Source organism: Felis catus, chromosome A2 (genome assembly GCF_018350175.1).
Source record: "Felis catus isolate Fca126 chromosome A2, F.catus_Fca126_mat1.0, whole genome shotgun sequence".
Lineage (NCBI taxonomy): Eukaryota > Metazoa > Chordata > Mammalia > Carnivora > Felidae > Felis > Felis catus.
Genome location: NC_058369.1, coordinates 2243780 through 2310779, shown reverse-complemented (window position 1 = coordinate 2310779; position 67000 = coordinate 2243780). Strand labels below are relative to the sequence as shown.

Below are 67000 nucleotides of genomic sequence, written 5' to 3'. Positions count from 1 at the left end.
TTCGCACTCGTTCCAGTCCTCACACGGGGGCTGATAACGTTTTTCCCTCAATATTAATAACGTGCAGTGCAGACGAAGGACGCTTCAAGCCCCCTTAATGGGGAAAACGTAACAGGTCTCTTTCACCCAGCACCAAGCCCTGGGCTCTGTATTTTTGTCAGTGAATTTTCCCAACTGCCCTCCCCCGCGCCCCGCCCCCCCCCCCCCCCAGCCCGGCGTCTGAGCACCAAAAGCGGGAACTGCAGAGGCCTTGACCCTGGTACAATTTTTCAAGGCCAGGGTAGGAATGGGTCGTGGGTATTCCAGGCTTGGGATGGTAGGAAGATAAGCGGGGGGGGGGGGGGGGGGGGGAGGAGTTGGGAAAATTCAGGAGTTTGGGTTGTAGGAGGCCAGGGATTCTAGATTTCTGTTTTGGCCTGGTTTGCAAATGCCTCCTGGAGGTGTGCCGTGGTCTTGCCTACCCCAGGGCCTTTGCACTAACCATGCTCTCCTCTGCCAGGAATAGTCTCCCCCTGACAGCCACTCAGAGGTCACCGGACCTCCTCCGGCAGGCCTCCCCTCACATTCCCTTTAAAAAATGAACTTCCAACACCACCCCCACCCCCATTCTCCCTTTCTTATTTAATTTTTCCCCAAATGCCGTTTGAATTGGCGCTAATCTTGCAATCTCAGTGGCTATAGGTCATGCTGTGTTCAAAATTCACATAACACACAACGCTGATAGGATTCTCAGACATTCTTGCACGGGCCCCAGGGCACCTGGGTAGGTGTGCTGGCTTGGGATCCAAAGGAATGAGTGAGTGAGTGAGTGAGCGAGTGAGCGAGTGAACAGTCCGCTTGCCCATCATCTGCGCTTTGTCTGGGGCTGGGGGAGGTGGGCACCCTGGGAGTTCAGATCCTGGGATGCACCATCCCCAGAGGTCCTAATGTAAACACACAACTTGGCTTTTGTGGCGGGTCTGTGGAGGAGAAAGCGAGGGCTGCCGCGTAGGAGCCGCAGAAAAGGTTTTCACCCACGATCCCTCAACTGGCCCTTAATTGAAGCGTATTTTATTTATGGGCCAGTCTGCTAATTGCCTCCCCCTGTGCGCTTGGCTCTCCGTGGTTGCTGGGCACACCAGTTTATCCAAGGCAGTGGGTCTCATACGGTATCCGCCGGGTACCTGTGGCTATTTCAATTCAAACAAATTAAAATTAAACAGAATTTAAAACTCCGTTCCTCAGGCTCACTGTCCGCGTGTCACAATTTCTGCACAGTCACCCGCGGCTGGGGACGACCGTCCACACTGGACAGTGCAGATCTAGAACATTCCCATCCTGGCAGAAAGTTCCAGTGGACAGTGCAGATCTGAGGTCCTTAAAAAAGAAAAATCCCTAGGTCCACACAGAGGTCAGGAGCCGTCCACGGCATCCATTCTCCTCTCGCCCGTGGACGCCCCGCATGCCGGTGGGCTGATAGCTGGGACTTGGGCTGGCCTGTGCTCACCCTGTCCTTCCTTTCGCTGTCCCCCGCTTGCCCTGGTCTGGCTAGCAGGGACGCAGGCTTCCTTGAGCCCTCTGGAAGGGCTCAGGGCACAGAGGAGGCGGGGGCAGGGAGGAAGCAAAGATTTCCTTCTTGGCTTTTGAGTTGTGGTCGCCTGGGAAGCCCCAGGGTCTGGATGAAAGTTTGACAGAAAAGGGGTTTCCATTTCCAAAGCTTTGGAGATGACCTCAAGCCCCCAGAGGCCCAGGGTTACTTGCGTTGGGGACAGGCCAGGCAGGAGGCTCGAGAGAAAGCCCGGGGTGCAGAGGGGGCTGTGGAGTGACTACGGGGAGGTGACAGCAGGGAGGTGGTGACAGGTTTCAGCCTTGGGCCTCCATTGTCTCCCCTATCCCCAGGACATCTCAATGGCCTTCGTGGGCAAGAGACAAAAGGCAAGTGACACAGGTGAAGGAACAGGTGTAGAAAGCCAGTGGGTAGAAGGACCTCGGTGTCCAGCCAGCAGATGAATGACTGACAGGCAGAAGGACAGACCCTCCCAAGACAGTGGTGGGGCCCAGTGACACTCGAGGGCAGGAGGCCCCTCAGCTGCCCCTCTCCAAGGCCACAAGGAACACCCTTGAACTTAGACCTGGCCCCAGGAAAAGCGAATTGATTGAATTACCCAGAATTGATTGAAGTTTGCCTCCTGCCATCTGGTGGAGAGAGCCTTGTATTCATTTCCGGGGCTGCTCTAACAGTCCCCACATGCCCAGGGGCCTGACACAACAGAAATCTATTCTATCATGTTCTGGAGGCCAGAAGTCCAAAATCAACGTGTCAGCAGCGCTGTGCTCCCTGCCCTTCCTGTTTCTAGCGTGGCCACTGTGCCTTGGTGTCCCTTAGCGTGTAGACACATCTCTCCAATCTTTGTGTCTGTCCTCACTTGTCCGGCCTCCCGCTCCACATGTTCTCCCTGTGTGTGTCTGTGTCCAAATCCCCCTCTTATAAGGACACCGGTCATTGGATTTAGGGCCACTCTGCTCCAGTAGGACCTCATCTTAAATAGTTACACCCGAATTCATTCTGTTTCCAGATAAGGTCACATTCCCAGAGACGAGAGATGAGGATATGAAAGAAACTGTTTGAAGGGCACAGTTATATTCTCTATGAGCTCAAAGAGAAATTAAGTGGATAAATCAACCCATTCAATCCTCCGTGAATCCAGAGAGGTTAACTGACCTCCCCAGGGTCACACAGTTATTAAATGGCTAATCCAAGATTTGAACCCGGGTCACCTTGCTGTGAGAAGTATCCTTGTAACCCTGACACCATTATGCTCAGGTCGAAAGTAGGTTCCTGTCATCGAACTGGGCCCGGACATGGAGGAAGGTGTGTCCATTCTAGGAGTGGATTTGGGATCACCTGGACCTGGCTCTCGCTTCCAATGAAATCCAGATGTGTTAGCTACTGCTGCATAACAAACTGTCCCCAAAGTTAGTGGCTTAAACAATAAACATGTATCGTTTCACACAGGCTCCGGTAGTCAGGAATCTGGAGGTGGCTTTGCTGGGTCATCGTTGGGTGGCTGATAAATAGCTGTTCCGGGGCGCCTGGGTGGCTCAGTCGGTTAGGCGTCCAACTTCAGCTCGGGTCATGATCTCGCAGTCTGTGAGTTCGAGCCCCGCGTCGGGCTCTGTGCTGACGGCTCGGAGCCTGGAGCCTGCTTTGGATTCTGTGTCTCCCTCTCTCTCTGCCCCTCCCCTGCTCACGCTCTGTCTCTGTCTCGAAAATAAATAAAAACATTAAAAAAAAAAAAATAGCTGTTCCAGCTTCCCTGCCCCCCTCCCCAGCGAACATGGTCTGCCATCCAGAAGTCATTTGAAAATCTCAGTGAGGCCCCATCACTTTCCTGCGTCCCGAATCCTACTCCCTACCCAGTGCTTTGTTGTTAAGTTAATTCTTCTTTGTCCTGTTCATGGGCGGCCCTAAGGGTGACTGAGTGGATAACACCTGCATCCGTCCACATGCCTTTTTCGTGTTCTTCTCCCTCGGATGTTTCGGGTGTCTCAGTTGTGGGGTCCAAGGTGACTTCACCTCCCCCGCCCTGGACATGCTCCCCCATTGGGGCTCGTGCTAAGGCTGTCAGAGGACTTGGGGAGGAGATGTGACCCGAATGAGGCCCCCATATCACCGCTTCCTGTGACGTAGTGCAGAGACTCTCGCATGCAGCCAGCTCTTGGGAGATTTAAGACGAAGTGTAACCCAGGCTGGTTAATTGAGCGCTGGGCTGCTGAGGGCTTCCCAGCAAGCAGATCCGTACGTGGCCAGTTGTGAATACCAGTGACGTCCTCCCAGTGAAGGCAGCAGCCTTGTCCCGGAGAGACCACCCCCCCCCCCCCCCCCCCCCCGCCAAGGCAGGGAGAAGCTGCATTCGCCTTCCGGAGGGGCCAGTTCCTTGCCTTTAGGAGGTGGGAACAGGGGAAGGTGGACCCTACTAGGCCCTATCCCGAGGCCCATTCATAGTTGAACTTGTGGTCTCTGGCTCCCTCTGCTGGCGAGATATTTTATTACAGCGCTGTTGCCGCAGCGTTTCTGCACCGTGAGGCCGCCAGCTTGCAGCCGCGCACGTAAATTTAGTAAATTTGTCCCGGCGCACAATCATCACCACAACCGAACCTTAGCACGTTTCCGTCACCTCAGAAGGGTCTCTCTGGTCCATTTTGATACCCCCCCCCCTTCCCTAGCTTTCTGTCCTCCAGGGGTATCTCCTTCATAGAAATGTCATATACATGGGCTTATAAATGTGTGTCTTTTGTATCTGGCTCCCTTCACTGGAGGTAAGTTTTTTGAGGTTCATCTACGTTTCTGCGTGGATCAGCACTTCGTGTGCCTTGTCGTTGCCCACGAGCATTCCGCTGCGTGGATGGACCCCATTGTGTTTACGCCCGCGCCCATGATGGTGGTTTCCAGTTTGGGTGATCACGAATCCGGCTACTACGAACATCCGTGTATGTCTGTGTTGGGATTTGATTTCATCTGTCTCGGGTGGATCCTCTGAGTTGAATCGGTAGGTATATGATAACGTGTCTCTTTAACTTTTCTGGAAGCTTCCAGAGGCTTTCTTCCCAAAGTGGCTGCACCATTCTGCATTCCCACCAGCTGTGTGTGCGGCCCCAGAGACTCCCCATTCTCACAGTGGGGAAACTTTTCAATTAGGGGATTCCTGGACCAGGGACTTCTTCCTTCTCAGAAGGGTCTCCCGGCAGCCAGGCCCAGCTTGCCCTCATCTGGCTGCGGGCCTGATCGTGAGCTCCATTTCTGCCCCCATCCTCTGAGATTGGACGCCAGACTCAGAGTCAGGTGGGTCTGGGATGCCCACGCACGGTGGGTCCTTGTGGTTGAGGACCTGTGCCTTCAGTTTGTCTCTGTTTATCCATCTTTCTATTATTTACTGCCTATGGATGCTTTAAAAAAATGTCCCACTGGGGGCGCCCGAGTGGCTCGATTGGTTGAAGTGTCTGACTCTTGGTTTTGGCTCAGGTCATGATCTCACGGTTCTTGGGTTCGAGCTCTGCGCTGACCGCGTGGAGCCTGCTTGAGATCCTCTCTCTCTCCCTCTCTCTCTGCCCCTCCCATGAGTGCGCACTCTCTCTCGCTCTCAAAATAAATAAAATAACCTCTAAAAATAAAATAAAATAAAATAAAAGTGTCCCACCAAAGAACTACGCTGGTGCATTGCTTCTAAACACAAAACAGACCTCAAAGGTTTCAAATGAAGAATTATCATCACCTGCTGGGTCCTCGGTGGGATTCCCAGGCATCAGCCACATGTTACTTTTACCCTTTTCCTCGGGTGTTTGCCTACGTATCTTTAAGTCGGCGGTTCTCAAGCTGCTGGGCACCAGCATCCGCGGGGGAGGGGTCGTGGAAACACAGATCCCTGCACCCCAGCCTCAGTTTCCAATGCAGGAGATCTGTGGGTGGGGGTCCAAGGGTCTATAGTTTGAGTAAGCTCCCAGGGGACCTCGTTACAGCTGGCGCGGAGCCCTGCTGGGAACCGAAACCCTCCATGGCTTTTGCAGTGCTGGACGTGGTGGCTCCATGTGACGACGCAGGGCTTAGCCCGGCGCACCCAGCCCTGTCTCCCCATCCGCTTCCCTTCCCCACCGTCAAGTTCAGTTAGATCGACTAGGGGCCTCGCTGTTACTGTGATGGTAAGTGCTGCTGTCTTCTGACCTCTTTGGTACACGTGCGACAGAAACGGGCTAGTGGATGGGGGCAACTGGGGGGTTCAGCCGGTGAAGCGACCCGACTGACTGATTTTCGTTCAGGTCATGACCTCACGGTGGTTCGTGAGTTCAAGCCCTGCGTGGGGCTCTGCGCTGACAGCTCAGAGCCTGCTTGGGATTCTCTCTCTTCTGTGTCTCTGCCCCTCCCCTGCTCACTGTCTCTCTCTCTCTCTCAAAATAAATAAATACATAAACGTTTAAAAAAAAAAAAAAGGAGGAAACATGTGCTCATGGAACCGAGGAAATGGATGCCTAATTTTCTTTAAATTAAATTAATTAAAGTTTAGATTTTAAAAACGATGCCTGATTAGGGGTGACTAAACCTCCCCGTGTGTCTGGCAGGATGTAAGGGACCAAAAGTGGACGGTGCTGGTCCAACCAGGACGATAAGAGAAAGTGTTTCTGTTTGGGACAACTGGGGACGATCTGGGTGTGCAAATCTAATTTTCTCACGGCAAATTTTATGACATCTCAGTGGGGGGTCAAGGATTTGCAGTGCCAACCACGTGGCCGAACTGAGGGTGTCAAGCACTCGGGAATTTGAAGCGTCTGTACCCGAAAAAAGGTGGGATGCCCCTGAGTGTTTTTCATACCGATTACATTTGAAAGGACACGACTTCAGACAAACTGGGGTAAATATACTGTTAGAGGTCATTTTACTTCTTTTTTCTTCCTTTTTAAAAAACGTGGCCAGAAAAACTTCAACTGCATACGCAGCTCACCCCTTCTTTTCCTTGGCCGTCACTGCCCTCTAGAGGACCCTGTTATCAACCTGCTCCTTCTTGGTTTTCTGGCTCCTCGTTTATTTGGTAACGACTTTTTTGAGCTCTAACTCCCATGCCACGCAACTGACCTATTTCGAGTGTAGAATTCAGTGTTTGTTTGTTTGACGTATGTTCACAGGGTTGTGCAATCATTAGCACAACTAATTGTAGAACATTCTGTCACCCCAAAAAGAAACCCAGTCTCCATCAGCGGTCACCCCCACCTCCTCCCCTGGTCCCCGGCCCCCACGAGCCCCCTTCCCGTCCGTGGATGGGGCTGTTGTGGACGTTCCACTCGCGTGGTCTCATATCCCGCGTGGCCTCTCGCGTCTGGTTCCCTCCCTGCGCAGTCGCGTGTTTGGGGTTTGTCCGCGGGGGAGGCGGGCGTGGGTGCCTTGCTCCTGCTCCGGCCGAGGGACGTGCGCGTGCGCGGTGGACACGGTCATCTGTGGACGTGCGCATGCGCGGTGGATGCACCCGAGGGGCGTGCGCGTGCGCGGTGGGCACGGTCGTCTGTGGGTGTGCGCGTGCGTGATGGACGCATTGTGTTTCCGCGTTCGCTATTTCGCGTACACTTAAGTTGTTCACATTAGTATTTAGTTGCCTTTTTCATCCTGTTCTTCCTCTCCTTACAATATATATTTTTTTAATTTTTTTTCAATGTTTTTATTTATTTCTGGGACAGAGAGACAGAGCATGAACGGGGGAGGGGCAGAGAGAGAGGGAGACACAGAATCGGAAACAGGCTCCAGGCTCCGAGCCATCAGCCCAGAGCCTGACGCGGGGCTCGAACTCACGAACCGCGAGATTGTGACCTGGCTGAGGTCGGACGCTTAACCGACTGCGCCACCCAGGCGCCCCTCCTTACAATATATTCTTAAGAAGCAGCCGGAAAATGGTTCAAACATTGAGTGGACTCCTGTCCCTCCCCTGCTCAAACTCTTCCCCCCACGGCCCTCCCGCCGATGCAAAGCCAAAGTCTTCAGGTGGCTTCCGAAAGCGCTGCAGGGCCTTTACCGGATTACAATCCCTTCTGATTAATCCCGGACCACAGTCCCTTTACTCAGCCCCACAGACCTTCCTGCCATTCCTCACAGACGACCACAGGACTTTTGCACCGGCTGTCTGCCCACCTGGAACAGTCTTCTCCGTGACCGTGTTGTGACTCATTCCCTCTAGTACTTCCGGGTCTTAGCTCCAGGTCCCCTCTTCGGAGAGGCCTTCCCTGACCCCCACCTACATGAAACCGCACCCTACCTCTGCCCAAGGCGCTTCCCAGTCCCCTTACCTTGTTTTCTTTTGTTTCACACCGCTTTTCGCCATTGGACAGCCGTATATTAGTTTGGAAACTAGGAGGCGAGGATCATTGGAAACCATTCCAGAAGCCCGTACGATGGGTGCTTCTTGCCTGGAGCAGGCTCTGCCAGGATCCATCACCTTGTACCCCGAGCACTCCCCGCATTTGCCAGTGGGCTCTTAGTGTTCTACCATAAGCCAGAGCCTTCCTTTTCCCCTGTGAATCTATTTCTTTCAGAGCCCCGTTTTTAAAATGGCTTATCTATTCATCATTCTCTGTAATTATCTCGATGGTCCCATGGTCTGAGATTTGGCCAGACTTCAAGCTGGCTTCCGTACTTTGGTGACATGCCCCATCTTTGTTTGGAGTGCCTCCTGGCTTTCAGGTATAACTAGATGGCCCGGGCTCCTGCCCCTCTCCTGCCCCAGCACTTGCAGATTTCTGAGCCCAAGCACAGTAAGAGAGGGAGTGGAAATTAGGGGTTCCTAGGAGACTGGGCCTCTTTTAAAAATTTTTTTTTTTCAACTTTAAAAAAAAATTTTTTTTTAACTTTTATTTATTTTTGGGACAGAGAGAGAGAGAGCATGAACAGGGGAGGGGCAGAGAGAGAGGGAGACATAGAATTGGAAGCAGGCTCCAGGCTCCGAGCCATCAGCCCAGAGCCTGATGCGGGGCTCGAACTCACGCGAGATCGTGACCTGAGCTGAAGTCGGACGCTTAACCGACTGCGCCACCCAGGCGCCCCATGGGCCTCTTTTTAAAAAGCTTCCTGCTAGGGGCGCCTGGTGGCTCAGTTGGTTGAGCGTCTGACTTCGGTTCTGGTCATGATCTCGCGGTCGGTGAGTTCGAGCCCCGCGTCGGGCTCTGTGCTGACAGCTCAGATCCTGGAGCCTGTTTTGGATTCTGTGTCTCCCTCTCTCTCTGACCCTCCCCCATTCATGCTCTGTCTCTCTCTGTCTCAAAAATAAATAAATGTTAAAAAAATATTTTTGGGGGGGGCGCCTGGGTGGCGCAGTCGGTTGGGTGTCCGACTTCAGCTCAGGTCACGATCTCGCGGTCCCTGAGTTCGAGCCCCGCATCGGGCTCTGGGCTGACGGCTCAGAGCCTGGATCCTGCTTCCGATTCCGTGTCTCCCTCTCTCTCTGACCACCCCCCCCCCATTCATGCTCTGTCTCTCTCTGTCTCAAAAATAAACATTAAAAAAATAAAAATAAATTAAAAAAGCTTCCTGCTGGAATAGGGTGGCCTGAGAGTGAGGTGGGTATGAGTATAAAAGGGACACAGGATATCCTTGCGCTGTCGCAAATGTTCTGCATCTTGGCTGTGGCTACATGAACCTACCCACGTGATACACACGCGCGTGCACATGCGCGCGCGCGCACACGCACCTGAAAGGGAATGTCTACCTGAGATGAACGGACTGTATCAATGTCAATATCCATTGCACTCCAGTTTTGCAAAATGTTGCCACTAGACAAAGGCGAAGGAAATGTAAACTGGGGTCTCTCTGTATATTTCTTTTTTTTTTAATTTTTTTTCAACGTTTTTATTTATTTTGGGGACAGAGAGAGACAGAGCATGAACGGGGGAGGGGCAGAGAGAGAGGGAGACATAGAATCGGAAACAGGCTCCAGGCTCCGAGCCGTCAGCCCAGAGCCCGACGCGGGGCTCGAACTCCCGGACCGCGAGATCCGCGTGACCCGGCTGAAGTCGGACGCCCAACCGACTGCGCCACCCAGGCGCCCCTACTCTCTGTATATTTCTTACAACGGCCAGTGAATCCGCCATTCTTTCGATAAAAATTTCTATTGAAAAAGAGACCTACTGATAGGAACATAAGAGAAGAGCATCCCAATGCCTGGCATCCTGGAATGCCAGGAACATGAGAGGCCATGGAAAGAAAATGGAAGGATCTCGTATCGCTCAGTGAAGGAACTCCTGGGCTGTCGTCCAACGTCCAATCAGTTTTACGGAAAAGATGTGAGGATAAAATTGGGAATGAAAAGCAGAAAGGACACCTTCTGGATGACTCAGGGAAATGGCGTTGTGTAGGACCCACTGTTTTCAACTGCACAGAAGCTATTCTACAATTCTGGAAGGAGTAACATGACCAGTTATGTTCTCGGCAAATGCAGCAATGAAACCAGAGCTGTAGGCAAAAGAACAAAAGGAAATGGTTGCAAACAATTAAAATCGCTCGCTCTTTACTCCCTGATCATTAGCTGGCTTATCTGTATACAGGATAGTCCAGAATAGGAAACTACTTTTGGGTAAATTTCCATTTTGATATCATTTCAAACTTACGGAAAAGTTGCAAGAATAGTACCAAGATTTCGTGTATATGTGTGTGTACGTGTGTGCATGTGTGTGCACATGTATGTGTGTATTGTGTACGTGTGTGTACATGTATGTATGTGTGTGTATACACATATACAAATTATGTATATTTCTCCTCTTAACTCTGAGAGTGAATTGCGGTCTGTGCCCCTTTGCTCCCAAAATACTTCAGTGAATGAGGAGGTTTTGAGGGTGAAAGAGGCACTCTTGTGGTCACACTCCACTCCACTGGAAGAATTCCATATATATTCTAGAAACAACCACTTTGCCAGTATGTTTTGCAAATATTTTCTCTTGTCACTTGCCTCCTAGTTTGCTTTAAAGTGGCTTTCAGGGGCGCCTGGGTGGCTTAGTCAGTTAAGCACCTGACTTCGGCTCAGGTCATGATCTCGTGGTCCAGAAGGTCAAGCCCCGCATCTGGCTCTGTGCTAACAGCTCAGAGCCTGGAGCCTGCTTCGGATTCTGTGTCTCCCTCTCTCGCTGCCCCTGCCCCGCTCATGCTCTGTCTGTCTGTCTCTCTCTCTCTCAAAAATGAATAAACGTTAAAAAATTTTAAAAAGTCTCTCAAAGAGCAAGTATTTAAACTTTTCACAACTCAACCTTTTCTTTGTGTTTCTCACATTTTGCATCCTAAGAAATCTTTGCCTGACCCAAGGTCATGAAGATTGTTCTCCTGTGTTCTTCCAGATGTTGAGAGTTGCAGCTCCTGCACTCAGGTCCACCACTGACTCACAACTGATTTGTGTACACTATGTTATGATGAACTTATTGATTCTGAATAGCCAGGCATGTCCTTAAAAGGAATGCCTGAGGGGCGCCTGGGGGGCTCAATGGGTTGAGCAGCCGACTTGGGCTCAAGTCATGATCTCGCAGTTGGTGAGTTCCAGCTCCGCATCAGGCTCACTACTGTCAGCACAGAGCCTAATTTAGATCCCCTGTCTCCCCTCTCTCTGCCTCTCCCCCGCTTGTGCTCGTTCAAAAATAAAGAAAACATTAAAAAAGAAAAGGAAAACCTGTAAGAATTTTCAGTTTGCCTTAAATTGAGCCTGTTCATTTAACGAAATTGTAGCCAGCTGTCCCAGCACATCTGGGCTTCTCCGGGTCCCTGAGATAGCAGCTCACAGCCAGCAGCTGCTCACAGAGTCCCCAGGCCTGCCCCAGCCCTCTCTCAGGCACCCTGGGCCAGCTCCCCACCCCCCAGAAGCGCCCTGCCTAGAACATGGAAAGTCTGGGGCTGGTTTCCAGAAGGGGGAGTGGGGAATTTGGGGAGCGTGGGGGGCAGGGTAGGGGCTTCCCTGGGAATGATGGGTCTCAAACAGCTGTGCAGGGCCTGGAGGACGCAGCAGAAAGGACGGGTGCTCGCCATCACTCCCCATCTACATTGGGCTATATTAACTATATATATATCATTTATTAACATGGTTAATTTTTTTGCCCCTCCCAGCTGCAATCTAAGAAGGATGAGGGCAAGAATTTTTGTGTCCATTTACTGCCGTATACCCCAGTGCAGAGAACAGAGTCCGGGATATAAAAGTTGCCCAGTGAGTATGTACGGAAGGAATCCACACGCACTTTTCCTGAGCCCACCCAGTGCAACAAACGGAATAGTCACAAACGTGAAAATGTGAACTAGGTCGCCATCGAGTGGCCAAGACAGGATACTACACCCATCAGGAAGGGGGGGAAAAAAAAAAACACATGTAGAGAAATGCCCAAAATAGGACCCCATTTCTGGAAGAAATAAGAGACATTCCAGGGAGAATCATTCCAATCTGGGACTATCTTTTCACAGGAGTGTTTGGCGGGTGGAAAGTGTTGTGGAAATAAGCATTTGTTGCTAACGTAACGGGGCGCAGGGAGAGAGCTCGGCAGCCACGCCCCCAGCCTCTCCCCGGGCCTCTTCCTGCCCCTAGCCACGCCCCAGGGCGGATCCAGTCTCAACTACGCCCACAGTACCATGTGACTTCAGATCCGCCCCAGGGCGGATCCGGAGACTGGGCCCAATCGCGTTCCAAAGGGCGGGGAGACTAGTGCCTCTCTGCTCACCGATTGGAGGACGCGGCTAGCCCCTCCCACCGTCGAGACTCCACCAATCCCGAGCCCCAGGCTTGCCTCCTTTTCCGCTCCAGGCAGCCCCGGAAGCGGAAGCGATGATTCGGCCGTGGGCGGCGGCGGCGGTACCTGTCCCGGGATGCTAGTCTTTTCTGGGCGTGGTTTTTTGTGTGTCCACTGCAGGACACTGCGTGTGCTCCCGGCCGGGGCAGAGGCGGGGGGCGGTGCCGGGGCAGGGGGCGGGGCCCAGCACGGGCGGAGGCCGCGGGGACGGGGCTGGGCTTCCGAGGTCTGGACTGGGGGGTCTTCCGACCCTTTGGACCTTGGGGTCCGGGCCGAACCCACGCAAGGTGGGTGGGAGTGGTTGCAACATAAATGCAGCCTGGTTCCCACGGGGTCAGAACAAAGCAGGGCCGCGTGCAAGGGGTCAGCGCCGCGCCTGGAACGCGAGGTGGACCCCGGTCCTGTTTCCTTGGGAACCGCAAAGATGGGAGAAGCGGGAGGTGGTTGTGTCCGGAAGCCCCTTATCCGAGCCTCCGCACCGGTGCTGGACATGGAGCCTGATTCTCGAGTGTCAGATGTTCCAGGCAAGACAGGAATGTTTTCTTCTTCACCGAATGGACAGAGCTTGCAGCGAGTTAGAAAATGGGAATGGCTCAAAAGGGGTTTGTTTTGACACTTGACGCTGCAGGGAGGAAATGCTTCCTGTTAGTTTTGCTGCTGGCTTTACTGCCCCTGTCCTCCGGGCCTGATGAATGTCAGGGCAAGTGCTTACTTCCTGAGCTGATTTTTAGTATCTGTCACGTCCAGTGCACCGAGACTTTCTGCCCAGCAGGGCGCCGGCCTTGGGCTGCAATCCTGGCCCCATAGCCTTAATCAGTTCTCTGGGGATATTACACAATTGGCGGAGCCTTTCAGAGCCTCAGTTTCCACATCTGTAAAATGAGAGGACATAACCGGACCTGCATTTTGGGGAAGTAATGACTGTTATGTAAAGTGTGGATTGTTAACGCGCGCTCATCGTCTTGGTCCTCGTTCTCAATATTAAAGGCTTAGACCACTGACGTGCAGGTGGCAGAATGACAAGTGGTTATGACCGTGGACTTGGGCAAAAACACTCCAGGATCGAATACAGGGTCACATGAGACTAGTGATTTCCACCCTTAAGAACTAGTTTATCCCCAGGAGACACTTGACAATGTGGGGAGATACTGTGGTCGTCACAACTGGGCTACAGGGGGTTGTTAATGGCATTGGGTGGGTGGAGGCCGGTGATGCTGCTCGCCCCACGTGTTTAATAGTGCCGCCTTGAAATGCTCTGCTTATGGTGAGAGACCCCTGGTCTAGCTTACTAAAACACCCCCACCCTACCTTCAACTTTGTAAACGCCTCACTCGCAGAGCCTGTACTCCCACTAGTTAACAAACAGGATTTCTGCGGTTAGACATCTGGACACCGGGGGAGCTGTACAGGCTGCTACATAGATAACCGCTTTCCTCTCGCTTCTGTAATCTTGCTTACGCGCCCAACCATAGTAATCTTGCTTACGCGCCCAACCCTAACCGAAAGGTCCCTAGCCGCTTCGCAGCCCGGGCTCCAAGTTGCATCAGCCAAAAGAAACTTCATTTCCCAAGCTTCCCCGGGACGAAACTACCCACAACCCTAACCATCACCGAGCAGAGAGCCTACCACCAGCCTGTATGCAAATAAGACTCAAAATAGCATAAAAGACCTGTGACCCCGTTTATCGGGGCTCTCCCGCTTTCCAACACTGGGGAGCCCTGGTGCACCAGTAAAGACTCTCTGCCGACGTCGGAGTGCCGTGTGGTTCTTTGCGCCAACTCTCATTCCATAGGGCCTAGGAGCTTGGCTCCTAACATTTGGTGCGTTGGCCGGGAACCCGAGGGAAGGCAAGAGAACCCCGGCCCCGTCGGTGGATGACTCTCCGGCCCGGGCCACTGACGGACTGACTGAAGACAGACTTCTGTGCCTTTGTCTACACACAGGTATTGTGTTCTATGTTTTGTCTCTGAACTGTGAATTCTGAGGCCGGCCGGCCACCTCAGTAGGAGTGTTGAAGGAGGACAGACGTGTCCTGAACCTTCACACCCCAGCCCCGAGGGACGCCTCGGTGGTGTTTGTAGGGGAGAACTGACAAGTTCGTCAGACTCCCCAAATCCGTAGGCAGGCCTCCCCTGCCATCTGAATCTGAATACTGGCCGCGGCTCCTTGGTTGTTGTCTAGTCTGTGTTGTCTGGTCTGTGTCGACATTGTAGTCATCTTTGTGTATGTGTGTGTAAGTGTGCTGGTGTGGACGCGTGGACAGGACAGGACGACACAGCCATGGGACAGACATTGACTACTCCTCTAACTTTGACTCTGACTCATTTCTCGGACGTCCAAGCAAGAGCTCACAATCTTTCCCTTGAGGTTCGGAAAGGTCGATGGCGAACTTATTGTTCATCAGAGTGGCCCACCCTATCCGTAGGGTGGCCCCGGGACGGGACTTTTGACCTCTCTATTATATTACAGGTTAAGACGAAGGTAATGGATCCCAGACCACAAGGTCATCCAGATCAAGTAGCCTATATCCTCACTTGGGAGGATCTCATTCGGAATCCTCCGGCATGGATGAAACCCTTCCTCCCTTCCTGCCCCCTATCTCAATCTACCCTTCTTCCCCTGAAAACCTCAAAAGACCGTGCCTCAACCCAAGCTTCAGACCTGCCCAAACCAGTTCTTCCTGATAAGTCCCAAAAGGACCCTCTTCTCCTAGACGCTTTGTCCTCGCCGCCCCACAACCCCCTCTTACAGCCTCCACCCTATAATCCGCCCCTGGCCCCCGCCTTGACCCCGGTGGCCCCTACTTCCCCTCCTGCCTCCAGTTCCTCCTCCCCCTCCCCAATTTCTTCCCCCGCCTCCGTCTCCGGCGATCAGACGACCCGAACGGCCCTCCCACTTGGCAATCTTCCCTGTTTCCTCTCCGGACTGTCAACCGGACTATCCAGTATTGGCCATTTTCTGCATCTGATCTTTACAACTGGAAAACTCATAACCCTTCCTTTTCCCAAGAACCCCAGGCCCTAACCTCACTGATAGAATCTATCCTCCTCACACACCAGCCCACCTGGGACGACTGCCAGCAGCTCCTACAGGTCCTTTTGACTACAGAGGAAAGGCAACAAGTTCTCCTGGAGGCTTTCCAACCCAGCTCCCCAACGAAATAGATGAGGGGTTTCCCCTCACCCGCCCGGACTGGGACTATGAAACGGCTCCAGGTAGGGAGAGTCTCCGAATCTATCGCCAGGCTCTGTTGGCGGGTCTCAAGGGGGCAGGGAAACGGCCCACCAATTTGGCCAAGGTAAGGACCATAATTCAAGGAAAAGAGGAAAGCCCCGCAGCCTTTATGGAACGGCTTCTAGAGGGGTTTCGGATGTATACTCCATTTAACCCCGAGGCTCCAGAACATAAGGCTACCGTGGCCATGTCGTTCATAGATCAGGCAGCATCTGATATAAAAGGAAAGCTCCAACGGCTAGATGGGATTCAAACCTATGGGTTGCAGGAACTAGTTAGGGAGGCAGAAAAGGTATATAACAAGAGGGAAACTCCAGAAGAAAAGGAGGCTAGGCTAGCAAAAGAGCAGGAAGCACGGGAGGAACGAAGAGATCGAAAGAGAGATAAACATCTAACAAAAATCCTGGCAGCTGTAGTGACAGAAAATAGAACAGGAAAGTCAGGGGAAACGAAGAGGCGGCCCAAAATAGAAAAAGACCAATGTGCCTATTGCAAAGAGCGCGGGCACTGGATCAAAGACTGCCCTAAGCGCCCTAGAGACTCAAAGAAATCTACCCCCGTATTCACCTTGGGCGAAGAGAGCGAGTAGGGATGTCAGGGCTCTGGAGCCCCCCCCGAGCCCCGGCTAACTTTATCTGTAGGGGGGCATCCCACCACCTTCCTGGTGGACACAGGAGCTCAGCACTCGGTCCTAACCAAGGCAAACGGGCCTCTGTCCTCTCGTACCTCTTGGGTTCAAGGAGCGACAGGAAGAAAAATTCACAAATGGACTAACTACCGTACGGTTGATTTAGGGCAAGGGACAGTGACACACTCTTTTCTGGTAGTACCCGAATGCCCATACCCCCTTTTAGGACGAGACCTCCTAACCAAGCTTGGAGTTCAGATCCACTTCTCCAAAGCGGGGGCCCAAGTGCTAAACCGGGATGGCCAGCCTATCCAAGTCTTAACTGTGTCCTTACAAGACGAACACAGACTTTTTGAAACCCCGGTCACCACTAACCTCCTCGAAGCCTGGCTGCAGGACTTTCCCCAGGCCTGGGCAGAAACGGGAGGGCTTGGTCGAGCCAAATGCCAGGCCCCAATCATAATTGACCTAAAGCCCACGGCAATGCCTGTATCTATCAGGCAGTATCCCATGAGCAAGGAGGCTCATATGGGCATTCAGCCACACATTACCAGATTTCTAGAGCTTGGGGTCCTGCGACCTTGCCGCTCACCTTGGAATACCCCTCTCTTACCAGTGAAAAAAACCTGGTACTCGGGACTACAGGCCTGTCCAAGACTTAAGGGAGGTCAACAAAAGGACTATGGATATCCATCCTACGGTCCCCAATCCCTATAACTTGCTCAGCACCCTGAGCCCAGACCGTACCTGGTACACAGTACTGGACCTAAAAGATGCATTCTTTTGCTTACCCTTGGCCCCCCAGAGCCAGGAACTGTTTGCTTTCGAATGGAGGGACCCTAAAAGAGGAATCTCAGGCCAATTAACCTGGACCCGCTTACCCCAAGGGTTTAAAAACTCCCCCACTCTCTTTGATGAGGCTCTTCACAGGGACCTAACTGACTTCCGGACTCAACATCCAGAAGTAACTCTACTCCAATATGTGGATGACCTTCTTCTGGCCGCCCCCACAAAAGAAGCCTGCATACTAGGTACCAGACATCTGCTCCGGGAATTAGGAGAAAAAGGATACCGGGCATCCGCCAAGAAGGCCCAGATTTGCCTAACCAAGGTAACCTACCTGGGGTACATACTGAGTGAGGGGAAAAGATGGCTCACCCCTGGGCGAATAGAAACTGTGGCTCGCATTCCGCCACCCCAGAGCCCCAGAGAGGTACGTGAATTCCTGGGAACTGCTGGGTTCTGTCGCTTATGGATACCTGGGTTCGCTGAGCTAGCCGCCCCCCTCTATGCCCTCACGAAAGAGAGTGCACCCTTCACCTGGCAGGAAAAACATCAGTCAGCCTTTGAGGCCCTAAAAGAGGCCCTCCTTTCCGCCCCGGCTCTCGGGTTGCCAGACACCTCCAAGCCCTTTACCCTCTTCATAGACGAGAAACAAGGAATTGCCAAAGGAGTTCTAACCCAAAAACTAGGGCCCTGGAAGAGACCAGTAGCATACCTGTCCAAAAAGTTGGACCCTGTGGCAGCGGGGTGGCCCCCATGTCTTCGTATCATGGCAGCCACTGCTATGCTGGTCAAGGACTCTGCCAAATTAACCCTTGGACAGCCACTAACTGTTATCACCCCGCATGCTTTAGAGGCCGTAGTGCGGCAGCCACCGGACCGATGGATAACCAACGCACGCCTAACTCACTACCAGGCCCTCCTACTGGACACAGACCGCATCCAATTTGGACCTCCGGTTACCTTGAACCCTGCCACGTTGCTACCGGCACCGGAAGACCAACAGAGCGCACACGATTGCCGGCAAGTACTGGCTGAGACCCATGGGACACGGGAAGATCTTAAAGATCAAGAGCTCCCAGATGCGGATCACTCTTGGTATACGGACGGGAGCAGTTACATCGACTCAGGTACCCGGAGGGCGGGAGCAGCGGTAATAGATGGCCACCACATCATATGGGCACAATCACTACCTCCTGGCACGTCTGCACAAAAGGCTGAGCTGATAGCGCTCACCAAGGCCCTAGAGCTATCCGAAGGGAAAAAGGCTAACATATACACAGATAGCCGATATGCCTTTGCAACGGCTCATACACATGGGAGTATTTATGAAAGAAGGGGCCTACTAACCTCAGAAGGAAAAGAAATTAAAAACAAAGCTGAAATCATTGCATTATTAAAGGCCCTTTTTCTTCCTCGAAGAGTAGCCATAATTCATTGCCCCGGGCATCAGAAAGGACAAGGCCCAATTGCAACAGGAAATAGACAGGCAGACCAAGTAGCCAGGCAAGTCGCTGTGGCAGAAACGTTGACCTTGACCACAAAACTTGAAGAAACCGATCTTACGACCAACAAATATGCTTACACCCCAGATGACCAGGAAGAGGCAAAGGCCATAGGGGCTGTACTGAATCAGGACACTAAAGACTGGGAAAAAGAAGGAAAGATAGTCCTTCCCCAAAAGGAAGCCCTGGCAATGATCCAACAAATGCACGCCTGGACACATTTAAGTAATCAGAAGCTGAAGTTACTGATTGAAAAAACTGACTTCTTAATCCCTAAGGCAGGCACCCTCATAGAACAGGTAACCTCCGCCTGTAAGGTCTGTCAACAGGTAAACGCTGGGGCTACCCGAGTGCCGGAAGGAAAACGGACTCGTGGTAACCGCCCAGGAGTCTATTGGGAAATAGATTTTACTGAAGTAAAGCCTCACTATGCGGGGTATAAGTACCTATTAGTGTTTGTAGACACCTTTTCAGGATGGGTAGAAGCCTACCCCACCCGACAAGAAACGGCACACGTGGTAGCCAAGAAGATTTTAGAAGAAATCTTCCCCAGATTTGGACTTCCCAAGGTAATCGGGTCAGATAACGGGCCGGCCTTCGTTTCCCAGGTAAGTCAGGGGCTCGCCAGGACACTGGGGATTAATTGGAAATTACACTGTGCATATAGGCCCCAGAGCTCAGGACAGGTAAAAAGAATGAATAGAACAATAAAAGAGACCCTTACTAAATTGACCTTAGAGACTGGCTTAAAAGATTGGAGACGCCTCCTATCTCTGGCCTTGTTAAGAGCCAGAAATACACCCAACCGTTTCGGGCTCACCCCATATGAAATCCTTTATGGGGGACCCCCCCCCCTTTGTCAACCTTGCTCAATTCCTTCTCCCCCTCCGATCCTAAGACTGATTTACAAGCCCGACTAAAAGGGCTGCAAGCGGTGCAGGCCCAAATCTGGACACCCCTGGCCGAACTGTATCGGCCAGGACATCCACAAACTAGCCACCCATTTCAGGTAGGAGACTCCGTGTACGTCCGGCGGCACCGCTCTCAAGGATTGGAGCCTCGTTGGAAGGGACCTTACATCGTCCTGCTGACCACGCCCACCGCCATAAAGGTTGACGGGATTGCCGCCTGGATTCACGCATCGCACGCCAAAGCAGCCCCAAAAACCCCTGGACCAGAAACTCCCAAAACCTGGAAGCTCCACCGTTCGGAGAACCCTCTTAAGATAAGACTCTCCCGTGTCTGACTGCTAATCCACCCTGTCCCTGCACGAACCCAAAATGAAACCCCCAGCGGGAATGGTCTTTCTGTGGGTCCTCACAAGCTTGGGGGCGGGAATTGGAGCTAAAATTGTCAAAGAGGGGAACCCACATCAGGTTTACACCTTGACTTGACCTGTTGATCTTACAAGAAGGCGGGTTATGTGCTGCCCTCAAAGAAGAGTGCTGCTTCTATGCTGATCACACAGGGATAATAAGGGATAGCATGGCCAAGCTGAGGGAGAGACTCAAACAAAGGCAAAAGCTGTTCGAATCTCAGCAAGGCTGGTTTGAGGGGTAGTATAACAAATCCCCCTGGTTTACCACTTTAGTCTCCTCCCTCATGGGCCCCTTAATACTCCTACTATTAATACTGATGTTCGGACCCTGCATCCTTAACCACTTGGTACAGTTCATAAGAGAAAGACTCTCTGTCATCCAGGCCTTGGTTCTAACCCAACAGTACCACCAACTAAGACAATTTGATGCAGAAAGGCCAGATACAATTGAATGAAAGGTTTCATTCGATGCCAAAAGAAAATGGGGGAATGAGAGACCCCTGGTCTAGCTTACTAAAACACCCCCACCCTACCTTCAACTTTGTAAACGCCTCACTCGCAGAGCCTGTACTCCCACTAGTTAACAAACAGGATTTCTGCGGTTAGACATCTGGACACCGGGGGAGCTGTACAGGCTGCTACATAGATAACCGCTTTCCTCTCGCTTCTGTAATCTTGCTTACGCGCCCAACCATAGTAATCTTGCTTACGCGCCCAACCCTAACCGAAAGGTCCCTAGCCGCTTCGCAGCCCGGGCTCCAAGTTGCATCAGCCAAAAGAAACTTCATTTCCCAAGCTTCCCCGGGACGAAACTACCCACAACCCTAACCATCACCGAGCAGAGAGCCTACCACCAGCCTGTATGCAAATAAGACTCAAAATAGCATAAAAGACCTGTGACCCCGTTTATCGGGGCTCTCCCGCTTTCCAACACTGGGGAGCCCTGGTGCACCAGTAAAGACTCTCTGCCGACGTCGGAGTGCCGTGTGGTTCTTTGCGCCAACTCTCATTCCATAGGGCCTAGGAGCTTGGCTCCTAACAATGGGAGAAGAGTGCCTGGCATAGAGTAGACATTTACCAGGCGTGTATCGTTATTAACGTTAACGTTATTTTGTGACTGATGAATTTTCATGGAGAGATGTTATTCCCTTGATCTCAACGAAGCAGTTAGACCATTTGTATGTTTGCCTTTTTCACGAAGTAATTTAAACAAAAGCACAAAAGTAATATGTAATTTTAACAGGTACCCGTATTTGCTGCAAATATTTGTACAGAAAAACAGTACACAAAAAATAAAAACAGTACAGCTATCCTCTCTCCCCAGAGGGAGCCGTTTCTAATTTGACATGTAACCTTGTCGTCCATGTTTATATGGGGTTTTGTTTTGTTTTTCAACGTGTGTGTCTGTGCCCTTAGACAATACACGGAAATATTTTGTGCGTGATTTTAAAAGCTGCCATAATGGAGTCCTGCGCACGTTCATTGTCAGCCTTGCGTCTAGAACTTCAACGCGAGTTTTCAGATTTAGTGTGGATTATACATCAAGGTTTCTCAAACTCAGGACCTCCCTGGCCCCCACCCACCAGATGGGGGTAATAGACCTGCTTTTGACACCCACATTGCCTCCAGGCATCGCCAGTGTCGCCCTGCAGGGCAAAAATCGCACTTGGTCGAGCACCAGCTGTATGCGAAGCTGAAATTAGTTCCTTAGACCTGCCTGGTGTATACAGCACTTATTGAACTGTTTTGTTGGTGGCGTTTTAGTCTGTTTTGTTGTTGTTGTTGTTTTTTACTTTTATACACACCGCCTTTCCTTGCTCCTGAATCCTGCGGGCAGCTGCGGGAGCCGTCCAGGAGAGGAACTGCCCAGTGAGGCGACTCCACTTTCGGGGAGCTCCGTGTTTGCAAATTTCAGTTCCTGTGGGACACCTCCATGACTTGTGCAGCTGTGTGAGCGTATTCTCCTTGAGAAAATGGGGCAAAGTATGGCCCCCCAAAATTATACACTGAAAAGTGGGTCTCCTTCCACACCAATCCCCTAACCACTTGGTTGAGCCCCTTGAAAGCCCCCGAAACCTCCAATCGCTTGTATGGATCGTCCCGTCTCTGCCCGTACAAATGTGTGTTCCTTAAGCCCCAGGAGACAATTAGTGTGTACCTTTCAAATTGTGATAAAAACTGCCCGATTGTCCTTGGAGCGGCCTGCAGGGCCTGAGAAGAGCCGTTTTTACCCAGTTTGGCCAATACTTGAAAGCACCATCACTCTCAAGTTCATGGTCACCTGGAAGCGTTGAGTCAGCCATCACCTGTATGGCTGTTCAAATTATTCACCAGGCTTCTTTTTTTTTTTTTTTAATGTTTATTTATTTTAAAAAGTTTTTTTTTAATGTTTATTTTCGAGAGAGAGAGAGAGAGAGAGCATGAACAGGGGAGCAGAGAGACAGGGAGACACAGAATCGGCAGCAAGCTCCAGGCTGTCAGCACAGAGCCCGACGCGGGGCTTGAACCCACGAACTGTGAGATGGTGACCTGAGCCGAAGTCCGATGCCCAACTAGCTGAGCCCCCACGGCGCCCCGGCTTCTTTTTTTTTTTTTTTTTTTAATTTTTTTTTTTCAACGTTTATTTTTATTTTTGGGACAGAGAGAGACAGAGCATGAACGGGGGAGGGGCAGAGAGAGAGGGAGACACAGAATCGGAAACAGGCTCCAGGCTCCGAGCCATCAGCCCAGAGCCTGACGCGGGGCTCGAACTCACGGACCGCGGGATCATGACCTGAGCCGAAGTCGCTGCTTAACCGACTGAGCCACCCAGGCGCCCCAAGCCAATAAGATCTTTAAAGTGTACTCAGACGGGCACCTGGGTGGCTCAGTCGGTTAGTTGTCTGATTCTTGATTTTGGCTTGGGTCATGATCTTATGGTTCGTGAGTTCGAGCTCCACATCGGGCTCTGTGCCGACGGCGTGGCGTCTGCTTGGGATTCTGTCTCCCTCTCTCTGCCCCTCCCCTGCTTACTCTCTGTCTCAAAATAAATAAAAGTAAACGTTAAAAAAATTTACTCAGATAAATTGTGTGTGTGTGTGTGTGTGTGTGTGTGTGTGTGTGTTAACAATACCTAGGAGTAGAATTGCTGGGTCATACGGAAACTCTATGTTTAATCATTTGAGTAACTACCAGACTTTTCCACAGCAGCTATACTGTTTCACACTCCCACGAACAGTGAATGAGGATTCTGAATTCTCCACATCATCGCCGATACTGTTCCTGCTTGTCTTTTTGATTCTAACCATCCTAGTGGCTGTGAAGTGATATCTCGTGGTATTTTTTTAGATTAAAAAAATTTTTTTTTTAAGTGTATTTGTTTTTGAGAGACAGAAAGACCCAGGGGCCCCCAGACATGGAGGGATCTTGAATGCATCTCCCTCAGTGAAAGAAGCCAGCCCAAAAGGCAAGTCCTACATAATTCCAACTCTACAACGTTCTGGAAAAGGCAAAGCTGTGGACAGTACACAGATGGGTGGTTGTGGGGGTTCGTGGGAAGGAGGGGATGCACGAGCAGGGGGAGACAGGGATGGGGGGGGCAGTGAAACTACTCTGACACAAGGACGGACACATGCGATTATACATCTGTCCAGACCCATGGAGTACATACAGCACTAATATCAACCCTAATGCCAACTGTGGACTCTAATTAATAATCTACCAATATTGGCTCATCCCCTGTAACAAACGTTCCAAGGATGCAAGATGTTAATAAATAGAAGAAAGGCCGGGTAGGGCATATGGGAAAACTACTTTCTGCTCAAATTTTCTATAAATCTAAAACCACTTCTAAAAAATTAAAATCTACCCGGGGGTGGGGGCTGGGTGGCTCAGGCAGTTCAGCATTCGATTCTTTTTTTTTTTTTTTCTAATTTTTTTTTTCACCATTTATTTATTTTTGGGACAGAGAGAGACAGAGCATGAACGGGGGAGGGGCAGAGAGAGAGGGAGACACAGAATCGGAAACAGGCTCCAGGCTCCGAGCCATCAGCCCAGAGCCCGACGCGGGGCTCGAACCCACGGACCGCGAGATCGTGACCTGGCTGAAGTCGGACGCTTAACCGACTGCGCCACCCAGGCGCCCCCAGCATTCGATTCTTGATCGTGGCTCAGGTCATGATCCCAGGATGGTGGGATCGAACCCTGCCTCAGGCTCTGCACCGGTAGCGTGCAGCCTGCTTGGGCTTCTCTCTCTCAAAATAAATAAACATTAAAAACATAAAACAAGGGCTGCCTGGGGGGCTCAGTCCGTTAAGCATTGGACTTTGGCTCAGGTCGTGATCTCACCTTCCCCGGTTGGAGCCCTGCCTCTGGCTCCGGGCCGACAGCTCAGAACCTGGGGGCCTGCTTGGGACTCTGTGTCTCCCTCTCTCTCTGCCCCTCCCCTGCTCACGCTCTGTACGTGTCTTTTTCTCAAAAATAAACATTTTTAAAAATTAAAGAAAAAAAAAAAAAGACTCCTCCATGTCTTTCCCGGCGCGATAGTTTCTTGCCCTGTGGTGCCGGATAACGTCCCCTTGTCTGATTGCCCCACGCTCTGCGAATCCATTTCCCTCCAGAAAGACATCTTGATTGTTCCCGGTTTGGGCAATTAGGAATAAAGCTGCCACACGCATCCACGCGCAGGTCCTTGTGTTCCGGAAGCTCCCTGAGCCTATGGTCGGTTCTGTGAGAAGCCGCCCCGGGACTCGAGCGAGTGTGGCTGTGGCCTGTTTGCGACAGCGCCAGGGGTGAGTGCGCGCTCCTGCTGCTGGGTCCCCGACACCTGCTGCTGGGTCCCCGGGTGGGGGCGTTCCAACAGGCGTGTGCGGCTTTAGCTCGCCTCCCCGACCGCACGCGAAAGGGGGCATCCGTCCGCGTGCTTCCTTGCCATCTCTGCACCTTTGGCGAGGAGTCTCTTCGGATCCGTGGCCCGTTTTTAATTGGGCTCTTATTTTATTGTTGAGCTTTAAAGATTCTTTGTGCATTTTCAGGACACGTTCTTTTTTTTCAACATTTTTTTTTTAAAATTTATTTTTGGGACAGAGAGAGACAGAGCATGAACGGGGGAGGGGCAGAGAGAGAGGGAGACACAGAATCTGAAACAGGCTCCAGGCTCTGAGCCATCAGCCCAGAGCCCGACGCGGGGCTCGAACCCACGGACCGCGAGATCGTGACCTGGCTGAAGTCGGACGCTTAACCGACTGCGCCACCCAGGCGCCCCAGGACACGTTCTTTATGAGCGTACAGGTTTCGCAGGCGCGTTCTCCAGTCTTCGGGCCGCCTGGTTCCCCTCCGGGCGGTGTCGGCCACCCAGACCCGAAGGCTTCATTAACGTGAGCGAAGTCAGCGCTCCCTCGCGCGGACCTGGGGGAGCCGCTGGGTGGGGGTGGGGGTGGGGGGCTCGCACCGGGGGGCGCTCCGAAGTGGTCAGGGCCGCTTGTGGTCTGTGTGTGCCAGCAGGAGGGGTCGGCAAGCTGGAGGGGAAACGGAGGCAGCCGAGGGTTTGGGTTTGAGACCCACCGGGGGTGAGCACGGGTGAAGGCCGAGGGCAAGGGCCACCGGCTCGCACGGTGCCGAACCAGAGGGACAGAGCCCGTCCCGGATCTGGGTCTGAGATCAGGGTGTGGCGGGGCCGTGCTCCCTCTGCAGGCGCTAGGGGTCCTCCCGTCCCCCCTGCTGCCGGCTGCGGCTGCCTCAGGCCTTGGCCTTTCTCTCCGTGCGTCCCTTTCTCGTTTTCCCGTCTGTGAGGACCCCAGCCGCTTACTCTCCAGTATGATCTCGTCCTAACTGGTCAAGTGTGCAGAGACCCTGTTTCCAAGTAAGGTCACAGGCTCAGGTACCGGAGGGTTAGGAGTCAAACAGATCTTTTTGGGGGGACACATTTCACACAGTGCAGCAGAAACCCCTGCGGGTGACGCCAGGGTGGCGCAGGGCCCCTGGGAGTTGGGGACAAGGTCGGGCAGTGAGGACATGCCTGGAGGACAGAACACTGGGTCCTCCCTGTCCGGGACTTTGGGACCCTGGATGTTGCAGGTTTGAGGGTGGGAGTCGGGGGGGGGGGGGCAGAGGAGAGCATGTGACAAAGACCAGGGAGGAAGTAGGTGATGGCCGCTGGGTGGGTGGGGGGTACCCGAGGAGAGCAGCACAAACGGGGAGGGCGAGCCTTTGGGGAAGGAGGGGGACAAAGCCTCCTGCTCGTGGAGGGACTGGGCAGCAGCCACCGTCCTCACTGCAAACAGGCCCGAGCGAGACCTGAGATAGGAGAAGGTCTCGGGGAACAGAGGCTGCAGGGCAGGGGCGGCTGTGGGAGGGCGGCTGGGGGGGCCTCCTGGTCTTGCCGGAGTTCTCCCCCTTCTTCCCTTTGTTCTCCCGTCTGGCCACATTTCCACATTCATTGAGGGTTCCTGGGCCCGGTGCCCACGTGTGTGCGGGGCACTGGCCCCCACCCGTAAGCCCAAGCAATCCTCAGACACCAGCTGGGGCCACGGCCTCTTCCTTACGTTCCGTTAATTTACACAGAACTCAGAGAAACTCACTTCCCTATTTATGTATGTATGTACGTATATTTACTTTTGAGAGAGAGAGAGAGAGCACGCATGCAGGGGAGGGGCAGAGAGAGGGGGAGACACAGAATCGGAAGCAGGCTCCAGGCTCCGAGCTGTCAGCACAGAGCCCCATGCAGGACTTGAACCCGCGAACCATGGAATCATGACCTGAGCCAAAGTTGGATGCTTAACCGACTGAGCCCCCCGCCAGGCGCCCTGGGATGAGATTTATTCTACTCTCTGGTCCTTTAGTGCAGTATTGGTACAACTTTAAACTCCATCGTTTTTCCCCATTGCCTTCTCTTTTCTCCTCAAATTAAAAAAAAAAAAAAAAATGAACTCTATCGCTTTGATTCTTTTAAATCCACGCTTAGTATCTGCTGGGGTCTGAAAGTCTGTGTCTCCCCACACCCTTATGTTGAAACTTAACCCCCCGTGTGATGGCGTCAGGAGCTGGCGCCCCCAGGAGTGGGATTACCACTTGAGGAGAGACCCCGGAAGGCTCCCTCCCACCTCCTGCCACAATGTGATGGGCACCGAGGAACTGGGCCCTCACCAGACACCGAATCCACCAGGGCCTTGATCTTGGACTTCCAGCACCCAGAACCATGGGATAGGCCTGTTGGGTACAAGCCCGGAGTCTGTTGTTTATTCTCTTACGGCTGCCAGAAAGGACCGAGACTACCCATTTCTCAGATGGGGAAAATCTACCTGCCAGTTTCCCACCCAGCAGCACCTGAGGCCCCAGGAGGCACAGCCTGGATTCACACGTCCCTGCTGGGCTGTGCCAGCCGCTCCTACCAGCACCACCCCCACCCCCCATCTTGAGTCAAAATCATAGTTTCCCCCTTTGCAGGACTTACTGGCTGAACTGTGACCCCCGGGACCTCAGAAAGCGGCCTTATTTGGAGAAAGGGTCTTTGAGGAGGTGATTAAGGTTAAGGCGAGGCTGTTGGTGTGGGCTGTAATCCAGTCTGGCCAGTGTCCTCGTAAGAAAAAGAGATCAGGGTACGCCGTGGCTCTCGGGCACGCGTGCACAGACGGGGACCACGTGAAGAGACGGCAAGAGGGGTGACTGCAAGCCCCGGGGGAAGCCTCCGGAAAACCAGGCCTGCCCGCACCTTGACCTCAGATTCCCGGCCTCCAGAGCCGTGACGGGACGTGTCGGTTGTTTCAGCTGCTCTGCCCCTGGTATTTTGTTTTGGTGGTGGAAACCGACTAATTGCATCGGCTTATTATGAAAATGTACCGAGCCCTCCCGCGCCCGTGGCCTCGTCACCGCTGCTCCGCCGTGGTGTCTAATCATTACCAAGGCTGTGCCCTGTTTCCAAGGGGGAGTGGCTTTCACATTAAACCTACTTCCCTGGGATGGGGAAGGAGCCGAGGCTGGTGTCCGGCTGATGGCCGCTGATCGGTGTTAGTGGTTCAGGCAGGACTCCAGAAACCACGCTTCCCAGAGGGGCCGTGGGCCGATCAGCCCAGCAGTGAGCCGGCTGTGACCTCGCCAGGTGGCAGCTGCTGATTGGAACCTTGGTGAGCCCCCCCGGTCCCGGTGATGCCGGCTGGTGGGCACCACCTCATCGCATGATGGGGCATGCCGCGTGGTCAAGACAGAGGCCGGCCGGACGAAGGCCCGGGCACCAGCCGGCTGGTGTCTGAGACGGGGAGGGAGTTTTCTGGGGAGGCGGTTCCGGAACCCCATTCGTGAGTTCATTTGCCACCCTGGCCCGGCCAACAGCCGGATCTCTGTGAGCTTGTTTCCAATCTGCAAAATGGAGATGTTGCTGGCCTTCCGGTGGGGCGTGCAGGCTCTGAGAGGATTCGTGTCCATGAGGGAGGGAGCTGTGTGAAATCCGTTCGTGCTAAGCAGGCTTCCCTGGGCTGGACGGTGGCGGGGGGGGGGGGGGGGGGAGCCAGGGAGCAGGCACTTTCTGTGGCTTTATTAATATTTCCCCACTAGTATTTGTTATGGAACATATCGTGTTGTTTTGGGCCAGTGGTTTATTGCATGTTCAATGGTGAGTAGTGGATATTGTTGCATGTCTGGTAGGGCCAGATTGGTTTTTGGTCCAAACCAGAGTTCTTCTCCTACCTTTTTTTTTTATTTTTAAGTTTATTTATTTATTTTGAGAGACAGAGCATGAGCAGGGGAGGAGCAGGGAGAGGGGGAGAGAGAATCCCAAGCAGACTCCATACTGTCAGTGCAGAGCCCGACGTGGGGCTCGAACTCACGAACCGTGAGATCAGTGACCTGAAGAGTCAGACGCTTAACCAACTGAGCCCCCTGCCCCCCGCCAGGTGCCCCAAGTTCTCCCTCTTCATTGAAGTCACAGTGATTAGATTTCGAATAATGTTTTCGCATTTCTGGGGCCCATTTGGGGGGCACCGCTGGTCAATTTCTCCATGTTATTATTTGGGAGAACATCCCTTTGAACTATGACGGACGTTTGCCTCTTGGTCTCCTTGAGCTGCGTTTCGTTTTTGTGTGTGTGTTTTAGAAATGTCAGTGAGGTGGTTTCTGTTGGCTTCCGGAGAGTCAAATCTGGAACCAGGACCCTTCATGATGCCGGAGCAGTCAGTTCAAGTACGGCATCTAATAAATTTGGGACAGGGGAGCCATTTTATCTATCTACCTGTCTATCGATCTATCTATCTATTGCTTGCTTGCAAGTGAGTGAGTGAGTGAGGGGCAGAGAAAGAGGGAGAGAGGGAGAAGCAGGGCTCGAGCTCACCCAAGGCGGGGCTCGAACTCATGAACTGGGAGATCCTGAGCTGAGCTGAACTCAGATGCTTAACCAACGGAGCCACCCCGGTGCCCCTACCATTTTCAATGCGTAAATAGGAACCATCAGTAAACCATGGAAACTCGGTGAGAGGCACTTCCTGTCCCTTCGCACGGGGAGTCGGAAGGTGCTGTGTCCGTGCTCAGCAGTCACGAGGGGTTTCACGTGGGTCCACGTGTCATGCTCATTCCCGGATCAGACACCCTACCTATCGATCATTTTGTCCTTTCAAGGCCAAAAGGTGTAACAGGTGGATTCGGGCTTCCTGGGAAGAGGTCTGAGAAGGGGAGCAGAGACCGAAACCATCTACATATCATCAGAGAGCAGAGCCTTCAACAATTTTCCATCATCCAGACCAGCTTTTGAGGTTCAAGAAAAGCGAGAAAGCCTGTGCCGCCCTGGGCGTGAGTGCCCTGGTGTGTTTCTGTTCCTTTCAAATGAAAGCAGAGATAACTGCGTTCATCCTCACAAACTGCGATACGAAAAATGCGCTGTGCGGTTTCATTTCCTTGAGAATTTGCTCTCAGTGGCAAGGGATGTCAGCGTGTGGGAGTTGGGAACAGCAGGTGCCAGTGATCACCGTGTCCTGGACAGTCCTCCGTCATCTGGGCACCGGATTTTCTCACAGGTAAAAGAGGGGTATTACACGGACGGGTGCAGGTATGATAGGATCATAAGCCTCAGGCTGGTAATCTTTTATGGGCGTGATGCCTTTAAGGGCTTCTTTATTTAAGGGGAATTAATTCCTGGCAGCGCTCTGAGGGATTTATATTGAATCTTCATGGCAGGTACACTGTGGCCTCTGCCAATATCAATTGAGGATTTTGCTCAGAAAGAGGATGGCAGGTGATCCAGTCGAGACAAATGATCGGTGTCCCCAGATGCCACTCTAGTGTGTCAGAGATGAAGTAGATAAAAGATGTTCAAGGATCATTTCATGCCCCTGGTTAATCTGATTGCTAGTGTCAAATTTTAATTTTTTTTAATGTTTATTTATTTATTTAATTTTTTTTTCAACGTTTTTATTTATTTTTGGGACAGAGAGAGACAGAGCATGAATGGGGGAGGGGCAGAGAGAGAGGGAGACACAGAATCGGAAACAGGCTCCAGGCTCCGAGCCATCCGCCCAGAGCCTGACACGGGGCTCGAACTCACGGACCGTGAGATCGTGACCTGGCTGAAGTCAGATGCTTAACCGACTGCGCCACCCAGGCGCCCCACTACTGTCAAATTTTAGAATTATGTCCCCCTTTTGGAGGAAAGAAATCTGTCATGATCCTGTTCTAAGAAATCTCAGCCTAATACATGAGTAGAGGAGGAGGAAGGAAAGAGAAGAGAGTATCTCTCAAAGTACATAGACAAAAGGAATAGGCTGACAGACAGGAACCTGTTGCGATATTTTAGAGGCCCCCTGCTATTGGAACTATTTTAGTCCTTCCAGGCGGGGGCTGCATTACAGCAGGGGGCTGGGCACCATGGGTGTAGTTCCAGGGCTCACAAGGACAGAGAGAGATTCGTTCCCAGGGTGGAGAGTGGTTTCTCTGAGCTGCTTACCAGAGAGGACTTGGGAATTGGAAGGACTCTGGAAAGGCCAGCTGGAAGGACGCAGGTTTGCTGAGTGCTTACATTTGTGACCTTTTTTTTTTTTTTTTTTTTTTAATGACTTCGGCTCTTTGCAATAGCAGAATAGGAGATGCTAGGATAACAGCAGAAACTAGGAGATAACTCATTTTGTTTAGAGTTTTGGAGTTGAAAATTAAGAAATGACCATTCTTAGATGACTCATCTATGGCGCAAGCAAGCTGGTTTGCAGATTAACTAAATCTGCAGTGGACACAGTTTCCCACTGAGGTCCTTTTAACTAAAGAAAAAGATACCAGTTGAGCTCCTTAATAAACATAGATTTGAACGCTACCCGGCTGGCCTCGGTGTCTACGGAAAGGGCAGAATTCCCTTTGATGACAATTTGGAGTTGCTCGTAATAATCGTGAGCAGGTTCTGGGCAAGCCTGGGCTTTGTTCCCATCAGCAGGCTTAGGAGAAGCTACTTTCATTTCTTGGAGATTTCCAGCAAGTGTTCTAACGTTTGCCCAATTTAGGAGTTCGAATAGTTAAATCCATTTCGGGGAGTGTCTGGTGGGCCTGCCTCATCCTGGGTGCAGCCTGGCCCTCACCAACACGCTTGTGGACTAGTTGATACCAGTCTGAGAAACCAGGTTGGTGAGTTTGAAGAACTATTGTTAAATCCTTCACCAGGGGCGCCTGGATGGCGCAGTCGGTTAAGCGTCCGACTTCAGCCAGGTCACGATCTCGCGGTCCGTGGGGCTTAGCGGTCCGTGGGTTCGAGCCCCGCGTCAGGCTCTGGGCTGATGGCTCGGAGCCTGGAGCCTGTTTCTGATTCTGTGTCTCCCTCTCTCTCTGCCCCTCCCCCGTTCATGCTCTGTGTCTCTCTGTCCCAAAAATAAATAAACGTTGAAAAAAAAAATCCTTCACCAAACCTCTGGTGATCTTCAGTCACTTTAGGAAATGCTTTATGGCTTAGAATTTGGCCTTCGTCCAGGGAAGACAAGATTCATGTTTGTTGTTGTTTTTTTTTTTTTTTCTGTTTATTTATTTTTGAGAGAGAGCATGCACAGGCAGGGGAGGGACAAAGAGAGACAAGGAGACACAGAATCCGAAGCAGGCTCCAGGCTCCGAGCTGTCAGCACAGAGCCTGACACGGGGCTGGAACTCGTAAACCACAAGATCATGACCTGAGCTGGAGTCAGCCACTTAACTGACTGAGCCGCCAGGCGCCCCACAATGTTTTCCACTTTCTCTCCCTCTCATGCATTGAATCCACTCTGTGCTGAGGGCACCGTGGTGACCAAGAATCGTCTCATCCATTCTTGTGGACAGAGTCAGCTGGTCCAAGGGAATAAACAGACATCACATACCTTGCCATGTGAGACACCATCTGTTTTTTCTTTTCTTTTTTTTTTTTTTAAAATTTTTTCAACGTTTTTTAATTTATTTTTGGGACAGAGAGAGACAGAGCATGAACGGGGGAGGGGCAGAGAGAGAGGGAGACACAGAATCGGAAACAGCCTCCAGGCTCCGAGCCATCAGCCCAGAGCCTGATGCGGGGCTCAAACTCACGGACGGCGAGATCGTGACCTGGCTGAAGTCGGACGCTTAACCGACTGCGCCACCCAGGCGCCCCTCTTTTCTTTTTTTTAACGTTGATTTATTTCGGGGAGGGGAGGGGCAGAGAGAATTCCAAACAGGCTGCACCCTGTCAGCGCAGAGCCAGACCTGGGGCTCGAACCCACATACCCTGAGCCCATGACCTGAGTTGAAATAGAGTCAGATGTTCAACTGACTGAGCCACCTAGACACCCCGAGACGCTATCTGTTTTAATCATCTCCCTTTGACCCATTGGTGAGTGAGGCACCCCCACCTCAAGGTTACGGGGACAACCAACACGTGACACGCAACACTGAGCAGATGGGACCCCAGGAGGTTTATCAGTCAGATGGCTCACAGCCTGGGGGAGGACACCACAGGGCACGCAGGGCCACTCCGGGGGTTACACTCAGGGACAGAGTGAGGCACAGGGGCTGCGGGAGGCAGGCTTTGCAGGGATGCGGGGCGGTGGTGGTCCTGGTCCTGGGGGAGGACGTGATTGTCTTGTTGGACTGATTTCGAGGCTGGGGGGGGGGGGGTAAGTGACAGCCATGGCCGGCCCCCCGGAGGGGGGCTTTGGAGTCCTTTATCGGTGGGAGCAGAGTTGGGGGTTGGGGGACTTGTGCTCAGGCCATTCAAGGCCCGATTTTACCGCATGAAGGCAGAACATAATATTGAGCCCTAATCTGGGGCCCGACACCACACCATCCTAGGATATAAACATCCACATTGCACTGAGAGAACCACCGACTCATTTTGTTCCTTAAATAACTGCTTTATTAAGCTACAAATCACATATCATGTATCCCACCCACTCAACGTGTAGTTTCTAGCACATTCACACGGTGTGCGTACAACCATCGCCACAATCAATTCCAGAACATTCCGTCACACCAAAAGGAAGCCCTGTTCCCATCAGCCATCACCTTTGCCCCCTTCCCGGCCCCCACGAAACCCCTTCCTGTCCGTGGATGGGCCTGTTCTGGACGTTTCACACACGTGGACTCACAGCCCCTGTGGCCTCTCGTGTCTGGTTTCCTCTCTGAGCGTTGTGTGTTCGGGGCCCGTCGGGGCTCCTGCTCCGGCTGAGGGACGTGTGCGTGCGCGGTGGACACGTTCCTCTGCGGACGTGCGTGTGCGCGGTGGATGCACCTGATGGACGTGCGCGTGCGCGGTGGACACGTTCATCTGTGGACGTGCGCCTGCGTGGAGGGAGACCATGCGTTTGTCCCTCCATTGATCTTCAGCTTGTGGATTACACTGCAGTTAACACAGATGTGCAAGCATCTGTTTGAACACTGGTCCTGTGTTGAACACTGGTCCAGGTCCTGTGGGTATATACCAATGAGTGGAATTCCTGGGTCACATGGTCATTTTATGTTTAACTTTTTTTTTTAATTAAAAAAAAATTTTTTTTTTAACATTTTATTTTATTTTTGAGACAGAGAGAGACAGAGCATGAACGGGGGAGGGGCAGAGAGAGAGAGGGATACACAGAATCTGAAACAGGCTCCAGGCTCTGAGCAGTCAGCACAGAGCCCGACGCGGGGCTTGAACCCACAGACAGTGAGATCGTGACCTGAGCCGAAGTCGGACGCTTAACCGACTGAGCCACCCAGGCGCCCCTGTGTTTAACTTTTTGAGGCACCACCAAACATTTCCAAAGCGGCTGCACTGTTTTTGTTCCCACCAGCCGTGCGCAAGAACCCCCAATTTCTCCACATCCTCACCAATCATTGGTGCCTTTTTGCTTTCTATGTTTTCTAAAACTTTATTTACTTTGAAGGGGGAAGGGACAGAAAAAGAGCGCGCGAGAGAATCCTGAGCAGGCTCCTCACTGATAGTGCAGAGCCTGATGCAGGGCTCCAACTCATGACCCATGAGATCGGGACCGGTGCCCCTTTTTTGTATTCTGATGCTGTCACATCTGGGGCCTCACTGACCCTGGAGGGACGGCCCCACAGAGGCTGCCAATCGCTCGAGACAGGAAACAGCTTGCCCACAGCACACCTTTTATATGCAAATCAGCCAATTCAGAGTCCACCTCCCAGTCCCCTCCTCTATGGGGCTTTCACTCTCAGACCACTGTCCCCCTGCCCTAATCACCCCAGGGCCGGGTACCAAGCAGGAAGGGGTAGCCTCTACACCCCAGAGTAGCTGCACTCAAGCTAGCCTGTCCCGAGCCTGCATCCCTGCCTGCCTATTTCCGCCCAATGGAACCACAATAAACATTTGGCTACATTTCCCCCTTTATCCCTCTCCTCATGGTGTTTGGTGTTTCTTCTCCGAGTGGCCCTGTGTGGCACAGAGTGGCATGCCCTCTCTTCTGGGGCTGTGAGTAACAGATTATCTTTCCATGACGACGTTGTGTGGCGGCAGATGTGAGCAGACGGCGTGGTGATGGTTTCTCAGGGTTCACGGCTATTAAATCTTAGGTAATACAATGTCCTATGTCAATTGTGCCTCAGACAGCCTTTTCAGTGCCCTTCGTCTCCTAACCTGCTGGCCTCATCAGACCTGAACGATAATAAAACCTACATTCCAAAACAGCCAGGACTGATTTTTTTTTTTTTTTTAAATAAGCTCTATGCCCAACATCAGGCCTGAACCCACGATCCTGAGATCACGAGTCGCCAGCTCTAATGACTGAGCCAGCCAGGCGCCCCCAGAAGAGACAGAATTAAACCAAACCCTGCTTAGTCATAAATAATAGATGGAGAATTGATGAAGAGCAGTGGCGTGATTCAGGGTAGTGATTATATCCAGTGGCTGAAGGGTGATGAGTCAGGTGGTGGGCACCCCAAGATATGAGTAGCTGCCCAGTTTGTTCATGAACGTGGGTGCCCAGGCTATAGCACATTGATTATTTGTTCCTTCAACTTCACATAATTTTTTGCTTAAAATTGTTTTTAATTTAATTTTAGAGAGAGCATGAGTGGGGAAGAGGGACAGAGAGAGAGAGAGAGAGAGAATGAGACAGAGAGAGACAGAGAATCCTAAGCAGGCTCCACGCTCGGCGCAGAGCCTGAGTGGGGCTCAATCCCACGACTCTGGGATCATGACCTGAGTCGAAATCAAGAGTCAAGATGCTCAACCGACTGAACTACCCAGGCAGCCCTAGTTAAAATGATTAAACTTAACATTAAAACATTTAGTGCGTTTTTTTCCTCAGTCCAGTGTACTTCACAATACCAATCTAAATATTTTTTAAAGCATGAAATAATACACAGTTTTCAAATATTTATTTTACCACATGATGTGACCATCTCCCATTTTTTTTTAATGTTTATTTATTTTTGGGAGACAGAGAGAGAGACAGAGAGAGGCAGTGTCAGCAGGGGAGGGGCAGAGAGAGAGAGGGAGACACAGAATCTAAGCAGCTCCAGGCTCCGAGCTGTCAGCACAGAGACAGACGGAACTCATGAACCGTGAGATCATGACCTGAGCCAGAGTCAGACGCTTAACAGACTGAGTCACCCAGGCGCCCCTGACCATCCCCCAGCTTTGATTTCACTCTTAGTTTGGAAGAGGTTCTCAAGCCTTTGATACCGGGTGCTTTGACATTTAGTTGGTTTACAGGCAAATGGAACTGAGAGTAAGAGCTTTCATTCTCCCTGTTGAAAATGAGGAAACAGATGGCTCCCTCCTTTTTTTCTTAGAGCATTTTCTTTAGAGAACTTGTGTCTATAAACCCCTTCGCCTTTGAAATGTACGCAAACCTCTGTAAAAGCTAAGGAAAGCGTTCGCCTGCTTTACCACCGGGACTCTTTCCTGGGAGCTCACTTTGAAATGCCATCAGCCGAAGAGAGAGCGGTCTCTCCGTGGGGGCTTCTCTCACTTGCAAAACTACCGACCCGACCGTCATAAAGAGAAGCTTGTTTTTCCTTTGCACAAAGCCAAGGAACTAATACGGACGGTCACCGAGTCACCAGGTGGGTGGAGGATGCATGATTGTATGACAAAGGCTGTTGGGATTGGCCACGGGAGGACTGGTTATCACTTATCCTGAGAACGTGTATGGAATGGCTTGACTGTGCTTGGCTGCGTAAGGGGGAGAGATTTCTTTGTCTTTCCAGATTCTCAAGAGGATTGCCCGAGATGCAGGTCACATTCTGGCTTAGTGCTGACTCAGAAATAAAACTGTTCTCCTGGTCTCTTTCTCTTCAGTCTTTGTGACGGGTTTCCTGGGTTGGCAGGAGGTTTGGTTTTCAGTTATATTTTCCCAACAGGGAGCAGTATTTGAGTAGCAAAAGTTTGGAAATAAACCCAGTGTCCAGGGCGGAGACCAACACGGGGTCTGAACTCGTGACCCTGAGATCAAGAACTGAGCTGAGATCAAGAGTTGGACGCTTAATCCACTGAGCCACCCAGGTGCCCTGCGCGGGATTTATTTCTAATTGAACCAAAACATCAAATTCTATTGCCGTATAAATATGTTCCTTTTTTATGTAACAAAGAAAGCAAGATAGGTATATGAAATTGTTATTTTTTGCATAAATACTGACCAGATGTACAAGAAATGAATTGCTGAAGGACATGCTACCAGAGAGTCTTAGAAGGATTTCTGAATCCCAGGCTGGATTTTTTTATATGTGGCATTTATTTATTATTAATCCATACCAAGAAAGAAATGTTTAGTTTGTAAGTCAAAAGGGATTTTTTTTTTTAATTTTTTTTTCAACGTTTATTTATTTTTGGGACAGAGAGAGACAGAGCATGAACGGGGGAGGGGCAGAGAGAGAGGGAGACACAGAATCGGAAGCAGGCTCCAGGCTCTGAGCCATCAGCCCAGAGCCTGACGCGGGGCTCGAACTCCCGGACTGTGAGATCGTGACCTGGCTGAAGTCGGACGCTTAACCGACTGCACCACCCAGGGGCCCCAGGGATTTATTTTTAATTGGAAGTCACTTTTCTACATAGGAAATTATTCTCAAATATGTTCCTTTTCTTAAAAAAAAAATGTTTGATGTTTCTTTATTTTTGAGACAGAGAGCAGGGGAGGGGCAGTGAGAGGAGGACAGGGGATCCGAAGCAGGCTCTGTGTTGACAACAGGGAGCCGGATGCGGGGCTCAAACTCATGAACCTCAAACTCAGGACCCGAACTGAGGTTGGACACTTAACCGACTGAGCCACCCAGGCGCCCCTATGTTCCTCTTCTTTTTATTAAAAAAAATTTTTTTAACGTTTATTTATTTTTGAGACAGAGAGAGACAGAGCATGAACGGGGGAGGGTCAGAGAGAGAGGGAGACACAGAATCTGAAACAGGCTCCAGGCTCGGAGCTGTCAGCACAGAGCCCGACGCGGGGCTCGAACTCATGGACCGCGAGATCATGACCTGAGTGGAAGTCGGACACTTAACCGACTGCGCCACCCAGGCGCCCCCCTATGTTCCTCTTCTTAAAAAAGAAACAGCAGATCTCAAATGGAGTCACTGGTGCTAAGTCCCACATCAGCACCGAGAGATTTAATACTTAATCTAATTGCGGTTTTGGCCTCTCTTGAGGAACGTGAACTTCACCGGTCAGTCTGGAATTGCTGGTCAGCACCAGTGAGATAACCTGCCTGATACACACACTTTCCACCAAAGGAAGGTGACCTTGCCTGAAACAATCCAGCCTTTGCTAGAAACTTCTTTTCCCCATCCCCTTCTTCTTAAGAAAGGCTTCTATTTTGCGTGGTTCCTCAGAGTTCCTTTGTAAGATGAGATGTAGTCTGATTCATGAATCGTGAAATAAAGCCAAATTACATATTCAGATGTGCTGAGATGAATTTTATTTCTTAACACCCTGAACACTCCTTTTTATGAAAGTGAATAATACCTTTTTGCAAAACAGAGAAAGTTAATTTTTATAATTATGTTTGTAAGTAACAGGGTCAATGATGCTGGAGTTTACACTTCTCTACCCAACGCTGGGGGGGTTATTTTTGAAATGAGCAGTCGTATTAAATGCTGCTGATGTATTTAGTGTTTCAGGTCCAACATAAATTTATTTCAGCTTTTAATGCTTTTATTTCATTTCACTTTTTTCAGCTTTTGTTACTTTTAAATCAGTTAAAATAGGAATTCAATTGCCTTCAGGATATCGTAGCTTTTAATTGTACAAAATTCCCTAGAGATCTGAAAAACATTTCCTTGCAGAGTGTGAAAGACGACTCAATGAAGAAGGTAGCCCTAAAAGAGTCACTCAAAATACAGTCGGAAGGACATTCAGGAAGCTGGGACTAGCACGGCCCCTGTTTCAATTTTCAGAACACCGTGAACTTTTGACTTTTGTCAATTGCAATTCCACCTCCTCCTGGAACACTTCCTCCTACTGGGGACCGAAATAGAGATCATGTAATGCCTGTTAGCCAAGTAGCCAATCGTGTATTAGACAGTCAGTTTAAACTCTGCCAGCACCAATCATAATTCTTTCAAAACAACTTATGTAACCTTGTATTTTTTTTTGCCTTTATAAGCCTGCTCTCCTTGTTAGCATTTCGGAGCACACTTTGTATTTTGACTCTGGCTCTCCGGATTGTAAGCCCTAAGACCCCAAATAAACGCTTTGGGTTGCTTTACAGTCGTGTGGGCTTTTTGGCTGAAAAGAGTAAAATGCAGGTCTGAGAATTCCAACATCCCACCCCTGTGGCTGTGCTGAGGGGTGAGGTTGACTGACCTCAAGTCCCAGAGGGGGACAGGAGAGGAGGCGGGGCCTCCTAGCGTGAAGAAAGGTCACAGGTCAAAACCCAAGGACCCTGGCTCTGCCCTTACTGTTGAGGATCTTTGTTCTTTTTTAATATATATATTTTAAATGTTTGTTTATTTTTGAGAGAGAGAGAGACAGAGCTTGAGCAGGGTAGGGATAGAGAGTGGCACAGAATCAGAAGCAGGCTCCAGGCTCCGAACTGTCAACACTGAGCCCGACAAGGTACTCGAACTCACGAACAGCCAGATCATGACCTGAGCCCAAGTCGGAGGTTGAATCCACGGAGCCACCCAGGCGCCAGGAGGATCTTTGTTCTTAAACAAAAGTCACAGATCCTCTCTTGACCTCGCCCCCGCGCCAACCCTTGACCCTAGGGCTCACCGGCCCCTCCCGTCCGTCCCCTCCTGTCCAAGCTCCCGACAAGGGGCGCTCCGCAGGGAAACTGAGTCAGGATCTCACGGTCCAGGAGGAAGACGCAGGCAGGATGGGTGGCCGAGCTGCAGACGCCGGAGGTCCAACCGCAGGGAGCGGTCTCAGCTCTAAGCCCACGCTGGCCAGACACGTGTGTCCGAACGACCTGTCACTCAGGACGCAAGGGGCAGGGCCTGGGAGGATTGTCCAATCAGGGGGGGCAGGGGCGGTGCGGAGGCGCGGAGGCACTGTGGGTGGGCAACCGCAGGCCCGGTCTCTGAGGGGGCGGGGTCCGGAAGACGAACCAATCAGGACGCATGGTCCCGTAGCGCCGTCCAATCAGGACGGGGGGCGGGCGCGCTCCAGAGGCGAGTCCCTCGCTGCCCTGCTGCCCTGCGTCGGAGCGCACCTGCCTCGCGCGGCGTCTAGCTCGGTCTCGCGGTCGGTGTCGTACAGCCGCTTGCCTGGACGCCGGGACAGTCCGGAGCGGGCTGCGAGATGGTGAGTGCGCGGGTTTGGGCGGAGCCCCGAGGGGCTGGTTCGAACCGGCCGGAACCGGCTGGAGGGGGCCCCGGCCCAGGTGGCACCGCCCCTGGGGGTCCTAATCCGAGCCTGTGCCCTCGGCCGGGAGTGGGGCTGCAGCGTCCTGCCCTTTCCTCCTCTTCCCGGTCCCCACCCGGGTCGTCCTTGGGCGGGGGTCCGAAGCGAGGGTGGGAGGACCCCAGCGCCGGCGATCAAGGGCTCGGGGGCAAGTGGGGGTGGCTGAGGTGGAAGACCCCCGCCCCCCACCTGACAGATAAAATCAAATCCATACTTGGTTAAGGAGACTTTGTTCTTGCTAAAAAACAAAATTCAGCTGAGTAATTGGCTTTATTCAATGATTCATGAATCGGGCAGCATGCCATCTCGCGGATACAAGGGAGCTCGGAGGAGCTGCACAAAATGAAAGGCTCACAGGCAGGAGGAGTGGGGACAGGAAGTTCTATTAGACAAAAAGTGGATGGATGGTGGGAGGTCACCTTTCCTTCCGGGAGGGCAGGGGTCTAGCAGCCCGGCGACCTCACTAGTGCTGACCAGGTCGTTCCTGATTGACTGGTTTAAGATTCCATTTCTGGGAGAGGCCGAAACTGCAATTAAGTTAACTCTTGGTCTGGTGACAAGGAGCTTAGTATGAGGGACTCCATTTTGGCTCTGTTGTCTTGTTTTTAACATTCCGAAGACCGCTGCAGAGGACACTGGGTTCGGAGACTCCCCCCACCCCCCACCCCCAGCACCTCCAATACTCAGAAACAGGCTTTCTGTATGAGGAGCAGTGACCGAAAGGTGTTTGGACAGGAACGGGCTCCCTGTGCTCGGAGGTTTCTTTGCTCAGGTGGGCAACTCAGTGCTTGTTCTGACCAGGTGCCGATGGGGAGGCAATGTCAGGGGCCTGTGGGGAGGACAGTGGCCTGGATAAACTTTGGGTAGGAAAGGGGCGGTGGCCGACAGTTGGTCAGACCAGTGGCAAATGAAGAATCCGAATTGAGGAGGAGAGACAGGTATTGAGAAGAATGATTGCAAAGGCGGGGAGGGAGGGGACTGTCGCACTAGAGGCAGGGGCCGGGCAGGGGGTTGGGGGGCTGTTGCATTAGGGGCAAGGGCTGGGCGGGGGGGAGCTGGGGGGGCTGTTGCATTATGGACAGGGGCTACGTCGACAGGGAGGACACTGAGTATAAGACCTGCGAGTGTCTCAAGAGTCGTGTAGAAGGGAGGAGAGGAGGAAAGAAACCAGGCGTGAGCAGGTGTGGTGCTGACGTTGCGGTTCCCTGAGGCCAGCCTGACCCCTGTCCCCCAGGAGGGGCTGTGTGTGGCTCAGCCTGAGAACAAGCCCACGTTCAGGGGTCTGGAGGAAGGAGAGAAGCCAAAGCAAAGCGGGACCAGCCAGCATTTTGTGCCCCCTGGTCACGGGGACAAGCAGCTGAGCTGATCGCAGATGAGGCACAAAGTGTGGGTGTGGGGGGTCTGCGCGTGGCCCTGTCGTGGGTGAGCCAGGGGGACTTCCTGTGAGTCTTCTCCTGGTCTGACGGGGGAGGGGCCCTCGTGCGGCCTGCTGTTTTCCAGACCCCCACAGGGTGGGGGAGGGAGTGCCTTTCCCTTCCACTGAGGTTTTCCTGGGAGCACAGGGCTCAGGTAGACGTCTCCATGTCACCTGTCACCTGTCAGTAGGACCTGTCACCCTGTCCAGCTCAGTACTGATGGCTCTGTCCTCCGCCAGCCAAGCGTTGAGCAGGTGTAAAACGCCCGAGTTCTTTCTGCCTCCTTTCTTCCCCTTCAGGGCAGAGGGTGTGTGTCAGGTCGTTCCTGTCCCTGCTGACCCGGGTTACTGGGGGCTTTATCCAGAGAGCGTCCCCTGGGGAAAAGTGTCTCAGGACAGAACTGTCCTTCTCCATGAGGGTTGGGGGCTCCACGCCTTCATGCCAGGTGGGTGGAGTCATGCATCAGGGGATTCATCCAAATGCTGGTGACAGGTCCACACAGGGTCCAGAGGTGGAAAAGTGTCTTCCTGATCTGTCCCCTGGGAATTGCCGGTGTCAGAGACGTACACAAATTCTGTGAACTGAGATGGGTTCAATTCTAACGGTACCAGGTCCCTGTTCTCTGAAAGGGATAAACAGCTTCCATTCTTGTGAAACCACGCAGGTGCCCTGGAGCCGCCCCTCCCACTGTGGCCTTGACCTCAGGGTGGAAGCCGTGATGCTGCACCTGGTTGTCCACACAGCAGCTTGGGGTCCCCGTGTCATTCGGATGACCCGGTTGCTGGAAGCTGGGGCCTCCTCTGGGCTGGGGACCGGCCACCCCCAAAGCTGGGCCTGGTGGGAGGCGAGGGAAGGTGCGGTGGGGTCTCGCTCACCTGCAGGTGGCCTCCAGCCCCCGGGATCAGTGCGGACCAGTGGGGAAGGGGCTGGGGCCGCCCCTGGGGTGTCTCCCGAGGACCCGTGTTGGCATCGTCCAAGGGGTTGTGGGGTTAAGTGGGATCTGTGGAAACAGGAAGTCTGTGCATGTCAGACTGAGGGAAGGCTCCTTGGGGTCAAGTGCCGTTGGAAGGGTCATGAACACAGAGTGTGTAGGGTTCAGATCCTAAACTGGGAGGGTTTCCTCTCTGGTGAGAATTGTGGCCCCAGAGGAGGGGGTTCAGGGCGTGTGGAGCTCAGAGTCCAGTCCCCAGGGGTCTCTGGTCCCCTCCTTCCATCCCAGAGGACCGGTGTCAGCAGGGAGAGGTTGGCGCTCATGGGGGGACTGGGTGTCCCCCTCTGCACTGGGGTGTCACGTGTGGTGTGGGCGCCGTGGGTGACCAATCTGAGCGGCTCCTGCTCTGGTGCTCGGCCCGTTGTTCCTGGAGAGGCTCTTGCTGCCCCGGGAGTCCAGTGTGGGTGACACTTAGGACTTTTGTCCCTTGGCCATACCTCTTTGTGCTGGCAGCTTTCCGTGTCGTCACCCCCCAGCAGGCGTCACTCGACCTGATGATCTCTGTTGCGGTGCGAGAGGGGAATGTCAGCAGTGCCACCGGTGATGTGGCTGCCCAGGGCTTGTCTGTGTCTCTCGGGCGGGTGCTTGCGGCTCAGTGTGTCCGGTGAAGCCCTCCGTCCCGGGATGGTGGGGCGTGGGGTCTCCAGTTCATGTTTTCCTTTTGTGGGCTTTGCTGCTGCCGGCAGTGTGGTCTTGTCTCCGGGGTAAGTGCCTCGTAAGTCCTTTGCGCTGGGGGGACATTGCATGTTGTAGCTCGTAAGTTACACGTTAGCAGGAAACAGGGTGCGGAGTGTGAACCACGTGTCGGTTTTGGGTCCCGTCACTTGCGACTTCATGGCGTCCAGCTCGAGTGTGTGACACGGGGTCTCCTGGACGTCACACGTTGGTTTATCTGATTCCTCCAGGGCTGAGCATTTCTCACGTGTGGGTTCCCTCTTCTGTGGAAGCGTTTCCAGCGTGTTGTCTCCTGTATCTCGCGTGTCTGCTTCCCGATGATCTGTTTCCTTCACGTCCTGGGGACATTCAAGCTGTTTCATTTCTGCCTGCTGTGTTTTCTCCAGGTCAGGGTGTATCCTTTCTCTGTGTTGTCTGCGTGGATGGATCCTTCACGTTGTTGGTAGAGTTGAACTTCCCGGTCTTTTCCTGTGTAGATGACCATCTTTTGTTCTGTGAGAAGACTCCTCCGTCGCTCAGGTCCTAATCATACGTGCTGGAACTTTCTATGTGTTCCACTTGTTTCCACGACAGTTAAATCCACAGGGCTCAGTTGCTGTCCATGACGCTGATGATTCTCTTTACCCTTTAGAAAACCAGTCTTCCCTGGCCCTGTGTGTCCCAGTGTCCCTGTCTCTGCTGCTGTCCTAGGGCACCTGCTGGGTGTATATCCACCAGCCTAAATCAGGGGCACGTATCTGTACATTCCCTTTGCCCATCAGGGTGTTTTTCTTCCTGTTAATGCCAAGTGTTCTAATAACCGATAACTTGAACATTTTTTTTACTGTTATTTTTTAGAGAGAGTGCATGCGCAGGGGAGGGGCAGAGAGAGAGGGAGACAGAATCTGAAGCCGGCTCTGCACTGTCAGCTCAGGGCCCGATGCGGGGCTCAAACCCACAAACTGGGAGATCATGGCCTGAGCTGAAGTTAGACGGTCAACTGACTGAGCCACCCAGGTGCCCCTAATTCTGTTGACTTTAACCATAAAACTGGGGCGCCTGGGTGGCTTGGTCAGTTAAGCATCCGACTTCGGCTCAGGTCATGATCTCACGGCCCGGGAGTTCGAGCCCCGCGTCGGGCTCTGTGCTGACAGCTCAGAGCCTGCAGCCTGTTTCAGATTCTGTGTCTCCCTCTCTCTCTGCCCCTGCCCTGTTCATGCTCTGTCTCTCTCGGTCTCAAAAATAAATAAACGTTGAAAAAAAATTTTAAAAATAAAACTGTCAGGTGATCTCTCTTTTCCAACATGGAGCTCTACGTGAGGGTCAAAGGGGCAGGGGCCGCTGCACTGGACGTGCTGTGATATATCAGGGTGGGAGGCTGAAGGCTCTGGAGGGTGGATGTGAGATTTCGAAGGACCAACCTCAGTGCTTTCGGACATGGTGTGTGTGTGTGTGTGTGTGTGTGTGTGTGTGTGCGTGCGCGCGTGTGTGTGTCAGGGGGTCTCTACACAGTGTGTCCATTGAGTGTCACCAGTGCCATTAGTGTGTTCAACTGAGCCCGCGTATGGGGCACGGTACTCACAGCGAAGGTGTAAAAAACGGGCTGAACAGAACAGACCTGTCGAAGCACCTGCCTGGTAAACTGGGTTTTGGATCCCTGTGACGTTAGAGGTGTGTTCCCCAGGTAGGGTTAGCAAGTTCTCACAGCACTGCAGTGGGGTATCTACAAGAGAAGGTTCTGTCCAGCGAGATAACATGTAAGCCATGCCTAAACCGTATTCATGTCCGTGAGAGAGGGAGCTGTGTGAAATCCGCTCGTGTTAACCGACTTCCCTGGGTTGTCCGTGGACAGGTGGGACCAGGGAGTAGGCGCTTTCTGTGGATTTATGAATCTTGGGATTGAACATATTGTGTTGTTTCGGGCCAGTGGTTTCATGCATGTGTAGTGGTGAGTTTTGGCTGTTGGAGCATCTCTGGTGGGGCCAGATTGTTACTTGGGCCAAACCAGAGTTGTCCCTTTTTATTGAAGCCACGGTTACTAGATTTCCAATATTGCTTATCCTTCATGGGGCCGGTTGTTGGGTATCTCTTAGCAGTTCTCTAAAGTATTATTTGGGAAGAACATCCCTTTGGTCCAAGACAGAGCTTTGCCTCTCGGTTTTCTTGAGTTGCTTTTCATTTTTTGTTTTCGAGTTTGTTTTTGTTTGGCAAAAAATATCAACAAAAATGGCTTCTGTTGGCCTCCAGGGAGTCAAATCTGGAGCCAGGACCCTTCATAATGCCAGAGAAGTCAGTTCAAGTAGGGCATCTCATCAAATTGGGACAGAGGAGCCATTTTTAATTGGTTCCCATGTGGGTAAGGACATCTTGTCTCTATAACAGTCTAAGGTCATGAGCTCCCTTACAGGCATGGCGACTGGCCTTATAAACATTTCTGGTTTTACCCTTGGCGAAGGTACAAGGCCAGAGGAAGGGCCAGTTGTTCAGCATGTTGAGCCGAAGTAGCCCAAAGGTAAAGTGCTGCTCAGTGACCTCAAGGGACTTGCAGTCGCATCCCCAGCATGATATTTGCCATTTTCAATTTGTAAATAAGAGTCGTCAGTAAAGCATGGAACCTGTGCGTCAGTGAGAAGTGCTTCCTCTTTGCATGGGGAGTCGGAAGGTGCCGTGTCCGTGCTAAGCAGTCACAAGGGGTTTCACGTGGGTCCAGGATCAGGCGCCCTATGTATCGATCCTGAGTTTGAGCAACCTGCAATATTTCTTTAGAGACATTGTGTCCTTTCAAGGCCAAAAGGTGTAACAGGTGGATTCGGGCTTCCTGGGAAGAGGTCTGAGAAGGGGAGCAGAGACCGAAACCATCTACATATCATCAGAGAGCAGAGCCTTCAGCAATTTTCCATCATCCAGACCAGCTTTTGAGATTCAAGAAAAGCAAGAAAGCCTGTGCCGCCCTGGGCGTGAGTGCCCTGGCGTGTTTCTGTTCCTTTCAAATCAAAGCGGACACATTGGTCATCCCTACTGGAATAGGAAAATGCACTGCATAAGGTAGTTATATCAAAAAGCTGCTTTCTGTGGGAATGGATGTCAGTAGTGTTGGAGGTTGGGAATGATGGCGTGCCAAGGGTTAAATAAAAGATGTTCAGGGCGCGTGGGTGGCTCAGTCGGTTGAGTGGTTGAGCATCTAACATCAGCTCAGGTTATGATCTCGCATTTGTGAGTTCGAGCTCCGCGTTGGGCTCTGTGCTGACAGCTCAGAGCTTGGGGCCTGCTTCGGATTCTGTGTCTCCCCCTCTCTGCTCCTCCCCTGTCCAAAAAAAAAAAGATGTTCAAGGGGCATTTCATCCCCTGGTTAGGTATTTTGAGTGCCTTCATCCAGTTCTAGAATTACTTTCCCTTTGTGGGAGAATGAAATTCCAGAGTGATCCCTTCTGAGGATCCGTGCAGTGAATGACTAGAGGTGGAGGAACTAACGTGAAAATGGTGTGTCTGTCACACGGGACTAGACACAAGGGGGCGGGTTCAGAGGCAGGAACCTGTGCAGGTTCATTAGAGACCCCACTGTTGGAGCCCCGTGAGCTCTCAGCGGCGGGACCTGCTTCACAGTGTAGGTCCCGTGTCAGGCGGCACAGAGAGAGTCCCTCCCCATCTGGAGAGTGGTTTCTCCAAGCTGATCAGGAGGGAATTTGGGGCAGAGCCCCTGTGGTCCTTAGAGCCCAGCCTTTGGGCATGAGGAGGGCTTGGGAGGGGCCGGGAGGAGGGCTCCCACCTGGAGCATTCAGGCTGCTGATAACCTTCCCTCACATGTCCTGGATGTTGGCAATAATAGTGCAAACTAGGAGGTATTTGTTTTTTTTTTTTTTTTAAATGTTTGTTTATTTTTAGAGACACAGAGTGTGAGTGGGGGAGGGCAGAGAGAGGGAGACACAGAATCTGAAACAGGCTCCAGGCTCTGAGCTGTCAGCACGGAACCCGACGCGGGGCTCAAACCCACAAACCATGAAATCATGACTTGAGCTGAAGCTGGATGCTCAACCAACTGAGCCCCCCAGGCGCCCCTTATAGAAGAAGCCTTCAGTTGCCCGAGGTGAAAATGAAGAATTTTAGCTCTTTCTTTCACGTGGGGTGTCAGTGGCCTAGTTTGTCAAAATAACTAAATATGCAGGGGAGGAGCTTTCCCAGCCCATCCTGGTGCTTTTAACTAAAAAGAAAGATTCCAGTCCAGCCCATTAAATGCTGCCTGGTGGATTCCACATGTGAAGAAAGACCAGAAGTCTAAAATAAACAACTCGGGCAACGGCAGATGTTGGCGAAGATGCGGAGGAAGAGGAACCCTTTTGCACTGCTGGTGGGAATGCAAACTGGTGCGGCCACTCTGGGAAACAGTATGGAGGTTCCTCAAAGTTAAAAATACCACTGCCAGGGGCGCCTGGTGGCTCAGTCGGTTGAGCGTCCGGCTTCAACCAGGTCACGATCTCGCGGTCCGTGAGTTCGAGCCCCGCGTCAGGCTCTGGGCTGATGGCTCGGAGCCTGGAGCCTGTTTCCGATTCTGTGTCTCCCCCTCTCTCTGCCCCTCCCCTACTCATGCTCTGTCTCCCTCTGTCTCAAAAATAAAATAAAAACATTAAAAAAAAAAATAGCACTGCCCTATGATCCAACAATTGCACTACTAGGTATTTATCCAGGGGATACAGGTGTGCTGTTTCAAAGGGGCACATGCACCCCCATGTTGATAGCAGCACTATCGACAAGAGCCAAAGTCTGGAAAGAGCCCAAATGGCCATCGATGGACAGATGGATAAAGATGTGGTATATATGCACGATGGAGTATTAGTCGGCAATCAAAAAGAATGAAATCTTGCCATTTGCAACTACCTGGATGGAACTGGAGGGTATTATGCTAAGCGAAATTAATCAGAGAAAGACAAGTATCATATGACTTCACTCCTATGAGGAATGAAAGATACAAAACAGATGGACATAAGGGGAAGGAAGCAAAGATAATATAAAAACAAGGAAGGGGACAAAACATAAGAGGCTCTTAAATACAGAGAACAAACCGAGGGTTGCTGGGGCAGTTGTGGGTGGGCGGGATGGGCTAGATGGACGAGGGGCATTAGGGAGGACACTTGTTGGGATGAGCACTGGGTGATACACGTAGGGGATGAATCACTGGAATCTGCTCTGGAAATCATTATAGCACCATATGGTAACTAACTTGGGTGTAAATTTAAAAATAAAATTAATTAATTAAAAAAAAAAAAAGACCAGTTGGAGTCCATTGTAATAGCCACGTACAGATTCATCAGGCTTTTGAGTGGAAACCTGAATTTTGTGTTCGTCCAGTCTTCGGAAAAGCTACTGTTGGGGCACCTGGCTGGTTCACTTGTTGGAGTGTGTGACTCTTGATCTCAGAGCTGTAGGTTCAAGCCCCCACATTGGGTGTAGAGACTACTTGCAAATAAAAAAAAAAAAACTTAAAAAAAAAAAAAAGGTACCTTAATTGCTTGGCGGGGATTTCCAGCCAGTGTCATAAGCATCTTTCCAGAAATGGGCGTCTGTCTCTCTCGGGTTAGTTTCATCCCATGTGTGGCCTGGGCCCCAGCAACACGCATGTGGACTAATTGATCTAAATCTGGGAAACCATGTTGGTGAGTTGAATAGCTGTGTTATGTTCTTCAGCGAGCTTATGGGCATTCCCGGGCACTTCTGGAAACTTCTGCCTTAGTCCAGGGAACATGAGAAACATGGGGTTTCAAATCTTGAGATGCTTTACCTTAAAGAGGCTGGGTTAACAGGTTGAGGTAAGGAGGGATCAAGGGCAGGTTCAGAAGAAAAGGGAAGTTCAGAGCATGTCGAGGGAAGTGGTTGGAGGCAGGTCCTGGGTGTAGAGTGAAGCCGGGGCAGGAGAGAAAGACCCTTCGGAAGCCATTTGTCATATTTCAGTTGTTTGCCTTGGTTCAACTTAAATAGTCTTTTGCAAAGAGGTACACTTAGATCCTGAAAATAGTTGCAAGTCTCGAGGTACTGAATAAAATCTGTATCAAATTCAGTTTGGTGGATTCATGACTTCCTAATTTTTTTCTTTTCCTTTTCTCTTTTCTTTTCCTTTCTTTTCTTTTCTTTTCCTTCCTTTTCTTTTCCTGTCTTTTCTTCTTTCCTACCTTCTTAATTTTTAATTTTTTTCCCTAACAATATTCAATAAAACAAGTTTGGGGAGATCGAAAGTTTCCCATAAAGGCCCTTGTAGTTGTAAATTATATTTGTTCAGTTGCTCATTTTGTTAGAAATGCACAAGGACGCACCATGGTTTTTAAACCTAAGATTGGCCAGGGTCCCAGTTGGGTCCCCCCTCCATGCGCTTTGATAACTGGAATCCATTTCTTGGCAGTTTTCTCTAGACCAGAAAAAAAGTTTATAGACACTGGTCTCTACAGGAGTAGCCTTGTTTCAGAAGAAATCAGACGAAGGGCCAGCGCATTTCCAACAGGCATGGTTCCAAGAGGAACAGTCCAGTTCTGGAAAGTAGTCGGAACAAAAATGAGTTCTCTGAGAAAGGACAAGCCCCTAAAACAGGTTCCGAATAATCCCCCGAGAGCACAGACACAGGAGAGCGCAGACCCAGGGAGTGGGGCTCTGATCCCAGCACAAAACTTAACCTCCGCTTCAGGGTTGGGGAGAGAACAGAGAGCTCATTGGGCTCTGTGGGACCTGCACCTGTTTGCTCGCCAGCCTGGAGTGGTTGGGGTCTTCTCTGGGATCACTAACGTTAACCTTAACAATGAAACCGTCAGGGGTGCCTTGGTGGCTCAGTCTGTTGAACTCAGATGGTGATCTCGTGGTTCAAGGGTTTGGCACCCTGTTGGGTTCTGTGCTGACAGCTCAGAGCCTGGAGCCTGCTTTGGATTCTGTGTCTCCCTCTCCCCCCTCCCCTGCGTATACTCTCTCTCTCTCAAAAAAAAAGAAATAAAAAAATTAAAACTGCCAGTTATTTTTCAGTGAAAATGGGATTACCTGGGAATAGCAGAGAATTATAATTTGGGACACGCCAGCCCCAGCAAAACCACAGGCAAGTCTGGAGAAGAAACGGAAAAACAAAGGGAGGAACGCTCTTTTCTAGAGGAGAGGGGGCATTGGGAGGGGCTGTGGGAAACTAAACAACGATTGGAGCAAACTACGGGAATCCAGGTGTAGTGGCTTCTCATTGGCTGGACTGTGATTGTCTCTCATTGGCTGGACTGTGATTGTCTCTCATTGGCTGGACTGTTGCCAGGGCAGGAAAACCCTTCCTTCCTACTCCTGGGACGGTAATATACCTCATGTAGACTTGCAAAGTCCTGTTCTTGATGGTGAGGTTTAGGGCTTGAGAGCTTCCCCTGGTGGTTTCCCCACTCAATTCTAAACAGAGTTCTCTCATGTTTTCATATTCACGTACTTTAAAAACTGATTTCTATTGGGCAAAATCCCACCAGTTCTGTAACATATCTCCCGTATTCTGAGAAATTTGTGTTACATTTCAATATGAGAAATAGTGCCCTTTGGGGCGCCTGACTGGCTCAGTCAGTAGAGCATGTGACTCTTGATCTTGGGGTTGTAAGTTGGAGCTGCACGTTGGACAGAGAGATGACTTAAAACAAAATCTTAAGTTCTTTTTTTTTTTTAATTTTTTTTAACGTTTATTTATTTTTGAGACGGAGAGAGACAGAGCATGAACAGGGGAGGGTCAGAAAGAGAGGGAGACACAGAATCCGAAACAGGCTCCAGGCTCCGAGCGGTCAGCACAGAGCCCGACGCGGGGCTCGAACTCACGGACCGTGAGATCATGACCCGAGCTGAAGTTGGACGCTTAACCGACTGAGCCACCCAGGCGCCCCCAAAATCTTAAGTTCAAAGAGAACAGAAATAAATCCCATAACAAAGCCGCAAACAAACCTGATTGCAGATTTAATGGGATTTTTTAAAAAATCTCTTGATGTTCTGGGAGAGTTGATATTATGGTCTCATTTTGGAAGACACACAGCATCTCTTCATTTATTTCATTGTGTTGTGGTGTCACTGAATGACGTTTTGTAGGTTTTCCATTAAGTTACTTTATACCCTTCATGAGACATTTTAGGACTTAAGGAAAATTAGTTTAATAGCAGTTATAAAGGCTAATGTTAGAAAGTCTTTTTAACACTTAATTTTCAACTGCTCGCTTCTAGTGACTCATTGTACCCTGAGATTCATTTTTATGAGTTTGCCTCCTGCAAACTAAAAATCCGTTTCTGTGATAATCTTTCTATTCTTTTCGGGCGCGAGCTACACACTCATTTGAGTTAGGAGTAAAGGAAAAAATGTGTTTCGGTTACAATATCCTCCTTAGGTGAAACTACATTGTTAGTTTGCTCTCTAAACGATTATAAAACATCAAGCGTGTACTGCACTTGAGCAGTAGAGAGATTTCTACGTCTATCATTACCGGCAGCTCAGGGTGAGAAGCACATTTGGATGCTTGAAAAGACTCAGACAAGAACTAAGACTTGAAATGTGGTTTCATGTGAATCCATTTAGAAAACCTCACTTATCTAACAGCTAAAAGTGCAGAGGGGACAGGTATTAAATGGGAACCAGCCCTTCTCCTCAAATGCATTTGGCAGATTTATTATTTTTTTTAATGTTTGATTTTTGAGAGAGAGAGCATGAGGGGCAGAGAGAGAGGGAGACAGAGGATCCGAAGCAGGCTCCGCACTGACAGCAGAAAGCCTGAACGTGGGGATCCAACCCATGAACAGCGAGATCACGACCTGAGCCGAAATCAAGAGCCGGACACTTAATCGACTGAGCCCCCCGGCCGCCCCCACCAATTCCTTGTTTTCGGTTGCAGCGCTGGCTGAGCCCTCACAGGCATGTACATATGCATCCTCAGCAACTTGTTCCCGATCTCCCATTTCACCACCAAATAGGGGGTCGGCTCTAGATTTAGTGTGGACAGCATGGTTTTCTGACGGTGCATGTTTCCATGTGGTTTGTAAGCCAGTCGTCACTCATGTGTGATGACATGAGGCAGGCGTGTCCTCAGCCTGTATGGATTGGAAGCCTGTGGTTTGTTTGTCTTTTTTTCCATTAGTAGCATAAGTTGTACTTCTTGAAGAATCAGTGTTTAATCCGTGTTGCATTTCTGGAATAAAATAGCCTTGGTTTTGCTGTCAAATGTTATTTCTACATTTATGTATAAGGTTTCCTTCTAAAAAGACTTCAGTCTTGGGCGCTTGGGAGGCTCAGTTGGCTAAGCCTCTGACTTCAGCTCAGGTCATGATCTTGCGGTTCACGAGTTCGAGCCCCGCGTCGGGCTCTGTGCTGCCAGCCCGGAGCCTGGAACCTGCTTCGGATTTTGTGTCTCCCTCTCTCTCTGCTCCTACCCCGCTCGCACTCTCTCTTAAAAAAAAAAAAAAAAAAAAAAAAAAAAAAAAAAAAAAAAAAAAAAAAAAAAAACACTAAAAAAGAATTCAGAAAAAAGTATTAGCCTGTATGCATGTTGCGTTTTAATACTATTTAAATTATTCTTTTCCTGTGTTGGTAATGCCCTGTGATTCCTTTCTACGGTTGGGAATCACAAATGTTAAAATACTTGGTGCTTGGCTCACGCAGTGTTTGAGGTTTGCATTTAGAGTGTGGGGGGTAGTTGAATCTACGGAATTCGTTTCTTTAATGACCAAGGACGTCCTCAGATGCTCTGTTCCCTTGCATCATCTCAGGTATGTTACCAGTTGGTACACATTCGTTCCTTTTCTTCTGTTCTTTTTTTTTTTTTTAATTAATTTATTTATTTTGGGGACAGAGAGAGACAGAGCATGAACGGGGGAGGGGCAGAGAGAGAGGGAGACACAGAATCGGAAACAGGCTCCAGGCTCCGAGCCATCAGCCCAGAGCCCGACGCGGGGCTCGAACTCCCGGACCGCGAGATCGTGACCTGGCTGAAGTCGGACGCCCAACCGACTGCGCCACCCAGGCGCCCCTCTATGACTTTTTAAAAACAGCTTTCATGGAGGTGTAGGTTCCGTACCATGAAGATTATCTGCTTAAAGTAGAAATTCGGTGGCATTTATTGCAGTTACAGAACTGTTCAACCATTCTCACTTTCTCATTTTAAAACATTTTAATCATTCCATAAAGATAATTTGCATCAGTGGGCGGTCATCCCCATTCTAGTGTGTCCCTACCCTGGGTTCTAGACCATTTCTTAATCTTTCTCTCTGTTGATTTGCTGAGTCTGTACATTTCCGTATAAATGATATCCTGCTCTGTGTCGTCGTTGTGAAGTTTGTTAATGTTCTCGAGGTTCATTGATTTTGTGAATCAGTACCTGGATCAGTACTTCGTTGTGCGCATTTCTGAATAATATCCCATTGTTTGAATACACAGTGGTCATTTTGAAATGGGTTGTTAACCTTCAAAGTAAAACTGTCATTAATTTTACCAGCAAAAATGGGTTCATCCTGGAATAGGTGAGAATTGCAAGTCGGAAAAGCAGGCTACAACGAGACCAAAGGCAAGCCAGAGAGCAGAGGAGAGGGGAGGCTCTTTTATAGAGGAAACTGGGAATTTGGCAGGGGGACGTTGTAAACAAAAAGTCCGTTGGAGCAAGCTGGACGCGGAAGTATTGCGGCTTCTCATTGGCTGGGCTGTGACTCTCTCATTGGCTGGGCCGTCACCACACCGGGAAATAATCTTCCTCCTGTTGCTCTAGTAAAGTGATACCCACTTGTAACCGCAGGGTCCTCCTCTTGTTGTTGGGTCTGCAGTTGACCATGAGTGGTAGGGTGTCAGAACTCCACGTGCTGACCTCCTGACTCCTTTCTTAACAAGGTTTCCCTGTATTAATTCTCACAATTTCCCCCTTTTTTTGTAATGTTTATTTATTTTTGAGACAGAGACAGAGCATGAATGGGGGAGGGTCAGAGAGAGAGGGAGACACAGAATCGGAAACAGGCTCCAGGCTCTGAGCCATCAGCCCAGAGCCCGATGCGGGGCTCGAACTCACAGACCGCGAGATCGTGACCTGAGCTGAAGTCGGCGCTTAGCCGACTGAGCCACCCAGGCGCCCCGTCACAATTTCCCCTTTTGATAGAGACCCTTTCTTAAATGCATCATGAAGAGTCAGTTTTCCATATTTAGTGGTTTTGTTCCTTGGTGCCACGAAGGATCTTTCCTGATCGTCATGTCCCACGTCATAGGGAAACCACAGAGCAGTTGGAAGCTCGTTAAGGTGACATTTGAGTAACAAGAAAGATTAGAGGGGAGCAGTGCCAGGCACTTCTCATCTCCAGTCCCTGTTTATGGAGAGAGTAAGCGTTGGAGATAACCTCCTCATGGGTACGTCACTTTTATAACGTTTTGCCACGTAACAACTGGGAAAGCAGAAGTGACGTGGGAATTCCAAATTGTGTGATGGTTCTGAACCAGGACCCTAGATCTGAAAGTAGCTAATCGAATATTGGCAGTTTTCAGACTCAGGGAAAAATTAAAAAAAAAAAAAAAATTTTTTAACATTAATTCATTTTTGAGAGACAGAGTACAAGTGGGGTAGGTACAGAGACAGAGAGAGACACAGAATCCGAAGCTGGCTCTGGGCTCTGAGCTGTCAGCACAGACCCCAATGCGGGGCTTGAACTCAACGAACCGTGAGATCATGACCTGAGCCGAAGTCGGACGCTTAACTGAGCCACCCAGGCACCTCCAAATTTTTTATTCTGTTGATAAAAACTGGGAGTCATGTATTCCTCCTGGAATTTGCATACAGTAGGAACTGGGTCGGTAGTTTATGGGGGTTAGGAAGCACAGGGTACCGAGGGTTAACAATGGCATATGTTGCTCAGAGGTTCCAGACAAACCTCCATCTTCAGCCGTTGGGTTCTCACACCAGTAAAAACAGGCCATTACAGGGATTAGTGTAGAGGATGATGGGCCTCTGAGGCTTGTAATGTTCTATTATGGGCCTGATGCCTTAAAGAGCTTTTTTCTTTTAATAAAAAATTTTTTTTAATGTTTATTTATCTTGAAAGAGAGAGAGGGAACATGTGCGCACAGGGGAGGGGGGTGGGGAGGGGTAGAGAGAGAAGGAGAGAGAGAATCCCAAGCAGGCTCCACGCTGTCAGGGTGAAGCCCAACGTGGAGGGCGAACTCGCGAACTGTGAGATCATGACCTCAGCTGAAATCGAGTCGGGCGCTTAACCAGCGGAGCCACCCAGGCGCCCCAAGAGTTTCTTTATTTATAGGTATTGATTAACTGCAAGGAGGTCCTTTGAGAGATCTATTTTCATCTTGATGGGAGATACACTGTGGATTCTGCCAATATCGCTTAAGGATTTTGCCCAGGAAGAGGAGGGTAGGGAATCCAGTAGAGCCAAATGATCAGTGACCCCAGCTCCATTACAGTGTGTCAGAGATAGAGCGGATAAAAGATGTGGAATGGCCACGTATTTCCTGTGGCTGGCTATTTCGATTACTGTTTTCAGATTCTGGAATTATTTCCTCTGTCGAATAGGGGTGTAGGAACTATCTCTCAAAGGGTCTAGACAAAGGGGAGTGGGTTCAGAGACAGGAACCTGTTAACGTTCACTAGAGATGCCGCCTCCCCCCCCGCCCCCCCATTGGAACTGTTTTAGGCCTTCCAGGCAGAGGCTACTTTCCAGCAAGGGGTTGGGCACCGAGAATGTAGCTCTCCGGTCAACAAGGACAGAGATTCATTCCCCATGTGGAGAGTGGTTTCTCTGAGCTGCTTATGAGGGAGGACTGGGAAGAGTCCCTGTGGTTCCCTAGAGCCCCGTCACTGGGGATGAGGAAGGAGGACGTTGGAAAGGCCGGCTAGAGGGATGCAGGTATGGGAGCACTTAAACTGGTAGCAAGTGGTCTTTTTTCCAGTGTCCTGGCCCTTTGCAAGAATAGGAGAACCTAGTTAGTTTCTGGTTTTATTTAGGAACCTGCATTGCCAGAATGGAAAATCAAGAATTTTAGTGGTTTTGGGGCACTCGGGTGACTCCGTTGGTAGAGCATGCTATTCTTGATCTCAGGGTCATGAGTTCAAGCCCCACTTAGGCATGGACTCTACTTCAAAAAATAAATAATGGGGCTCCTGGGTGGCTCAGTCAGTTAAGCGTCTGACTTTGGCTTAGGTCATGATCTCATGGTTCGTGGGTTCAAGCCCTGCACCAGGCTCTGTGCTGACAGCTCAGAGCCTGGAGCCTGCTTTGGATTTTGGGCCTCCCTCTCTCTCTCTCTGCCCCTCCCCTGCTCATGCTCACTCTCTTAAAAATAAGTAAACATTAAAAAAAATTTTTAAATAATAAAAATAAACCAGTAAATCAAAACAAAGAATTTTAGTGGTATTTTTGTAACTCATCTAGGATGTGTGTGAGCCGTTTGCCAAACTAAATCTGCAGTGGACATATTTTACCATTTTATCCCGGTCCTCTTAGTGAAAAGGGAAAGATAACTGGCTCTGCCCTTTATTTTATTTATTTTATTTTTATTTATTTATTTATTTTTTAACTTTTATTTATGTTTGAGACAGAGAGAGACAAAGCATGAACGGGGGAGGGTCAGAGAGAGGGAGACACAGAATCTGAAACAGGCTCCAGGCTCGGAGCTGTCAGCACAGAGCCCGACGCGGGGCTCGAACTCATGGACCGCGAGATCATGACCTGAGCCGAAGTCGGCCGCCCAACCGACTGAGCCACCCAGGCGCCCCACTGGCTCTGCCCTTTAATAAACATAGCCTTAGATGCTACCCGGGTGGATTCTGTATCTACAGGTGGACAATTTTCTTTAAAGAGAACGAGTTGATTTTAATTGTCATGAACAAGGCTGATCGTGATGCACTGTTGACCTTAAAAATAAACCCAAAAATGGCTTGTCTGGGAATAGCAGAGAATTATGATTTGGGACATGTGAAGCCCCAGCAAAAGAACAGGAACATCTGGAAAAGAAAGGGAGGAACACTCTTTTGTAGAGGAGAGGGGGCCGTTGGGCGGGGCTGTCCCAAACATGAAGTCCTTTTGAGCAAACTGGGGTTTCCATGTGTAGTGGCTTCTCATTGGCTGGACTGTGGTCGTCTCTCATTGGCTGAGATGGGACTCTCTCACTGGCTGAGCCCTGGCGCGCTCTCATTGGCTGAGCCGTGGTTGTCTCACATTGGCTGGGTTGTGACTGTCTCTCATTGGCTGGGTTGTGACTGTCTCTCATTGGCTGGGCTGTGACCGGCTCTCATTGGCTGGGCTGTTGCTACCCCAGGAAATCATCTTCCTTCCTCCTGCATGACCAGTGATGCATTATGGGTGTGCAGGTGCGTCTCTCCGTGTTGTGTCTGCCCTTGGCCCTGAGCGGCAGGTTCGGGAGCTTCCCCTGTGGACTCCTGACTCCACTTCAGTCGTGTCGCCTTTACTCAGCCTGGAAGAGGTGCTGGGCTCCTGGGTGGTTTTCATCGCTGGCGATCGGGAGTCGTGCCGCGGAGAGCAGAGCGCGTGCGCACGCGTGTGTGTGATGGCGCTCGTCCTCCCGGGTCCGGGGCAGGTGGATACGAGGAGCGGACCTGCAGTGTTGGGTGGGAACTCCACGTTGCTCATGCTGGGGGTCCACCAGACTCTTCCAAAGCGGCCGCCCCCGCTTACATCCGCAGCAGGATAAATGAAGGCGAATGCGCCCTGCTCACGGCCTCGGCGGCGCTTCCTGGGGCGTCTTTATAGCCAGTGTGGTGGGTGCGAAGGGGCCTCTGCTGGTAGTTGGAGGTGCGTGTCCCGCGTGACGAATGTCTAGCATCTTTTCATCGACCTGTTTTCCATTTGTATATCTTTGGAGAAGTGTCCACTCACTTTCTTTACCCATTATTTAATCATATTATTTTTCTTTATATTGTTGTCTCTTATTTTTTATGGTTGTCATTTTGGAAATGTTTGAAATATAAGACTTAACAGGTGTGTGATATGCAAACCCCGGTTACAACTACAGTTGAAGTAGAATTTCCTTTCTTCTAGGTGATATGGTTGGTTTTTTTTTTTTTTCTCTCTCATTAAGTTTTGAGAACATAGTTTTTGCTTAAGCAATCTCTGATTTTTTTTAAAAAATAATTTTTTTACTCTCTGTTTTACGAGCGTGGTGTCAACCCGTATTCCTCTAAAGTTATGAATTAGCCTTGTTTTTTTTTTCTCTGTTAAAGCTATCTCTGGATCTGTCCCCATCAATCCTTCAGGGACTCTTCCTTCTGGTGCCCTTTTTCCTTGAATTCTGGGCACTGGGTCAGAGGCCCTGCTTACGCCCAAGTTTCTTCAGCATCCAGAACTCGTTTTGCACACTAGGTGTGCCAGGCACCCGGGCCCTGGCCTTTGCCCATGCCCACAGTCCACCTAATCCGCGGAAAGGGTCATGTCTGCCTCTGTCGGAAGAGAGGGGACTCCACCAGGCTTCTTGACTTGTTCCTTCCAAGGCGAGAGCTCCTCCCATCAAGCAGCCCTGGAATCTGAGTGTCCACAGCATCCTGACATTCTGGTTCCAGTTCTTGGAGCTGACGAGGCATAATCGTCTTTGAGCAAGCCAATCGTGTGTCCTCCGGTTTGTGTGTTGTCCGAGTGAATATTTCACTTTTCAGTCTGTACGGTACTGGTCTGCTCAGATGTGTCTCAGTAGAAATAACCCAGTAAATTGGGTGTGTGTAAGTCCATGTCAGCTGTTGTCCTCACCCTCTGTTGTGACTCAGGGGTCCTAGGAATGGAGTGCAGCTCCCCGCCTGTCACCCTTCATCCTCCCACACACATGGGTGATGATGGAGCTTTGCTGCAATAGAGTGTATGGTATGTTTCAGGCCTCTGTGGTCTTTGAGGATGTGGCTGTGTACTTCACCCCGGAAGAGTGGGCTTTGTTGGATCGAGGTCAGAGGAAGCTCTACAGAGATGTGATGCTGGAGACCTGCAGGAACCTGGCCGCAGTGGGTAAGGATGGTTCCATACCTTCACTAGTCTTTTAGGGAAGAGATGTTTCTTACAATTGTCCGATTTTGCTGGGGCCGAGGAATGGGAGTACGTTGGAGAAGAGACAGACACGGTCCAAGCCTTCATGGAGCCTACCTGGAGTCACATACCTTTTCCAGGAAGACAAAGTTTTGTTGCTCTTAATCAAAGTCTGAGACTCTCTAATTTTATCAGTGTGAGGATGGTCTCCAGTGTTGCTCTGGGGCAGAGAGTGCTGCTCTGTGGAAGATACACTGGTTAATACACCTGTGTCATGGTAATCATCCTGCAGTTAAACTCACACTTCGTCATCTTCGGTGACTTTGAAGACCAAATTAAACAGCCCGTCTTCCAGATTGCTCGTTGCTCTTCAAATCCTCCCTCCTGCCGAGCTGTCCTCCAGGGGCAGGACCAGCAGCCACACACACCACCCACCCTCCCAATGGCAGCTGGGACAGTGCAGGCGGGCTTCACTGAGGGCCTCTGTGCCTTCGGAACAGTCCAGCAACCCTCGTTTGGACCAGGTTCTGGAGAAAAGAATGGCATTTGGAGATACCCATTAGAAATAAGACTCAGTCTTTGTTTGAGAAGGGTGATGGTTGTCATTTACCTGGCTTTCCTGTTGGACTTTTCATCCATCCTCATGCATGTGGTGAACCTCTTACACAGGTAGCGTGTGGACGTGTGTATCTTGCCCAGTTCCTTCTTTTCTTTAATTTTCTTTTTTCTTTTTTGTCCTTTTAATATGTATTTATTTTGAGAGAGAGAGCGTGAACATGAGTGTGGGGGGGGGGGCGGGGCAGAGAGACAGAGGGAGAGAGAATCCCCAGCAGGCTCCAGGTTCAACAAGGCGTCCAACACAGGGGCTCAATCTCAGGACCTCAAGATCATGACCTCAGCCGAAATGAAGAGTCAGACACTCAACCGACTCAGCCACCCAGGCGCCCCCTACTTTGCTTTTCTGATAATACCTATTTCCACTTTAGTCACCATCTATTTTGAAGTATTTCTCAGTGAATGGGCTTCCATTTTACACACTTTTCCCATTATTGCCAAAGCCCCAAATCACTAGGGTCCTGAGAATTTTCCTTTGGTCACCTATCCATTCATTCTGATGAACTTCATTCACATTTGGGATCAGTATATAAATAGAAATCTGCATATGGTCTGTTTTCTTACCTTTACACATCAGATCATTCCCAAGAATTTAAATTATGCTCCCAATTCTTGCAGATTGTTGCACTCAAGTTAAAACTTGTGGATCAAGGACTCAGCTGAATATTTTGGAGAATGAACTACCCAGTGAAGAGAAAATAGTAAGATTTACAAGAAATGATCCCTGGGCTCTTTTTCGAGAAAACCCGGTGTTTCATAACATTGGTGATCAGTCCCAATCCCAGGAGAGGCGTTTGAGGTGAGTGCCTCTCCCCGTAGGAGAAAGGGGGATCTTCCCAGATTGATCGACTAACTTGGAATTAAAGAAAAAGTATAAACCTAGCCCCGTAATTGTGTAGTTGGAATTATACAATATAATATCTTCATAAATGTGATGTAGATATTGATCATCAGAAACATAATTGAGTTCAAAACGTTTATCGGGAGAACCCACATGTAAGAGATCCTGACGGCATTTCTGGGCCCTTCTCCTGAGCACGTAATTTCTTCCACTTTACAGCAGTATAGGCGGTACCACCAACATGCCCATTCCTTGAAAATGGCTACTAGTAATCCGATGATCATTAACAAACCTCAATAGGTCATTAATAAAGAGATCACTTATAAGCGTCATCCCCTAACCGTGTGCCTTCCTATTTTGAACAGAAGTCCTTTGGTGGAGAGTGTCTGTGAACGTATTGAAGGAGATCAATGTGGAGAAACCCTGAACCCGATTACAAGTCTTACTGTGCATGAGGGGTATCCCACTGGAGGCAAATCCTGTGAATGTGCTAAGTGTAGAGAAGCCTTCGCAGATGGTTCCTTCCTTGAGAAACTGCGAAGATCTCACCCAGGACTCAAACCTAGTCCTGGTGAGGAGTGTGGCCCAGCCTGCAGCTCTGTCTCGAGCCTCAGCACTCACGTGGACGCAGACCTTGTAGAGAAACCCTACGAAGGTCAGGACGCTGGGAGAGCATCTGACACATACGCGAAGAGTCTCAGTAGTAAAATATCTCTAGAGTGCAAGAAATGTGGAAAAGCTTTCACTTGTACGTCTTCCTTTCAGGGTCATGTGCGAGGTCCCTGTGGACAGAGTGTCCATGTGTGTGACGTGTGTGGGAAAACCTTCTTGTATCACTCCTACCTTACACGTCACGTGAGAACTCACACGGGGGAGAGACCCTATGAATGTATGGAGTGTGGGAAAACCTACAGTTGCCTCTCATATTTTCGAGAACACATGAGATCACACACTGGAGAGAAACGCTATGAATGTAAGGAGTGTGGCAAGACATTCAAGTACCCTGCATCCCTGCAGGGACACCTGATGACGCACACTGGAGAGAGACCTTATCTGTGTCAGCAGTGTGGGAAAGCCTTCAGTTGTCCCAAATACTTTCGAAGACACGTGAGAACGCACAGTGGGGTGAAGCCCTATGAATGTACGTTATGCGAGAAAGCCTATAGTTGTTCCTTATCCCTCCGGGAGCACGTGAGGACGCACAGCGAAGAGAGGCCCTATGAGTGTAAGGAGTGTGGGAAGGCTTTCAGACACCCCCGATACTTCCAGAGGCACGTGAGGATGCACAGTGGGGTGAAACCCTATGTGTGTAAGGAGTGTGGGAAAGCGTACAGTAGTTCCACGTCGCTTCAGGAACACGTGAGGTCGCACACGGGGGAGAGACCCTTTGAATGCCAGCAGTGTGGGAAAGCCTTCACGCGTCACTCCTCCCTCCAAGGTCACGTGAGAGCACACAGTTTGGAGAAACGTTACGAGTGTACGCAGTGCGGGAAGGCCTTCCGTTGGTCCTCGTCCTTGCAGAAGCACGTGAGAACGCACCGTGAAGAGAAGCCCTACGAGTGCCAGCAGTGCGGCAAAGCCTTCTGGTATCCCGCGAACCTGCGGGCGCACGTCAAGACCCACACGGAGGAGAGACCTTACGAGTGTCCGCACTGTGGGAAAGCCTTCAGTTGTCACTCCTCCCTGCAAGTACATGCGAGAAAGCACAACGGAGTGAAACCCTACGAGTGTAAGGAGTGTGGGAAGGCCTTCTGGTATCCCGTGAACCTGCGCGCTCATGTGAGGACGCACACGGGAGAGAGACCTTACGAGTGCCAGCAGTGTGGCAAGGCCTACAGGTGTCCCGCAAACCTGCGGGTCCACGTGAGGACGCACACGGGGGAGAGACCCTACGAATGCCAGCAGTGCGGGAAGGCCTTCAGGTATCCCGCAAACCTGCGGGCGCACGTGAGGACACACACCGGGGAGAGACCCTACGAATGTCCGCACTGTGGGAAGGCCTTCAGGTACCCCACAAACCTGCGGGCACATGTGAAGATGCACACCGGGGAGAAACCCTGAATACACAATCACGCTGTTTTCCCTCATATCTTATTGTAAGTCCAGTCAGACACACGGGCAAGAAACGTGATGTATGAGTGTAAAGAATGTTGGAGAACCTTCAGGCATAGCACCTCATTTATTTTGTACATAAAACGTCAGGGCTGGACGGCAGTTTTTGTTATAAATTTTCTTGTGCCTCAGAAGTGCCTCATCTGTAATAGGGATCTCTGTTGTATTTATTTCCACTGCATGCTGCTGATATGAACACCCAAGATAAAACATTCCTGAACATCCCCAGTTTCTGTATGAAATATATTTTGCTATCTCAGACATGAAAAGACTGTACAGTTCTATAAAATGTGTCTCATTTCCACGAAGATGTCTTCTGGACCCAGGGCTGATCAGTGGTCTGTACGTGTATCTTGTCCTCTGGTGCAGAGACTAGAATTCCCCGACTCCGCCCTGCCCCTCCTTGCGGTCTTTATTATTGAAAGTTGTGTCTCCACGTGTGCTGTTGCTGCTGTGTGCTCACCTGTGTTCCCCATGACGTTAGTAAATGTGCAAGGATATTGGAGGAGGACAGTCTCCTCTGATTGTGTTTGTAGTTTGACTTTCGCTCATCGCCTTTGGTCTCGGTTGTTCATCAGTCATGACCTGTTGAGTTACGAAGAGTAACTGTTGGGGGTGCCTGGGTGGCTCAGTGGGTTAAGCGCCCGACTCTTGATTTCGGCTCAGGTCATGAGCTTGCGGTTCGTGGGATTGAGCCCCGTGTCAGGCTCTGCGCTGATAGCGCTCTCTCTCTCTCTCTCTCTCTCTCTCTCTCTCTCTCAAAATAAATACATAAACTTAAAAAAGAAGAGAAACCTTGTGGCTTGAAGTGGAAAGCTAGTGTCTGGCTGGTTCTGCTGGGTTTCGTTATGAGCCTTGTGAGGCAGGAGGCCGTATGTCCCAGAGTCCTCCTCTGTGCGGCTCTGAGAGGAAGGCCCTGAGCAGAGAAGCTGTGTGGGGCTTGGAGAGCAGCGGTGAGGAACCGTGATTCTCCATCCTTCCGTGACACCAGGGGACAGACGCGTGGGGACCCAGTGGGCCTGAGTCACGGCGTGTTGTCCTGGCTTCTGGTCTGCCGTCTGGAACAGCCCCCGTGTAGGAAAAGTTTGACGTTAGTTCTTGTTAGCATGTTCCAGAGACTTCCACGAGCTGTCCCGTGACAGATCGTCTTGGCTTCCTGGTCCCCACGGATCCTTGCGTTGCCCTGTGACTCTTTGTGTCCCTGAGGCCGTCTCTTCAGGCTGTCGTGCTTAGCGAGCTCTCTTATCCTGTGACCCCTTCATCTCCATGCTTTTCCTTTACATGATTTCTGTGTTAAGCATCTTGTCCCTCTCAGGGTAGGTCTGTATCCTGCCTCCCTCCCCCCTGACAGATCGAATGCTGTAGCCACAGATGGAGGAGACCTCTGTCCCTGGTTGCATTGTGGAGAGGCTGTGCTGACCCTGCCTTTCTTCTTTCTGGATGTTTCCATGATTGGAATTAGCACCTGTGAGTGTATTTGGCAGTTTGTGGGAGTTTTCCCCTATAGCTGACTGCTAAGAGAGAAACCTAGTATGTTTAATGATGGTCTGTTGTTATGTGTGATTTCCCACTGTTTAATTCTGTCATTTTTAATATGTGATTCAAAACAATGCGTTTTTTTTTTTTTTTTTTTTTTTTTGGTCAAACATGGTTTTCTACATTGCTTCATAGAAGTCTCATTACCAAGGTTTTCAAATCTATTGCATATTTTTTTTTAATGTTTATTCATTTTTGAGAGAGAAAGAGAGTGAGTGGAGAAGGGGCAGAGAGAGAGGGAGACACAGAATCTGAAGCAGGCTCCAGACCCTGAGCTGTCAGCACAGAGCCCGACATGGGGCTCGAACTCACAAACCGCGAGATCTTGACCTGAGCCGAAGTTGGATGCTTAACCGACTGAGCCACCCTGGTACTCCAAATCTGTTGCACGCTTTAAGATTATATGTTTGGGGCGCCTGGGTGGCTCAGTCGGTTAAGCGGCCGACTTTGGCTCAGGTCATGATCTCGCGGTCCGTGAGTTCGAGCCCCACGTCGGGCTCTGTGCTGACAGTTCAGAGCCTGGAGCCTGTTTCAGATTCTGTGTCTCCCTCTCTCTGATCCTCCCCTGTTCATGCTCTGTCTCTCTCTGTCTCAAAAATAAATAAACGTTAAAAAAAATTAAAAAAAAAGATTATATGTTTTATGTTTCACAACTGAGAAGTTATTTTAAAATATCCCATTCTAGAAGATTAACTTCTTGTGTTAGTTTTTTGAAATATATATTCTTGGTTGATAGTACTAAGTACGTAAACATTATGACATTTTCCTTCTGGTTTGTATTTCTTTAATTCCTCTACAACTGTCATGATTTTCTCAGTAAAATGACTTACTCATGGGGTGCCTGGGTGGCTCAATCAATTGAACATCCGACTTTGACTCAGGTCATGATCCCACAGTTTTTGGGTTCGAGCCCTGCATCAGGTTCTGTTGACAGCTGAAAGCCTGGAACCTGCTTCAGAATCTGTGTCTCCCTCTCTCTCTGCCCCTCTGCTCGGTCTCTCTCTCTGTCTCTCTCTGTCTCAAAAAATAAATAAACGTTAAAAAATTTTTTTTAATTTTTTTAACGTTTATTTATTTTTTGAGACAGAGACAGCGCATGAACGGGGGAGGGGCAGAGAGAGAGGGAGACACAGAATCGGAAGCAGGCTCCAGGCTCTGAGCCATCAGCCCAGAGCCCGACGCGGGGCTCGAACTCACGGAGCGCGAGATCGTGACCTGAGCTGAAGTCGGACGCTTAACCGACTGAGCCACCCGGGCGCCCCTAAAAAAATTTTTTTTAAGTGACTTAACTCCTAATGGGTGAAAATCCAAATATTGCTTATGTAGTGGCCTCCTCCCAGAGTAATGGTCTTGCAGCTCAAGGGTGTGGGAGGGGAGCCAAACACATTCATCTTCCCTACTTGTCTGTCAACAACTAGAAAAACCAGCGTGGTTGCTGTTGTGAGTCTTAGTTGTGCTGGGAATCCGTTATTAATTACACGGAGCTCCAGGCAGAACTGCCTTGAGGAAACTAATGGTTTCTGGAAATGCTGCTTCCCAGTGTGTGCTGTCCACATTCCTTAGAGGTGTAATGGAAAACCGACCCCAGAATGGAAACGTGTCCTTCCTCCCTTCCTCCTTCCTTGCTGGGAATTGTGCTGGACAGGACACTTCTAACTGTGACGGATGTGTAATTGGTTCGTAATGCTTCACCCAGTGGTGTCTCCTTGTATTATTCCCAGTGGAGGAAGAGTAGTCCACGCATGCTTTTGTTGATCTGCCCCAGTTGACACAGAGATAGCAACCGATCTGGCGTGGTGGGAGTCCGGTTGTATTTTGGGTGGGGCTGGTTGGGCTTCACGTCTGAGATGATGTGTAAGGGGAGTGGTTCCACGGGGACTTGGGGGAAGGAAATGGCAAAGGAAATGTACAGGAAGTTGGTAGTGTAAATGGAAAATAAAGACATCTGTGTCTTCAGAGAGTAATACTTATGTGTAGTCATTCCAGCCAATGTCGGAATGGGCTTTCCTCTCTGCTGTCCTCAGTCCCCCAATACGACCTGGTCACCGGCCGACAACACACTGACCTAACAACACGGAAGGTGTGGATCCCAACAACACTGCGATTTCAGCACCGACGGTGGGAAATAGTCTGTATGTGACATTTTCCGTGGGACTCTTGCTTGTTCATAGCATAACCGTGAAATCCCTGATTTCAAACATGGTCTGCAAATACCCAGGTGAGGTTTTCCTTGTGAAGTGGTGTTCCTTTTCTCTCTGGTGCCTTTCTGATTCTGACTCTGCAGTTTTGCAGGGACAACCCCAGAGTTCACGTTTAGAGGCTGTGAATGGGCACCTGTTCTGTGGCCATTAGGGGTTGGCCAGTGTCGTATGGTCACAGGAGGGGACACGGGAAGCCCCAGGACAACAGTTTATTACACTCAGGTCTGAGAGGGATGGTCAGTGCATGTAATGAGGGGGTGACCCCAGGGAGCACCACAGGAGTGAGCACAAGCAGGAGGGTGGGCGGCCGTGAGCCCGAGGCCATGTGGGCAAGTGCCTACAGTGCCTGGATCAGCATGGAATGTGATGGTGTGCTTTGAGTCAGGTGTGTGGCACCTGAAGTAGGGTCAGTAATCAGCCCCTGACGCTGAGTATAGAGTCTGGGAAAGAAAGGCTGGATTTGAATCTTGATCCTGAGTTGATTCCTTTCTTGTGGTTTTTGGAAAATCACCTGCACTTACAGGCCTCAGTTACCTCCTACAAGGAGATAAAAATAGTATGTACCTTGTAGAATTTGCTGAGCAGCAACTAGATTTCTATGTGCTGACAGGGTTCCCTTAAGGACGACATTTAACACACTGCCGGATATGAGTAAGCAGCACGTCCGTGTTCACACAGTCGGTGAGAATGGCAGTCATAGCCTCAGACAC

The 67000-nt window shown here is 50.6% G+C and overlaps 2 protein-coding genes and 1 long non-coding RNA gene across 3 annotated transcripts; 2 read left to right on the top strand and 1 right to left on the bottom strand.

Moving 5' to 3' along the window:
• Nucleotides 1-15029: 15029 nt before the first annotated feature.
• LOC123381677 lies at nt 15030-15841 on the top strand (the record flags this gene model as incomplete). The annotated part of the gene is given in 2 exon segments (XM_045043356.1): nt 15030-15399; nt 15402-15841. Coding segments are annotated over 2 exon segments (810 nt in total), but the record flags the coding sequence as incomplete, so codon positions are not given.
• A 19890-nt stretch (nt 15842-35731) lies between these two features.
• Nucleotides 35732-62861, top strand: LOC101086041 (zinc finger protein 77). The gene is made up of 5 exons (XM_006928243.5): nt 35732-36178; nt 38388-39849; nt 58841-58967; nt 60219-60399; nt 60807-62861. The coding sequence occupies exons 2-5, from the start codon at nt 39847-39849 to the stop codon at nt 62500-62502; spliced, it is 2007 nt and encodes a 668-aa protein (XP_006928305.2). The 5' UTR covers nt 35732-36178; nt 38388-39846; the 3' UTR covers nt 62503-62861.
• On the bottom strand, nt 48754-50376 carry LOC111557738. The gene is made up of 2 exons (XR_002737983.2): nt 50020-50376; nt 48754-49523 (listed from the first exon to the last, which is right to left on the bottom strand). It is a non-coding gene; the product is annotated as an uncharacterized LOC111557738 (long non-coding RNA).
• Nucleotides 62862-67000: the final 4139 nt, after the last annotated feature.

Coding starts and splice junctions, on each gene's coding strand:
- LOC101086041 (XM_006928243.5), top strand. Junction 58,968..60,218: donor CAGGAACCTGGCCGCAGTGG/GTAAGGATGGTT, acceptor CAATTCTTGCAG/ATTGTTGCACTCAAGTTAAA. Junction 60,400..60,806: donor TCCCAGGAGAGGCGTTTGAG/GTGAGTGCCTCT, acceptor TATTTTGAACAG/AAGTCCTTTGGTGGAGAGTG.